Source organism: Coregonus lavaretus (genome assembly GCF_964263955.1).
Source record: "Coregonus lavaretus genome assembly, contig: HAP1_SCAFFOLD_1414, whole genome shotgun sequence".
NCBI classification, from domain to species: domain Eukaryota; kingdom Metazoa; phylum Chordata; class Actinopteri; order Salmoniformes; family Salmonidae; genus Coregonus; species Coregonus lavaretus.
The window spans coordinates 6902-78990 of record NW_028160813.1 but is presented as its reverse complement, the minus strand read 5'-3'; the positions used below and the strand labels follow the sequence as shown (position 1 = coordinate 78990).

The 72089-nt window shown below is 43.3% G+C and overlaps 3 protein-coding genes and 1 long non-coding RNA gene across 5 annotated transcripts; 3 read left to right on the top strand and 1 right to left on the bottom strand.

Moving 5' to 3' along the window:
* Positions 1-31215: 31215 nt before the first annotated feature.
* On the bottom strand, positions 31216-35101 carry LOC311121423. 2 transcript variants are annotated; one of them, XR_014612275.1, is made up of 4 exons: positions 34619-35101; positions 33625-33741; positions 33291-33445; positions 31216-33119 (listed from the first exon to the last, which is right to left on the bottom strand). It is a non-coding gene; the product is annotated as an uncharacterized lncRNA (long non-coding RNA). The 2 variants fall into 2 exon arrangements; XR_014612276.1 differs by lacking the exon at positions 33625-33741 and having other exon boundaries at positions 34619-35096.
* Positions 35102-40882: 5781 nt separating this feature from the next.
* LOC311121425 (ADP-ribosylation factor 4-like) lies at positions 40883-44460 on the top strand (the record flags this gene model as incomplete). Its single annotated transcript, XM_084195918.1, has 6 exons — positions 40883-40949; positions 41125-41205; positions 41327-41436; positions 42183-42254; positions 43064-43192; positions 43935-44460. The coding sequence occupies 6 exons, from the start codon at positions 40883-40885 to the stop codon at positions 44019-44021; spliced, it is 546 nt and encodes a 181-aa protein (XP_084052044.1). The 3' UTR covers positions 44022-44460.
* Positions 44461-51626: 7166 nt separating this feature from the next.
* LOC311121426 (ADP-ribosylation factor 4-like) lies at positions 51627-55079 on the top strand. The gene is made up of 6 exons (XM_084195919.1): positions 51627-51950; positions 52126-52206; positions 52328-52437; positions 52949-53020; positions 54191-54319; positions 54906-55079. Exons 1-6 carry the CDS (start codon positions 51884-51886, stop codon positions 54990-54992), a joined length of 546 nt encoding a protein of 181 aa, XP_084052045.1. The 5' UTR covers positions 51627-51883; the 3' UTR covers positions 54993-55079.
* A 6092-nt stretch (positions 55080-61171) lies between these two features.
* Positions 61172-65645, top strand: LOC311121424 (ADP-ribosylation factor 4-like). Its single transcript, XM_084195917.1, has 6 exons — positions 61172-61505; positions 61681-61761; positions 61883-61992; positions 62449-62520; positions 63330-63458; positions 65153-65645. The coding sequence occupies exons 1-6, from the start codon at positions 61439-61441 to the stop codon at positions 65237-65239; spliced, it is 546 nt and encodes a 181-aa protein (XP_084052043.1). The 5' UTR covers positions 61172-61438; the 3' UTR covers positions 65240-65645.
* The last annotated feature ends 6444 nt before the right edge of the window (positions 65646-72089 follow it).

Sequence of the window (72089 nt, the reverse complement as noted above, 5' to 3'; positions counted from 1 at the left end):
GGTCCACCACACAAAGGACAACCAGCCAACTTGACACAACTGTAGGAAGCATTGGAAGCATTGGATTCAGCATGGGCTAGCATCCCTGTGGAACGCTTGACACCTTGTAGAGTCCATGCCCTGACAAATGTAGGCTGTTCTGAGGGCTAAAGGGGTGCAACTCAATATTAGGAAGGTGTATAATATTAACTCCTGGAGAATGAAGCATTTATTGCAGTAAAATTATACACCAAACATACATTTTGACCCGGGAACAGGAGTGGAGAAATATGATTTATTTCTTTCAGCATTTTGAGAGAATGAATGAGTAGTTAGGGACTGTCTGTAAAGGTGTTACTTTATCAGCATCATACAAGCTGATAGTAGGCCATTTCAACCACATAAAATATGCATCCAAGCCAAACTGAAATCAAAAACATGTTGGGTCGTTTTTAACAGCTTTTAAATTCCTTAAAATTGGTCAAACTGATGTCATTTTGAAATGTTGCATTTTCTCCCCGGTCTTTGCTGCGCGTCTTTGCTGTGCGAGAGAAACAGAGATGAAATAGAAAACTAACTTTACCGATGTCGACTCTTGAACCATTCATTCTATTGATGTATGACATTCTGGTAAAAAGGGTTTATTTAGTCTTCTAGGGCAACATAAAATGACAGAAGAGAAGCTGCATGTATCTAATTATAGACAAGTTGACTAACAAATACCCTACCTGTCACGCCCTGACTTGTGGGATTCTTGTATGTTGAGTCAGGGTTGTAATATTCATATGTGTCAGCATACTGAATTGTAATTGGATGCATTATACTGTCATATCATACTGTGCTATGATTGGTTAAGACCACCCAGGTGGTGAGGTCATTCTAAGATGATCATGGCCAGAGACACATGGACATGCCAGTTATAGCTAGTTAATAAAGAGCTACGTTTATAAATATCCTGTCGTCCTGCATTTTATTATTTTGTACAAAGCATACAAAACAAGACAAGGGTGTGGATATCTATGTTAGTATTTCTATGTTTTGCATTCTATGTTGTGTGTTTCTATGTTTGGCCGGGTGTGATTCCCAATCAGAGGCAGCTGTCGATCGTTGTCTCTGATTGGGGATCATACTTAAGTAGCCTGTTGGCACTCATTAGTTGTGGGATCTTGTTCAGTGTTTAGAGGCTTGTATTGTGTTCAGCCTTAGGACTTCACGTTTCGTTTGGTTTGTTGTTTTGTTCGTGTGTTTATCGGTGAAATAAACATGTATGCCTTTCACGCTGCGCCTTGGTCTGACCCGTCCTGAAACTAACGTGACACTACCAAAATGTCGGAAATTATAAGCAGAAACATAGGCCTATCTAAAAATCCTGTCAAAAAATATATATATAAAGAATCGCATTTTCTATATTAGCGGGTTAGGGTCAGGTGTGGGCCTCAGATTTTATTTTTATCACATATAGTTGGGCAGTTGCGGATGGATTATTAGCAATTGCGGGCAGGTGCGGGTGAACAAACAGCTGACCCGCGCATCACTAGTGCACGGTAAGTGTCCAATACCATTGACTTATATAGCCCAAAACAAACCCCAATTTGTATTTCTTTTTGTATGGCCACTATAAATGAAATTGTTGAGCTGTCAATGTAACCCACCTCTGAGATGTTTAAAGTGTTTTCCCAACAATCACTTACCAATGTTGTTGACATCCAATTAAGAGCAGGGATTTTATTAGAGTCATATGGGCCATAGTCAATAGTAGTGTACTATATAGGGAATAGGATCCTATTTGGGACTGGTACAATGGATTTTCTTCAGACAGCTAGGGCAGTTTCATATGGCCTAGCATTTGGCAAAACTGAATGACGTTCACTAACACTTTTTTTTGCTATACTGTACATCAAGGTATTAGCTTGTCAGAGAGAATAGCAAAAAGGTTTTTGAATGTTCTAGAATCTGGTATCTAATATTTATTTGTTTTGGAACCTGTTTCAGAAAATAGGTGACTCCTGTTACAAGTAGACAACGCTTGAATTATATTGTGCGAAAAATATATAACTTTATATTTCCTCATTATCAATGTAAGAACAATGTAAATATTCCACTATATAACATGATTTATGACATACATAGTGTTGGGCAATCTATTTGACAGGTTTAAGAATGGAATAATACTTTGTGTTTCTTTGTGATGTCATGTCATGTCAGGCAGGTGTTTTCTTCTGACAGCCTACTAAATGTGACCTTTCGATGGAAAAGGATTAAATTACATCTCGACTCCTGTTTCCCCTCAGTATGTACAGCTGCTACCACAGCACTGCAATTCTCATACATACATGACATCCATTACACAGTTTTGTGCCGAATGATAAACACTACTGACATGCTTGGAATAGGGAGGGATATATTTCTTCTTGAGACGAGAAACATCAACAATAATGAATGTGTCTTTGAATAATTTCCATTCTCCTGTTGCTGTACCTAAACTATACTAGAAGAACAACCTCAATGAATGAAATCTAGAAAGAGTCAGGATTTGTTTTGTTATGCTCAGTTGACAAAATGACTAGGGAACCACTTAGAGCCATCCTCTATATGGAGTTCTCAGGTCAAGATGTCACCTGTCTTTTTAAACAGAATATTTCCACTGCTGCAATTCAGGCAGATCGATCCCATTTCTGTAGGGACTGTTTAGCTAGATAGCAGGCAAGTGCTGATGTTGTGTTTCTGTAGGGACTGTTTAGCTAGATAGCAGGCAAGTGCTGATGTTGTGTTCCTTTAGGAGGCTTTCTCTGACTGGACTGTAGCTACCAGCAGCACAGCAAGGTAGGGGGGAAGAGAGAGAAGGGAGAGAGAGAAGAGAGAGAGAAGGGGAGACAGAGGAAAGAGAGAACAGAGGATGGATGGCCACTAGACAGGGCAGGTGCAGACTGGCGACAGAGAGATAGAGAGATAGAGAGGGACAAAAAAATAAGAAAGGAAGAGAGAAGAGGAGGAACTACAGAAGAAGGAAGAGATAGGAAGGATGGCCAATTGGCCACTAGACAGGCCACGCAGGTGCAGACTGGACTGGCGACAGAGCCCTGGCCAATTAAGCAGCTATCTTGTCACCGTGACTGAATCCAGGTCTTCCATGCGCTGCCTGGCCTTGTAAATGACAACATCTATCCCAGACCCCATTTTAAAATAGCCTATGTAAAGTCAATGGAGTCTAGAGATTGAGGCAATACATTGTAATAAAGAAGCAGAGAATAATCTAACGTAAGAATTCTGCAATAAACCAAACAAAATTAATTACTTGCGACTGGCAGGAGCAAAATAGAGACAGACAAACTATGAATACCTTATTTGTCTCAGCATCTCTTCACTTCAAAACACTATTATTACAAGTCATATTTTACCAAATATATACAGTGCATTCAGAAAGTATTCAGACCACTTCACTTTTTCCACATTTTGTTACGCTACAGCCTTATTCTAAAATGGATTCAAATCTACACACAATACCCCATAATGACAAAGCAAAAACAGGTTTTTAGACATTTACATAAGTATTTAGACCCTTTACTCAGTACTTTGTTGAAGCATCTTTGGCATCAATTACAGCCTTGAGTCTTCTTGGGTATGACGCTACAAGATTGGCACACCTGTATTTGGGGAGTTTCTCCCATTCTTCTCTGCAGATCCTCTCAAGCTCTGTCAGGTTGGATGGGGAGCGTCGCTGCACAGCTATTTTCAGGTCTCTCCAGAGATGTTCGTTCGGGTTCAAGTCTGGGCTCTGGCTGGGCCACTCAAGGACATCAAATCAAATTCTATTGGTCACATACACGTGTTTAGTAGATGTTATTGCAGGTGTAGTGAAATGCTTGTGGTTCTAGCTCCGACAGTGCAGTAATATCTAACAAGTAATATCTAACAATTTCACAACAAATACCCAATACACACAAATCTAAGTAAAGCAATGGAATTAAGAATATATAAATAAATATATGGATGAGCAATGTCAGAGCGGTATAGACTAAGATACTGTAGAATAGTATAGAATACAGTATATACATATGAGATGAGTAATGCAAGATATGTAAACATTATTAAAGTGACTAGTGTTACATTTATTAAAGTGGCCAGTGATTTCTAATCTATGCATATAGGCAGCAGCCTCTAATGTGCTAGTGAAGGCTATTTAACAGTCTGATGGCCTTGAGATAGAAGCTGTTTTTCAGTCTCTCGGTCCCAGCTTTGATGCACCTGTACTGACCTCAGCTTCTGGATGGTAGCGGGGTGAACAGGCAGTGGCTCGGGTGGTTGTTGTCCTTGATGATCTTTTTGGTCTTCCTGTGACATCGGGTGCTGTAGGTGTCCTGGAGGGCTGGTAATTTGCCCCCGTTGATGCGTTGAGCAGACCGCACCACCCTCTGGAGAGCCCTGTGGTTGTGGGCGGTGCAGTTGCCATACCAGGTGGTGATACAGCCCTACAGGATGCTCTCAATTGTGCATCTGTAAAAGTTTGTGAGGGTTTTAGGTGCCAAGCCAAATGTATTCAGCCTTCTTCACCACACTGTCTGTGTGGGTGGACCATTTCAGTTTGTCAGTGATGTGTACGCCGAGGAACATGAATATTTCCACCTTCTCCACTGCAGTCCCGTCGATGTGGATAGGGGGTTATTCCCTCTGCTGTTTCCTGAAGTCCACGATCATCTCCTTTGTTTTGTTGAAGTTGAGTGAGAGGTTATTTTCCTGGCACCACACTCCCAGAGCCCTCACCTCCTCCCTGTAGGCTGTCTCGTCATTGTTGGTAATCAAGCCCACTACTGTTGTGTCGTCTGCAAACATGAAGATTGAGTTGGAGGCGTGCTTGGCCATGCAGTCATGGGTGAACAGGGAGTACAGGAGGGGGGCTGAGAACGCACCCTTGTGGGACCCCAGTGTTGAGGATCAGCGAAGTGGAGGTGTTGTTTCCTACCTCCACCACCTGGGGGAGGCCCGTCAGGAAGTCCAGGACCCAGTTGCGCAGGGCGGGGTTCAGACCCAGGGCCTCGAGCTTAATGATGAGCTTGGAGGGTACTATGGTGTTGAATGCTGAGCTATTGTCAATGAACAGCATTCTTACATAGGTACTCCTCTTGTCCAGATGGGATAGGGCAGTGTGCAGTGTGATGGCGATTGCATCGTCTGTGGATCTATTGGGGCAGTAAGCAAATTGAAGTGGGTCTAGGGTGGCAGGTAAGGTAGAGGTGATATGATCCTTGACTAGTCTCTCAAAGCACTTCATGATGACAGAAGTGAGTGCTACGGGGCGATAGTCATTTAGTTCAGTTAACTTTACTTTCTTGGGTACAGGGACAATGGTGGCCACCTTGAAGCACATGCTCTGAGGACGCGGCTAGGGATGCCATCTGGGCAGACAGCCTTGCGAGGGTTAACATGCTTAAATATCTTATTCATGTCGGTCACGGAGAAGGAGAGCCCACATTCCTTGGTAGCAGGTCGCGTCGGTGGCACTGTATTATCCTCAAAGCAGGCGAAGAAGGTGTTTAGCTTGTCCGGAAGCAAGACGTCAGTGGCTGGTTTTCCTTTTGTAGTCCGTGATTGTCTGTAGACCCTGCCACATACGTCTCGTGTCTGAGCCGTTGAATTGCGACTCCACTTTGTCCCTATACTGACGTTTTGCCTGTTTGATTGCCTTGTGGAGGGAATAACTAAACTGTTTGTATTCTGCCATATTCCCAGTCACCTTGCCATGGTTAAATGCGGTGGTTCGCGCTTTCAGTTTTGCGTGAATGCTGCCATCTGCCACGGTTTCTGGTTAGGGTAGGTTTTAATAGTCACAGTGGGTACAACATCTCCTATACACTTCCTAATAAACTCAGTCACCGTATCAGTATATACGTCAATATTATTCTCTGAAGCTACCCGGAACATATCCCAGTCTGCGTGATCAAAACAATCTTGAAGCGTGGATTCCGATTGGTCAGACCAGCGTTGAATAGTCCTTAGCACAGGTACTTCCTGTTTGAGTTTCTGCCTATAGGAAGGGAGGAGCAAAATGGAGTCGTGGTCAGATTTGCCGAAAGGAGGGCGGGGGAGGGTCTTGTATGCATCCCGGAACTTGGAGTAGCAGTGGTCGAGTGTTTTAGCAGCGCAAGTACTACAGTCAATGTGTTGATAGAACTTTGGCAACCTTTTCTTCAAATTTGCTTTGTTAAAATCCCCAGCGACAATAAATGCAGCCTCAGGATATGTGGTTTCCAGTTTGCATAAAGTCCAGTGAAGTTTTTTGAGGGCAGTCGTGGTATCGGCTTGAGGGGGGATATACACAGCCATGACTATAACCGAAGAAAATTATCTTGGGAGATAATATGGTCTGCATTTGATTGTGATTGTCAACGTCCTGAGTGGTGCAGTGGTCTAAGGCACTGCATTGCAGTGCTAGCTGTGCCACTAGAGATCCTGGTTCGAGTCCAGGCTCTGTCGCAGCCGGCCGCGACCGGGAGACCCATGGGCGGCGCACAATTGGTCCAGCGTCGTCCAAGGTAGGGGAGGGTTTGGCCGGCAGGGATGTGGGTTCGTTTCCCACGGGGGGCCAGTATGAAAAAAAACAAAAAACAAAACAAACAAACAAAAAAACATGTATGCATTCACTAACTGTAAGTCGCTTTGGATAAGAGCGTCTGCTAAATGACTAAAATGTAAATTAGTGAGTAATATACTTGGAAGTGGTGAGTGTTGTGCACACCTCCTAAATTGGACTAGAAAGCCACTACGAGTACCTTTCCGCCGGCGTTGTTTTGGGTCAGCCTCTGGAATCAGTTCAATTGCCCTGGGGGGTGCGAACAAAGGATCAGCTTTGGGAAAGTCGTATTCCTGGTCGTAATGCTGGTAGTGCTGGTGAGTTACCGCCGCTCTGATAAGTTTCCTAAGAGCTAGAAGCAAGGCAGCCCTCTCTGTCGGCGGCATTTTCTTTTTCGGAGACTTGTCCCATAGCCACTCCTGCAATGTCTTCGCTGAAAAACATCCCCACAACATGATGCTGCCACCACCATTCTTCAACGTAGGGATGGTATTGGCCAGGTGATGAGCGGTGCCTGGTTTCCTCCAGACGTGATGCTTGGCATTCAGGCCAAAGAGTTCAATTTTGGTTTCATCAGACCAGAGAATCTTGTTTCTCATGGTCTGAGAGTCCTTTAGGTGCCTTTTGGCAAACTCCAAGCAGGCTATCATGTGCCTTTTACTGAGGAGTGGCTTCTATCTGGCCACTCTGCCATAAAGGCCTGATTGGTGGAGAGCTGCAGAGATGGTTGTCCTTCTGGAAGGTTCTCCCATCTCCACAGAGGAACTCTGGAGCTCTGTCAGAGTGACCATCGGGTTCTTGAACCAAGGCCCTTCTTCCCCGATTGTTACGTTTGGCCAGGCGGCCAGCTCTAGGAAGAGTCTTGGTGGTTCCAAACTTCTTCCATTTAAGAATGATGGAGGCCACTGTGTTCTTGGGGACGTTCAATGCAGCAGACATTTTTTGGTACCCTTCCCCAGATCTGTGCCTCGACACAATCCTGTCTTGGAGCTTTACGGACAATTCCTTCGACCCCATGGCTTGGTTTTTGCTCTGACATGCACTGTCAACTGTGGGACCTTATATAGACAGGTGTGTGCCAAATCATGTCCAATCAATTTAATTTACCACAGGTGGACTCCAATCAAGTTGGCTTCTGGATGATATCTCAAGGATGATCAATGGAAACAGGATGCACCTGAGCTCAATTCTCATAGCAAAGTGTCTGAATACTTATGTAAATAAGGTATTTCTGTTTTTATTTGCTAACATTTCTAAAAACCTGTTTTTGCTTTGTCATTATGGGGTACTGTGTATTTGTATTTATTATGGATCCCTATTAGCTGCTGCCAAAGCAGCAGCTACTCTTCCTGGGGTCCAGCAACATTACGGTAGTTATACATTTTAAAACATATTAAGTGTGTGCCCTCAGGCCTCTACTACTCTATAACACAAAATACATGTGTACATGTGTGTATATTGTGTATGTTATCATGTGTTTGTATGCATGTCTATGTTTGTGTTGCTAAAATGTAAAATGTAAATGTATAGTCTGTTCTTGACTTGGGGACTGTGAAGAGACCTCTGGTGGCATGTATTGTGGGGTATGCATGGGTGTCCGAGATGTGTGCCAGTAGTTCAAACAGACAGCTCGGTGCATTCAACATGTCAATACCTCTCACAAATAAGTAGTGACGAAGTCAATCTCTCCTCCACTTCGAGCCAGGAGAGATTGATGTTAGCTCTCTGTGTACATGTAAGGGCCAGCCGTGCTGCCCTGTTCTGAGCCAATTGCAATTTTCCTAAGTCCCTCTTTGTGGCACCTGACCACACGACTGAACAGTAGTCCAGGTGCGACAAAACTAGGGCCTGTAAGACCTGCCTTGTTGATAGTGCTGTTAAGAATGCAGAGCAGCGATCTATTATAGACAGACTTCTCCCCATCCTAGCTACTGTTGTATCAATATGTTTTAACCATGACAGTTTACAATCCAGGGTTACTCCACGCAATTTAGTCTCCTCAACTTGCTCAATTTCCACATTATTCATTACAAGATTTAGTTGAGGTTTAGGGTTTAGTGAATGATTTGTCTCAAATACAATGCTTTTAGTTTTTGAAATATTTAGGACTAACTTATTCCTTGCCACCCATTCTGAAACTAACTGCAGCTCTTTGTTAAGTGTTGCTGTCATTTCAGTCGCTGTGGTAGTTGAAGTGTATAGTGTTGAGTCATCCGCTTTACTCAAAGCCAGTGGCATGTCGTTAGTAAAGATTGAAAAAAGTAAGGGGCCTAGACAGTTGCCCTGGGGAATTCCTGATTCTACCTGATTCTAATCTTTTGTTGGAGAGCCTTCCATTAAAGAACACCCTCTGTGTTCTGTTAGACAGGTAACTCTTTATCCACAATATAGCAGGGGGTGTAAAGCCATAACACATACGTTTTTACAGCAGCTGACTATGATCGATAATGTCAAAAGCCTCACTGAAGTCTAACAAAACATCCCCCACAATATTTTTATCATCAATTTCTCTCAGCCAATCATCAGTCATTTGTGTATGTGCTGTGCTTGTTGAATGTCCTTCCCTATAAGCGTGCTGAAAGTCTGTTGTCAATTTGTTCACTGTAAAATAGCATTTATCTGGTCGAACACACATTTTTCCAGAAGTTTACTAAGGTTTGAAAACATGCTGATTGGTTGGCTATTTGAGCCAGTTAAGGGGGCTTTATTATACTTAGGTTGGGGAATAACTTTTGCTTCCCTCCAGGTCTGAGGGCACACACTTTCTAGTAGGCTTAAATTGAAGATATGGCAAATAGGAGTGGCAATATCGTCCGCTATTATCCTCTGTAATTTTCCATCCAAGTTGTCAGACCCCGTTGGCTTGTCATTGGTGATCGACAATAACAATTTTTCACCTCTTCCACACTACTTTACGGAATTCAAAATTACAATGCTTGTCTTTCATAATTTGGTCAGATATACTTGGATGTGTAGTGTCAGCGTTTGTTGCTGGCATGTCATGCCTAAATTTACTAATCTTGCCAATGAAAAAAACATTAAAGTAGTTGGCAATATCAGTGGGTTTTGTGATGAATGAGCCATCTGATTCAATGAATGATGGAGCGGAGTTTGACTTTTTGCCCAAAATTTCATTTAAGGTGCTCCAAAGCTTTTTAATATCATTCTTTATGTCATTTATCTTTGATTCATAGTGTAGTTTCTTCTTGTTTTTATTCAGTTTAGTCACATGATTTCTCAATCTGCAGTACGTTTGCCAATCGGTTGTACAGACAGACCTATTTGCCATCTCTTTGTGGAGTGATGAGGGAAAAAAATATTTTCATCCATTTTAGAATAAGGCTGTAAAGTAACAAAATGTGGAAAAAGGGAAGGAGTCTGAATACTTTCCGAATGCACTGTAGCTACAGCAATACTAGGCTATTACGTATTACAGTTGCTGTCCTTAGAGACATGCATATGTAGCCAGATGATCAAATCAAATTAAATCAAATCTTATTTGTCACATGCTTCGTTAACAACAGGTGTATACTAACAGTGAAATGCTTATTCACAGGCCCTTCCCTGGCCAGTGTCTGGTCTGTGTACCAGCAGATTGTGCTGATGAGTGTTACTCCAGTGTCTGTCCTGAGGAGTGAACGAGGGCGTGTGTGCCTTTGTGCCGGTCTGAGTGTGTTTGTGCATGTGTGTGTGTGTGCGTATGTGTATGTCTGTCTGTCTGTCTGTCTGCTCTCCAGGAGAAGAGATGCCTCATATCGCAGTTTTGCCATTTCAGTATTTATTTCTATGAAAGAGCCTTTGCAGTTCAGAATGTGCAGTTCAGAATGTAACTTTGTACAATATGAAATTACTATATATGAATATAAATTGTATATGAAACATTGAAATGGCTTGGGTTTATTGCTTTGACAATGATTGTTATTGAAATTATCGCGATGGTTGAATTGGAGAGAGAGAGCCTAAGTTCAAGCCAGATGGGGGTTCTTGCAAGGTGGATGGTCCTACTTCCATTGAACTCAGTCCTTCTGAGCTATGCACTACACTGAGTGTACAAAACATTAAGAACACCTTCCTAATATTAAGTAGCACCCCCTTTTGCCCTCAGAACAGCCTCATTTCGTCGGGGCATGGACTCTACAAGGTGTTAAGCATTCCACAGGGATGCTGGCCGATGTTGACTCCAATGCTTGCCACAGTTGTGTCAAGTTGGCTGGATGTCCTTTGGGTGGTGGACCATTCTTGATACACATGGGAAACTGTTGAGCATGAAAAAACTTTTGTCTTGCCCATTCACCCTCTGAATGGCAAACATACACAATCCATGTCTCAATTGTCTCAAGGCTTAAAAATTATTATTTAACCTGTCTCCTCCCCTTCATCTACACTGATTGAAGTGGATTTAACAAGTGACATCAATGAGGGATCATAGCTTTCGCCAGGATTCACCTGGTCAGCCTGTCATGGAAAGAGCAGGTATTCCTAATGTTTTGTACACTCAGTGTACACTACATGGCCAAAAGTATGTGAACATCCCTTCAAATTAGTGTATTTGGATATTTCAGCCACACCCCTTGCTGACAGGTGTATAAAATCGAGCACACAGCCATGCAATCTCCATAGACAAACATTGGCAGTAGAATGGCCTGTACTGAAGAGCTCAGTGACTTTCAATGTGGCACCGTCATAGGACGCCACCTTTCCAACAAGTCAGTTCGTCAAATTTCTGCCCTGCTAGAGCTGCCCGAGTCAACTGTAAGTGCTGTTATTGTGAAGTGAAAACGTCTAGGAGTAACAACGTCTCAGCCGTGAAGTGGTAGGCCACACAAGCTCACAGAACGGGACCGCCAAGTGCTGATTTCGCGTAGCGTGTAAAAATAATCCGTCCTCGGTTGCAACATTCACTACTGAGTTCCAACCTGCCTCTGGAAGCAACATCAGCACAAGAACTGTTCATCGGGAGCTTCATGAAATGGCTATCCATGGCCAAGCAGCCGCACACAAGCCTAAGATCACTATGCGCAATGCCAAGTGTCGGCTGGAGTGGTGTAAAGCTCACCGATATTGGACTCTGGAGCAGTGGAAACACGTTCTCTGGAGTGATGAATCTCGCTTGACCATCTTGCAGTCTGACGGACAAATCTGGGTTTGACGGATGCCAGGAGAACGCTACCTGCCCCAATGCATAGTGCCAACTAAAGTTTGGTGGAGGAACACTTAACACTACAGCATACAATGACATTCTAGACGATTCTGTGCTTCCAATTTTGTGGCAACAGTTTGGAGAAGGCCCTTTCCTGTTTCAGCATGATAATGCCCCCGTGCACAAAGCGAGGTCCATACAGAAATGGTTTGTCAAGATCGGTGTAGAACTTGACTGGCCTGCACAGAGCCCTGACCTCAACCCCATCGAACACCTTTGGGATGAATTGGAACGCAAATTGTGAGCCAGGCCTAATCGCCCAACATCAGTGCCCGACCTCACTAATGCTCGTGGCTGAATGGAAGCAAGTCCCCGCAGCAATGTTCCAACATCTAGTGGAACGCTTTCCCAGAAGAGTGGAGTCTGTTATAGCAGCAAAGGGGGGACCAACTCCATATTAATGCCTATGATTAAGGAATGAGATGTTCGACGGGCAGGTGTCCACATACTTTTGGTCATGTAGTGAATGTACATAAAGGTAGAGTGACTAGGCAACAGGATAGATAATAAACAGTAGCAGCAGCATATGTGAGGAGTCAAGAGTTAGTGCAAAAAGAGTCAATGCAGATTGTGCGGGCAGCTATTTGGTTAGCTATTTAGCAGTCTCGCAGTTGTAAATGAGAACTTGTTCTCAACTGGCTTACCTGGTTAAATAAAGGTGAAATAAAATAATATAAAAATGGCTTGGGGGTAGAAGCTGTTCAGGGTCCTGTTGGCTCCAGACTTGGAGCATCGGTACTGCTTGCCGTGCGGTAGCAGAGAGAACAGTCTGGGACTTGGGTGCTGGAGTCTGACAATCTTTAGGGCTGGATGGCAAGGACCTCGGCCCCAGTGATGTACTGGGCCGTACACACTACCCTCTGTAGTGTCTTACAGTCGGATTCCAAGCAGTTGCCATACCAAGCAGTGATGCAGACAGTCAAGATGCTCTCAATGGTGCAGCTGTATAACTTTTTGAGGATCTGAGGGCCTATGCCAAAGCTTTTAAGCCTCCTGAGTGGGAAGAGGCATTGTCGTGCCTTCTTCACGACTGTGTTGCTGTGTGTGTGGACCATGTTAATTCCTTAGTGACACAGAGGAACTTGGACGATATTGCCACTCTCGACCCGCTCCACTACAGCCCTGTCGATGTGGATGGGGGCGTGTTCGGCCCTCCATTTCCTGTAGTCCACGATCAGCTCCTTTGTCTTGCTGACGTTGAGGGAGAGGTTGTTGTCCTGGCACTACACTGCCAGGTCACTGACCTCCACCCTATAGGCTGTGTCATTGTCGTCGGTGATCAGGACTACCAAGTCGTGTCATCAGCAAACTTAATGATGGTGTTGGAGTCGGGCGTAGCCACGCAGTCGTGGGTGAAAAGGGTGTACAGGATGGGACTAAGTACGCACCTCTGAGGGGCCCCAGTGTTGAGTGTCAGCGTGGCGGATGTGTTGTTGCCTACCCTCACCACCTGGGGGCAGCCCGTCAGGAAGTCCAGGATCCAGTTGCATAGGGAGGTGTTCAGACCCAGGGAACCGAGTTTATTGATGAGCTTGGAGGGCACTATGGTGTTGAACGCTGAGCTGTAGTCAATTAACAGCATTCTCACATACGTGTTCCTCTTGTCCAGGTGGGAGAGGGCAGTGTGGAGTGCAATAGAGATTGCATCATCTGTGGATCTGTTGAATTGGAGTGGGTCCTGGGTGTCTGGGATGATGGTGTTGATGTGAGCCATGAGCCTTTCAAAACATTTCATGGCTACAGATGTGAGTGCTACGCGGCGGTAGTCATTTAGACAGGTTACCTTGGCATTCTTGGGCACAGACTGTGACTGCCTCTGACTTACACAGCCAATATGATCATTGACTAATGAGCCATCTGTGCTGTGTCTGAACCTAGATCACTACACCACTAGCACTGTGGTTTATGATACCTTCTGCTGGGCAATCTGACTGGTATCATCATCATGGATAATAAACACTTGATGAGTTTAGTAGTGGTTCTCAAAACATGATGATGATGATTGTGTGTGTGATCACTAAATCTGATCACTAAATTATATTATTATTATATTTTATTTTTTGGATTTACGTGTATTGTTTTATATTGTCAGGTATTACTGCATTGTTGGAGCTAGGAACATAAGCATTTTGCTACACCCGCGATTATATCTGTTAAATATGTGTAAATTTGATTTGATCATTACTAAATAACATTATTTCTTACCTTGCTGCAGTACAAATTAAACGCTGTGTAGACACATCTCTTTGCATGAGCGGCATTGTATTTCAATATGGCATTTTAAAATGAGGAATGCACACCAATAAATGTCATTAAAAATGTTCTGCACGGGAGGCACTTGCCTTTTTTTGCCAGTAACTGTCTTCGCCTTGATTTCTGGGGTCTTGGCGCCACCTCATGGTCACTTCAGGTAACAACATTTATTATTTCTACAATCTTGGATTTGATGTATCGTTTTCTCTTGAACACATTTGACCGAACACCACAAACATTCTTAACACAAATAATGGATTCCTGCATTTGGTTGAGGAGAAATGTTGTCCTCTGTAGCTCAGTTAGTAGAGCATGGCGCTTGCACCGCCTGGGTTATGGGTTCGATTCTCGTGGCGACCCACATGTAAAATGTATGACTAACATGCTGACTAACAGTTAGTTGATTTTGTCCATCCACACCAGACGTGATCAGGTAACGCAGGTTGAAATATCAAAACGAACTCTGAACCAACTATATTAATTTGGGGACAGGTCGAAACGCACAAATGTTGCTAGCTAATTTGTCCTGGGATATAAACATTGGGTTGTTATTTTACCTGAAATGCACAGACAATTAATCCACAGATAAAAGAGTAAACATAGTTAATTTCTAGTAATCTCTCCTCTTCGGTCTTCTTCTTCTTTGGATTTTATATGGCGGTTGGCAACCAACTTTGAGGTGCATTACCACCACCAACTGGACTGGACTGGAGTGTGGACCTTAGTTCAGCTTCAATGACCCATGTGGGTATATGCTCCTAAAAAAACAATGAGGAGATGGGAGAGGTGGGACTTGTAGCGCGTCATGCGTAAAAAAAATAGAACCAAGGTCTATTTTAGCGCCTGGCTACGCAGACGCTCGTTGACGGTTGGGTGCGGAGAGCTCGAGTAAAGGACGCCCAGGTAGCGAAGAAGGACCGAAGTTTATTGCTCATATTTTATCAAAAGCGCTATGAATAAGTGTAGAAAGGTATATGGAGTCCCTTGAGAAAGCAAGAAACAGATGTATGTCAGGAGAAGTGCAGTATTATCATAAGGAAACGTATACCTGGATGACGAAGGAGGAATGGAGGGAAAAAGAGAGGCAGAGGAGGTCTAAGAGAGAGAGGGAGGAAGACTGTGAGCCTGAGTCTGTTAAAAATGGCAGAAAAAAGGGAGAAGGTTTGTTAAAGAAGAATGGTAGGAAATGTAAGCAAAGTGAGCTGAAGACAGGAGGAGAAATGGAAGTGAATGAGGGTGAAGTATTGGAGGTGGTAGGTGTGGTGAAGTACTCAGAGCTCGAGGATTGCACAGAGGGTCAGGATGAAGATGAGTCTGTGACAGTAGGAGTGAAGTTTGTGGAAAAAGTGGAGCCTTGCCTTTTGGCTGATCCATTTGTGGTTTCAAGATGGGTGAAAAGAGCGTTGGGTAAAGTGGAATCGGTGAGGGTAACCAGAAGTGGTCTAGTGATAATTGTTTGTGTTTCTGTTGGTCAGAGGGAGAAGGCGCTCAGATTTAGACAAATGGGGGAAAGAATGGTGAATTGTTTCGCTCTCAAGAAAAGAAAAAAGAAAATGTATTCACTAACTGTAAGTCGCTCTGGATAAGAGCGTCTGCTAAATGACTAAAATGTAAATGTAAAAGGAGTGATTACTGGGGTAGCGGTAAATGTAAAAGTTGACCAACTGAAGGGGAAGATTCCTGGTGTGTGTGATGTTCGTCGTTTGGTGCGACACAAACGGGGGCGAGAGTGGGGAAACAGAGGAGTCATTGTCTGTTCTTTTGAGTTTTTAAGTTGAGTCTTTGCCTGATAAAGTGAAGTTAGGGTATATAAGTTATCCTGTACGAGCTTATGTGCCGAATACATTACGATGTTACAGGTGTCAAACTTATGGGCATGTGGCAGCAGTGTGTAGGAGGGAGGTTCCAAGGTGTGAGAAGTGTGCAGAAGGGCATGAGACAAAAGAATGTGTAGCATTGGGGAAAGTAGTGGTATGTGCTAATTGTAGGGGTGCTAATGGGGCTGGGGATCAGAAATGTCCCATGCGAGAGAGGCAGGTTGAGGTTTCCAGGGTAAGAGTAGTGAAGAAGTTGTCATATGCTGAGGCAGTGAAGAAAGTAGAGGAAGATGGGTCAAGGGGGAGGAGTGGTGAGAGTAGTAGAGATGTACCAATGCAGAGAGATAGGCCAACAAGTGATATATGTTTCAGTAATATTGGATTTATAGCAATGGTTATTAATTGTTCTGCAGGGATGGAACATAAGTCTAAGAAAATTGAGGTTGTGGTGGCAGCTGCAGAGAGGTATTTGGGTGTGCGAGACTTGACATCAGAAGAGTTACAGGGAGTGTTAAGTGGTGATGTTCCATCATCTCAGGTTGAGGGCATGAGGTAGGAATGAATATATTTAAATAGTGGAGTGGGGTGGTGTTAATTATTAATAATAATTTTGAATTTGTAAGTGTAGCGTTAGATGGTAGGGTATTTCTTTATTTTATTTTATTTTTCAAGCAAAATATAAGGGAGTTGTACTCCAGTCTAGTAGGTGGCGGTAATGCAACAAATTGGATGCCAACCGCCGTTAAACCTCATCAAAGAAGAAGAAGACGCTCGTTGACTTGCATGAGCAGTTTGGATGAAATGATTGAATAACATGTATGTGTACATTTATTTTGCAACCCGAGTGGTGTGGTCAGCATGTACACTGAGGGAAAAAAGTATTTGATCCCCTGCTGATGTTGTACGTTTGCCCACTGACAAAAAAATGATCAGTCTATCATTTTAATGGTAGGTTTATTTGAACAGTGAGAGACAGAATAACAACAAAAAAATCCAGAAAAACGCATGTCAAAAATGTTATAAATTGATTAGCATTTTAATGAGCTTTCTGGATCAGTTCCCACCGTTCCTGCACCTCCTGGAAGAAACCTTCTGGATCAGTTCCTACTGTTCCTGCACCTCCTGGAAGAAACCATCTTTCCTTATCATATTTTACAGGTCAGGCAGGGGTTAGTTCTTCCAAGGACGTGAAGTTGATTTGAATCATCAATACTTTAATCTATTGCCGTGAAAAACAATACATATGCACACAGTAGATTTTAACAACTTTACAGGGATAACACAATAACATCAATGACTTATTACCATTGTGGTCCCATTGATTTATTACAGTTAGTTAGGGTGATATATCAGCTTTTTCCCTAAAGGGGAGAGATGTAGGAGTTGTAAATTATAAAAGAACACTTGTAGTTAGTGAGTCCAATTTCAACATGACAGTACCTGATTTCCTACTGGGAATAGGTTGCTCTATGAACAAGGGCATTTTCACATGGACGTCCTCCCAGGTGTCTCTGAACTTTGCAGTACCTGATTTCCAGATGATGAAGCATGTGTTTTGCTAAATTTCACCAATTAATAATGAGCATTGGTGTTCATCATTTTCTCTCTCTCTCTCTCTCTCTCTCTCTCTCTCTCTCTCTCTCTCTCTCTCTCTCTCTCTCTCTCTCTCTCTCTCTCTCTCTCTCTCTCTCTCTCTCTCTCTCTCTCTCTCTCTCTCTCTCTCTCTCTCTCTCTCTCTCTCTCTCTCTCTCTCTCTCTCTCTCTCTCTCTCTCTCTCTCTCTCTCTCATCATGACCAGTGTGCTGGACAGGAGCATCTTTCAGGTCGACCACACTGTGGCACCCTCAGCTCACTGATGGGGCTTCCCATCCACTTGGCATCGGATGGTGGCGGTGGTGGAGGGACGTCATCTCAGTCTATGACTCCACGTTGTTTTCCTTGTGGGACGTGTCGGTGTTGTTTCTCAGAAGGAGCTTGGGCACCATCACATTAAAAAAGAGTTGAAGAAACATTGAAGAAGTGCAATAGATCAAGAACATGACGCATGAGCAACACAGGACATAATAACCATGTTAAGAAGACAAGGTTTATTTGAGCTATGGTCAGCGCCATTTTAAATTGCCATAGTAATGACTGACACCAGCGCGTCACTGGCAGGAATCAGCAAATGTGACTAGTTTCAGGAAACTAAGGCGTATGTCGCATGTCACGACTTCACAGGAGAGGGATTCAAATGTTTATTTTAGTTTTTTATCAAAATGCGTTTTTTGGCAGAAATGCCTTCTGAAACATTTGACCTTTCATGTGCCTTAATAACAAACTTGTATGCCATCTATAAATACGAATAAAGTTATTAAATTACAAGCCTAGTTGGTTTAGCCACAGAAAAAGACAGGAACCTTCCCGCTAGCCATGATTGGCTGAGATAATGAATGGGCTGGACATGCCGAGAAATGAGTTTCGGATTGGTCTGCCGTGTAGCATCTTCTGTCTATAAAATGAGCTGCTCGTTATGTGTAGATAATCCTTTCTACTGCAGTTTTTTCGAAATATATAACGTTAGCCATGGAGAACTGCAAATGTGTTGCTACTGCTCTCAATAACATTGATGCCCTGAATTTATCAGGCGCTATCGACAAAGGACAGTTGGAAAAAGTTGTGATGGACTACTTTCAGGAGGACGATCGTACCATGCTGACTCTCTCTGACTCTGAAAATGAATCAGACGATGAGGAAATCCCTGATTTAGGTAAAAACATTTTCATTGAAGAAGACATTGTAGAGTCTTCTGATGACAGTGATGGGGAAGAAACGGCGATCAACAGTGTTGTTGTCACGGAAGAAGTTGACCAAGTTTTGAAATCAGTGGAATGTATGGTAGAAGCAGAGGATGATAAGGAGATTAATAGAATTCTGACGTTTGATTGACACCTGTCTCCGGATTACATCTTCAAACTAAGGGCAACCCCATGGCATCCGTGACAGAGAGGGAGAAAGATCTGATGATTCTTATGGCATTGCACATGTGAACCAGAGTGACTTGACACAACGGGCCAAGCAAGCTGTACAAACAAAACGGAAACAACACAGGATGTCTTATTTAATGAAAGGGGTTGCAGTCTGCCTTAAAGCGTTCATCCATGTATACGGGTAAGAGTCTAGCTACAGTTTCAGATATTATACGTTTCTAATTTTGTCAGAAAGTTGTTTTCATTGCAAGTTAAAGCTTACTTTTAGCTAGCTAGCTGACGTTAGGGGGCTGGCTCGCTAGCTAACATTACGTGTATGATCTGTGTAGTAATATTATCTCAGAAAGCCATTTGCATTGCTAGTTATAGCCTAATGTTAGCTAGCTAACATTGAACCTATCTGGTTAACTTTAGCTAGCTATGACCATCGGTTGTATTGCTAGTACTCTGTGGATTGGGATTATGGTTCATTGTTTAGCTAGCTAGCTAGCTAGCTACATGTCTAAACAAAAGACTCCAGTTCACCAGATGATTACTTGACCCAACAAGTTAGCCAGGTGTGTCTGTCTGATTATTATATCTATTGTATAATAATGCAAAAAATATTGGTATCTGGAATTTGTCTTTCAGCATCAGTAGAACACACCTGACTCTCCTCCACCAGTCATACAAGGAGAATGGTCAAATGCCTCCCATCAAAAGTGAGAGCTGGCCCAAGCAAGCACAGGTTACACCTGAAGCATGAGGACTTGCAGTGAGTTGTGAACTTCATCAACAACTACACAGAGGATAATGCAATAGTATTACCAGGACACCACCCAGGACACAAACACTTTGGTGGAAAGCTTCTGCCATCTCATGTGACAAAAGCAGCGGTGTGGCTTCTCTACAAGGAATCGATGACAACACTTGGTATGTAAAGCATAAACAACACATTTTGATTATTTAATTTACCTCCAACATGATTGGCACTACTTTTATTGATCTCACATTATTTGTTCATTTTCCAGAGGTATGTGTAGTTGGGCTGTCTTCCTTCAGGAATCTGTGGAGAAAATTGCTGCCCCACATCTTAAGCACTAAGCTTGTGCTGGCAGTGCCAGAGGAACAACTATCAGGTCTTCCGATCTGCCAATCTGCCAGAAGCTGTTAAGTCAGCCAAGCTGAAGAAGCAAGAGCAACATCTCCTGCTTGTTCAGAGTGAGCGGTCTGTCTACCAGAAGATGGTTGCTGACTGCAAGACCACCTGTCAAGACCTGCAGTTGTCTCTGGGGGGCCCTACTGAACCAGCAAGCAAAGACATAATCAGGATGCATTACAGCTTTGATTTTGCTCAACAAGTAAGCAACATTTTCTTCTTTATACTGATTAAGGACACATATACAGTGGGGAGAACAAGTATTTGATACACTGCCGATTTTGCAGGTTTTCCTACTTACAAAGCATGTAGAGGTCTGTAATTTTTATCATAGGTACACTTCAACTGTGAGAGATGGAATCTAAAACAAAAATCCTGAAAATCACATTGTATGATTTTTAAGTAATTAATTTGCATTTTATTGCATGACATAAGTATTTGATACATCAGAAAAGCAGAACTTAATATTTGGTACAGAAACCTTTGTTTGCAATTACAGAGATCATACATTTCCTGTAGGTCTTGACCAGGTTTGCACACACTGCAGCAGGGATTTTGGCCCACTCCTCCATACAGACCTTCTCCAGATCCTTCAGGTTTCGGGGCTGTCGCTGGGAAATACGGACTTTCAGCTCCCTCCAAAGATTTTCTATTGGGTTCAGGTCTGGATACTGGCTAGGCCACTCCAGGACCTTGAGATGCTTCTTACGGAGCCACTCCTTAGTTGCCCTGGCTGTGTGTTTCGGGTCATTGTCATGCTGGAAGACCCAGCCACGACCCATCTTCAATGCTTTTACTGAGGGAAGGAGGTTGTTGGCCAAGATCTCGCGATACGTGGCCCCATCCATCCTCCCCTCAATACGGTGCAGTCGTCCTGTCCCCTTTGCAGAAAAGCATCCCCAAAGAATGATGTTTCCACCTCCATGCTTCACGGTTGGGATGGTGTTCTTGGGGTTGTACTCATCCTTCTTCTTCCTCCAAACACGGCGAGTGGAGTTTAGACCAAAAAGCTCTATTTTTGTCTCATCAGACCACATGACCTACTCCCATTCCTCCTCTGGATCATCCAGATGGTCATTGGCAAACTTCAGACGGGCCTGGACATGCGCTGGCTTGAGCAGGGGGACCTTGCGTGCGCTGCAGGATTTTAATCCATTACGGCGTAGTGTGTTACTAATGGTTTTCTTTGAGACTGTGGTCCCAGCTCTCTTCAGGTCATTGACCAGGTCCTGCCGTGTAGTTCTGGGCTGATCCCTCACCTTCCTCATGATCATTGATGCCCCACGAGGTGAGATCTTGCATGGAGCCCCAGACCGAGGGTGATTGACCGTCATCTTGAACTTCTTCCATTTTCTAATAATTGCGCCAACAGTTGTTGCCTTCTCACCAAGCTGCTTGCCTATTGTCCTGTAGCCCATCCCAGCCTTGTGCAGGTCTACAATTTTATCCCTGATGTCCTTACACAGCTCTCTGGTCTTGGCCATTGTGGAGAGGTTGGAGTCTGTTTGATTGAGTGTGTGGACAGGTGTCTTTTATACAGGTAACGAGTTAAAACAGGTGCAGTTAATACAGGTAATGAGTGGAGAACAGGAGGGCTTCTTAAAGAAAAACTAACAGGTCTGTGAGAGCCGGAATTCTTACTGGTTGGTAGGTGATCAAATACTTATGTCATGCAATAAAATGCAAATTAATTACTTAAAAATCATACAATGTGATTTTCTGGATTTTTGTTTTAGATTCCGTCTCTCACAGTTGAAGTGTACCTATGATAAAAATTACAGACCTCTACATGCTTTGTAAGTAGGAAAACCTGCAAAATCGGCAGTGTATCAAATACTTGTTCTCCCCACTGTATATACACAGTACCAGTCAAAAGTTTGGACACACCCACTCATTCAAGGGTTTTTCTATATTTGTATTATTTTCTACATTGTAGATGGCGCTGGAGAGGATGGCTGCCGTTTTATTGACTCTTAACCAACCATGCTATTTTGTGTGTTTTTTCGCATTGTTTGTAACTTATTTTGTACATAACGTTGCTGCTACCGTCTCTTATGACCGAGAAGAGCTTCTGGACATCAGAACAGCGATTACACACCTTGAACTGGACAAATAATTTTTATTTAATGAGTCGGACGAGAGGTATTTGCTCCAGACACCCGACAGGGCCCTCATCCCCGTCATTCGCAGTAGAAAGAAAAGGAGATATCGCGGAAGGAGATCGGGGTGTTTGGTAAGGAGCCGGCTATGAGTGGCTAATCTGCCTTTGCCATCGATACTATTGGCCAATTTACAATCGCTTGATAATAAAGTGGACGAACTACAGGCACGAATATCCTACCAACGGGACATAAAAAACGGTAATATCTTATGTTTCACAGAGTCGTGGCTGAACGAAGACATGAATAACATACAACTGGCGGATTATACACTGTATTGGCAGGATAGAACAGCAGCATCTGGTAAGACAAGGGGTGGCGGTCTATGTATATTTGTAAACAAAAGCTGGTGCACGATATCTAAGGAAGTCTCAAGGTTTTGCTCGCCTGAGGTAGAGTATCTCATGATAAGCTGTAGACCACACTATCTACCAAGAGAGTTTTCATCTATATTCTTCGTAGCTGTCTATTTACTACCACAAACCGATGCTGGCACTAAGACCGCACTCAATGAACTGTATACGGCCATAAGCAAACAGGAAAACGCTCATCCAGTGGCGGCACTCCTAGTGGCTGGGGACTTTAATGCAGGGAAACTTAAATCTGTTTTACCTCGTTCAATCTGTTTACCGCTCCTTCTCCTGTGCCCAGTTGATAATCACCCCGATAATTGCCTCGAAACTGAACCGAAACTAATTTAACACATAACAGATCAAAGTAAACTATGATGGGGGAGAAAGGGGGAGAATGGGTGAGTTGATGAGAGAGGGGAAGCGAACGATGCAGAATTATGTAATCACAGTCACAGTGTCACTACCAAGCATTTGGTTGTCCATCACTGGAGGTTGGTGGCACCTTAATTGGGGAGGACGGGCTTGTGGAATGGTATCAACAACACCAGACAAATCGTTTCCATGTGTTTGAGGCAACTCCATTCGCTCTGTTCCAGCCATTATTATGAGCCGTCCTCCCCTCAGAAGCCTCCACTGTTGTCCATAGTCCATACAATCATTGCTAGCTAGCTGTTGACATGTTTTTGTACTGTAGCGAGCCATCACAATACAACCTCCGTCAGTAATACCACCGACGCGTTTTGGTGATGATGTATCCAGAATGGTTTCACACAGAGACCTTTCCTCAGCAGGCTAACATTAGTGAATGATGTCATATGGCTTACAGCCATATGGCAATTGATCTATAGTTCAACAACACAAAATACATGTATGTACAGTGCAGTGGGACCAGTGGCCAAGGTCTCAGGTCTGACAACCAATGCCTGAGAGTAAAACTGAAAGCAATAGCTAGCCACTGTTAGCATAGGATAGGTAAAGTGAAGGAAAAAAGTTTTTGATCCTCTGCTGATTTTGTACGTTTGCCCACTGACAAAGAAATGATCAGTCTATAATTTTAATGGTAGGTTTATTTGAACAGTGAGAGACAGAATAACAACAAAAATATCCAGAAAAACACATGTCAAAAATGTTATAAATTGATTTGCATTTTAATGAGGGAAATAAGTATTTGACCCCCTCTCAATCAGAAAGATTTCTGGCTCCCAGGTGTCTTTTATACAGGTAACGAGCTGAAATTAGGAGCACATCATTTGGGATGCTGCCATGTTAGTAAAATAATGTGGGTTTGTATGTGCATTGAAGTGTGGTTTGTGTTCACATTTCAGTTCCTCTTCTTCTGAATCACTGTGCAGCTGTTGTCTCAGTTTCTCTGTGCTGGGGAGCTCCCAACCCCTCTCTGGCACTAAAAATACCCCAGAGCCCTCTACCTGTATAGTGCACTACTTTCGACCATCCTCTACCTGTATAGTGCACTACTTTCGACCATAACCCTGCTCAAAAGTAGTGCACTATATAAGAAATTGGGATGAATATGCTGTACATTCACATAGATGACACAGGGAGATAATAATTAAAGTGGTCTGTGATTTCGTAAACTTTAACTTGATATTGCATCTCCTATTTGCCATATAATCAATTTAAGCCTACTAGAAAGTGTGTGCCCTCAGGCCTGGAGGGAAGCAAAAGTCATTCCCCTACCTAAGAATAGTAAAGCCCCCTTTACTGGCTCAAATAGCCGACCAATCAGCCTGTTACCAACCCTTAGTAAACTTTTGGGAAAATTGTGTTTGACCAGATACAATGCTATTTTACAGTAAACAAATTGACAACAGACTTTCAGCACGCTTATAGGGAAGGACATTCAACAAGCACGGCACTTACACAAATGACTGACGATTGGATGAGAGAAATTAATGGTAAAAAGATTGTGGGGGATGTTTTGTTAGACTTCAGTGCGGCTTTTGACATTATCGATCATAGTCGGCTGCTGTAAAAACGTATGTGTTATGGCTTTACACCCCCTGCTATATTGTGGATAAAGAGTTACCTGTCTAACAGAACACAGAGGGTGTTCTTTAATGGAAGGCTTTCCAACAAAATCCAGGTAGAATCAGGAATTCCCCAGGGCAACTGTCTAGCCCCCTTACTTTTTTCAATCTTTACTAACGACATGCCACTGGCTTTAAGTAAAGCGGATGACTCAACACTATACACTTCAACTACCACAGCGACTGAAATGACAGCAACACTTAACAAAGAGTTGCAATTAGTTTCAGAATGGGTGGCAAGAAGTAAGTTAGTCCTAAATATTTCTAAAACTAAAAGCATTGTATTTGGGACAAATCATTCACTAAACCTCAACTAAATCTTGTAATGAATAATGTGGAAATTGTGGAAGTTGAGGCAGGTCAACAAGGCAGGTCTTACAGGCCCTGTTGTCGCACCTACAGTTGTGGTCAAAAGTTTTGAGAATGACACAAATATTAATTTTCACAAAGTCTACTGCCTCAGTTTTTATGCTGGCAATTTGCATATACTCCAGAATGTTATGAAGAGTGATCAGATGAATTGCAATTAATTGCAATGTCCCTATTTGCCATAAAAATTAACTTAATCCCCAAAAAACATTTCCACTGCATTTCAGCCCTGCCACAAAAAGGACCAGCTGACATCATGTCAGTGATTCTCTCGTTAACACAGGTGAGAGGGTTGACGAGGACAAGGCTGGAGATCACTCAGTCATGCTGATTGAGTTAGAATAACAGACTGGAAGCTTTAAAAGGAGGGTGGTGCTTGAAATCATTGTTCTTCCTCTGTTAACCATGGTTACCTGCTTCACAGGCAAGGATATTGCTGCTAGTAAGATTGCACCTAAATCAACCATTTATCGGATCATCAAGAACTTCAAGGAGAGAGGTTCAATTGTTGTGAAGAAGGCTTCAGGGCGCCCAAGAAAGTCCAGCAAGCGCCAGGACCGTCCCCTAAAGTTGATTCAGCTGTGGGATCGGGGCACCACCAGTGCAGAGCTTTCTCAGGAATGGCAGCAGGTTGGTGTGAGTGCATCTGCACGCACAGTGAGGCAAAGACTTTTGGAGGATGGCCTGGTGTCAAGAAGGGCAGCGAGGAAGCCACTTCTCTCCAGGAAAAACATCAGGGACAGACTGATATTCTGCAAAAGGTACAGGGATTGGACTGCTGAGGACTGGGGTGAAGTCATTTTCTCTGATGAATCCCCTTTCCGATTGTTTGGGGCATCCGGTAAAAAGCTTTTCCGGAGAAGACAAGGTGAGCGCTACCATCAGTCCTGTGTCATGCCAACAGTAAAGCATCCTGAGACCATTCATGTGTGGGGTTGCTTCTCAGCCAAGGGAGTGGGCTCACTCACAATATTGCCTAAGAACACAGCCATGAATAAAGAATGGTACCAACACATCCTCCGAGAGCAACTTCTCCCAACCATCCAAGAACAGTTTTGTGACAAATAATGCCTTTTCCAACATGATGGAGCACCTTGCCATAAGGCAAATGTGATAACTAAGTGGCTCGGGGAACAAAACATCGACATTTTGGGTCCATGGCCAGGAAACTCCCCAGACTTTAATCCCATTGAGAACTTGTGGTCAATCCTCAAGAGATGGGTGGACAAACAAAAACCCACACATTCTGACAAACTCCAAGCATTGATTATGCAAGAATGGACTGCCATCAGTCAGGATGTGGCCCAGAAGTTAATTGACAGCATGCCAGGGCGGATTGCAGAGGTCTTGAAAAAGAAGGGTCAACACTGCAAAAATTGACTCCTTGCATAAACTTAATGTAATTGTCAATAAAAGATTTTGACACTTATGGAATGCTTGTAATTATACTTCAGTATACCATAGTAAGATCTGACAAAAATATCTAAAAACACTGAAGCAGCAAACTTTGTGAAGACAAATACTTGTGTCATTCTCAAAACTTTTGACCACGACTGTAGACTACTGTTCAGTCGTGTGGTCAGGTGCCACAAAGAGGGACTTAGGAAAATTGCAATTGGCTCAGAACAGGGCAGCACGGCTGGCCCTTACATGTACACAGAGAGCTAACATCAATCTCTCCTGGCTCAAAGTGGAGGAGAGATTGACTTCATCACTACTTGTATTTGTGAGAGGTATTGGCATGTTGAATGCACCGAGCTGTCTGTTTGAACTACTGGCACACAGCTCAGACACCCATGCATAACCCACAAGACATGCCACCTGTCCCCAAGTCTCTTCACAGTCCCCAAGTCCAGAACAGACTATGGGTCGCAGTACTACATAGAGCCATGACTACATGGAACTCTATTCCACATCAAGTAACTCATGCAAGAAGTAAAATTAGATTTAAAAAACAGATAAAAATACACATTATGGAATTGCGGGCACTGTGAAGCAACACAATCATAGGCACAGACACATGCATACAAACACACGATCACATACGTACTATACACACACGTACACATGGATTTTATGTTGTAGATATGTGGTAGTAGAGTAGTGGCCTGAGGGCACACACTTATTGTGTTGTGAAATCTGTTGTGAATGTATTGTTTTTACAATTGTAGAATTCCCTTAATTTTGCTGGACCCCAAGAAATGTGTTAGTGCATCAGCGGTTTTCCTCTTGTTTTGTCAGTCATTGAAGAGCTTAGAGAGCTACAGTATGTTAATGTTGTCCTTAGAGTCCCCTTTGACTCCTTTCCAGTTTCAGTGATGATCCAATTAATTGCCCTGACAATATTTTTTTCTGTCGTGACTAACCACAGACCAGATAAACAGGTACAACATCCTCAATAATGGTTTGAACAAATCTGCTTACTTATTTTTTTGCTACATCTGTTTTACTGCATAGTATTTCATCCTCTGAAATACATTTTTGTATTATAAACTGGTCCCTGACAAGTAAATTGACTAAAATACAACATGTCGAATGGCTCACTAGTTAATAAGACATGTATTTTGAGCCAACACAGAGTCTCAGCACACTTACATTTTAAAATTGAGCAAAAATCATTGGGTTGGTGGAGTATTCCATGTCAGATCAACAATTTCCCAATTTTAAGTCCAGCCAACTTGAACATTTAAGCTACATGGATTTTCCTAAGCTGCATTTTCTTAATATAATTTTTTATAGCCTCGTAAAACCAGCCTGATCTCACAAGCTTAGATAAATGATTCGCTACACATGAAGTGGATACTGCTTTCAAGAGTACGAGTGCTGATCTAGGATCAGGCCACGCTGTCCATATAGTCGTATTCACCATACTCTAAAAGGCTAAACTGACCTTGGATCAGCACTCCTACTCTGCGACGCTTTATGAATACGGGGCCTGAGCTTGAGTGTGATCATACAAGCATACAACTTCCCCATATCCGTCCTCAAAGAGTCAATAGACAGTTTTACTTAACTGTTAAGTTCCACTGGCCATGCAAAACACCAACAGGGGTAGAATTATGGTGAAAAATGTTTGCTAGACATTAGCCCTTGTTTTCTTTAATTCATGAGACGATGGATGGTTGGGCAGGCGGTCTCTGTCAGGTTATTTTTTATGTAAAGATAGCAAGTAGCTGTTCTAATCTAATCTTTGGGATAGAACTGGCCCTGAGGTTACAGTTATACTATGGCAATTACAGTAATCAGGCCCTGGGGTTACAGTTATACTATGGTAATTACAGTAATCAGAGCAATCACCTACTTTTAACTAGGGATGCACAATTACGGTAACTTTCCCAAGATCTTCTAGAAACCCTGGTTAAAGGATTCCCAGATGTTCTCCTTATTCCAGGAATCTTCCAATCGTGGATTTCTGGAAAACCAGGGAATTTGGGGAAAGTTACTGGAATTTTGCAACCCTATTTTTAATTTACTAAGCCTAAATCTCAAACCAAACCCTTTGACCCCTTCAATCACTCAATCACTCGATTTGCGTGTTCACAAATCAATCGAGTCAATCTCAATGGCTAGTTGTCAAGTTGTCGAGGGCTCCACTGCGCCCTTTGGCAGCCTCTTTACCTAGTGGGCATCCTGTGCCGACTCGGTGCCGTTTTGGCAGATGGGTAAATAAACCCATGGAAACTGTTGAAGGTTAATTGAAAATGTTACATTTGGCAGAGAAAACGTATGGTTACCCTGCGGTTCAATGAGAATATGAGTGAGATGTCTCACTATGGGATTCGCTCAGGGGATCAACGTCTGTTGGAGACAGACAGGTCGAGTGACCTGTCATTCTCAAGCATCTCTTCCTTGCACTCTTGCCAGCAGGGACATGTGGTGAGACATCTCACTCATATTCTCATAGAACCGGGGTTACGCAAGTAACCCTAAATTATATTTCAAATACTTTTTTATTTGTCTCACTATTGGATATGCTCTCCGAAGCCAGAGTAGTCCCAATAGCATCACCCCTTAAGAGCAGGGATCATAATTTCTTCTTGAGCAGATGGTCAGGGGGCCGGAATATAATTACAAATTGTTTGTAGATTGCAAATTGACTGCAAGAAACCCAAACAGATATCATATTGTACTAAAACGTACTCATTTTAAATCTTGCTCACATTTGTATACGATTGCTGGTGTTTTTACAGTCTTTTATGTCCAAACATTTTTATTATTTTTTGCTCAGAAAACTTAGGGGGCCAAATAAAATCACCAGCCCGCTGACCACCAACGAAGGCGCAGCAGGTAAATAGCTCATAAATGTATGAGGGGTGGCCCAAGATACCGTAACGCAAATTGCCTGTAAGGTGATCCCTTAGAACAGAGCCCAAGAGGTAGCCATATCTCTGGTGGAACGAGCCCTCCATATGGAAAATATATAGAAGAATTTAGCAAGATTCTTATTTGTTCTACCTGGAACTTGTAAATAATACCTATGGCAGCAAATACACTTACAAGATTCATAGAAGATTCTTGTAATATGTGACTTATGTGGGTGGTTAACATTTAGACATAACAGAAATGTTGCATGTATTATATAAAAAACATACAAGAGACATGTAAGCTAAGCCTTCTGAGGTCTCACACATTTCAAAGCAATTGCATACATCAAATCAAACATTATTGGTCACATACACGTGTTTAGCAGATGTTATTGCGGGTGTAGCGAAATGCTTGTGCTTCTATCTCCGACAGTGCAGTAATATCTAACAAGTAATATCTAACAATTTCACAACATACAGTGGGGAAAAAAAGTATTTAGTCAGCCACCAATTGTGCAAGTTCTCCCACTTAAAAAGATGAGAGAGGCCTGTAATTTTCATCATAGGTAAATGTCAACTATGACAGACAAATTGAGAAAAGAAAATCCAGAAAATCACATTGTAGGATTTTTTATGAATTTATTTGCAAAATATGGTGGAAAATAAGTATTTGGTCACCTACAAACAAGCAAGATCTGTCTCTCACAGACCTGTAACAACTTCTTTAAGAGGCTCCTCTGTCCTCCACTCGTTACCTGTATTAATGGCACCTGTTTGAACTTGTTATCAGTATAAAAGACACCTGTCCACAACCTCAAACAGTCACACTCCAAACTCCACTATGGCCAAGACCAAAGAGCTGTCAAAGGACACCAGAAACAAAATTGTAGACCTGCACCAGGCTGGGAAGACTGAATCTGCAATAGGTAAGCAGCTTGGTTTTAAGAAATCAACTGTGGGAGCAATTATTAGGAAATGGAAGACATACAAGACCACTGATAATCTCCCTCGATCTGGGGCTCCACGCAAGATCTCACCCCGTGGGGTCAAAATGATCACAAGAACGGTGAGCAAAAATCCCAGAACCACACGGGGGGACCTAGTGAATGACCTGCAGAGAGCTGGGACCAAAGTAACAAAGCCTACCATCAGTAACACACTACGCCGCCAGGGACTCAAATCCTGCAGTGCCAGACGTTTCCCCCTGCTTAAGCCAGTACATGTCCAGGCCGTCTGAAGTTTGCTAGAGTGCATTTGGATGATCCAGAAGAGGATTGGGAGAATGTCATATGGTCAGATGAAACCAAAATAGAACTTTTTGGTAAAAACTCAACTCGTCGTGTTTGGAGGACAAAGAATGCTGAGTTGCATCCAAAGAACACCATACCTACTGTGAAGCATGGGGGTGGAAACACCATGCTTTGGGGCTGTTTTTCTGCAAAGGGACCAGGACGACTGATCCGTGTAAAGGAAAGAATGAATGGGGCCATGTATCGTGAGATTTTGAGTGAAAACCTCCTTCCATCAGCAAGGGCATTGAAGATGAAACGTGGCTGGGTCTTTCAGCATGACAATGATCCCAAACACACCGCCCGGGCAACGAAGGAGTGGCTTCGTAAGAAGCATTTCAAGGTCCTGGAGTGGCCTAGCCAGTCTCCAGATCTCAACCCCATAGAAAATCTTTGGAGGGAGTTGAAAGTCCGTGTTGCCCAGCGACAGCCCCAAAACATCACTGCTCTAGAGGAGATCTGCATGGAGGAATGGGCCAAAATACCAGCAACAGTGTGTGAAAACCTTGTGAAGACTTACAGAAAACGTTTGACCTGTGTCATTGCCAACAAAGTGTATATAACAAAGTATTGAGAAACTTTTGTTATTGACCAAATACTTATTTTCCACCATAATTTGCAAATAAATTCATTAAAAATCCTACAATGTGATTTTCAGGATTTTTTTTCTCATTTTGTCTGTCATAGTTGACGTGTACCTATGATGAAAATTACAGGCCTCTCTCATCTTTTTAAGTGGGAGAACTTGCACAATTGGTGGCTGACTAAATACTTTTTTTCCCCACTGTATATCCAATACACACAGATCTAAGTAAGGAATGAATTAAGAATATATACATATGGATGAGCGATGTCAGAGCGGCATGGACTAAGATACCGTAGAATAGTATAGAATACAGTATATACATATGAGATGAGTGATGCAAGATATGTAAACATTATTAAAGTGGCTAGTGTTCCATTTCTTAAAGTGGCCAGTGATTTCTAGTCTATGTCTATAGGCAGCAGCCTCTAATGTGCTAGTGATGGCTATTTAACAGTCTGATGGCCTTGAGATAGAAGCAGTTTTTCAGTGTCTCGGTCCCAGCTTTGATGCACCTGTACTGACCTCGCCTTCCGGATGATAGCGTGGTGAACAGGCAGTGGCTCGGGTGGTTGATGTCCTTGATGATCTTTTTGGCCTTCCTGTGTCATCGGGTGCTGTAGGTGTCCTGGGGGGCTGGTAGTATGCCCCCGGTAATGCGTTCGGCAGACCACACCACCCTCTGGAGAGCCTTGCGGTTGCGGGCGGTGCAGTTGCCGTACCAGCGGTGATACAGCCAGACAGGATGCTCTCAATTGTGCATCTGTAAAAGTTTGTGAGGGTTTTAGGTGCCAAGCCAAACTTCTTTGCCTCCTGAGGTTGAAGAGGCTCTGTTGCGCCTTCTTCACCACACTGTCTTTGTGGGTGGTCCATTTCAGTTTGTCAGTGATGTGTACGCCAAGGAACTCCTCTCCCTCCACTTCTCTTCTCCTCCCCCTCCTGCCCTGCTCCTGTCCTCCTCCTCCTTTCCTCCTCCTCCTCCCCCTGTTCTCCTCTCCTCTTCCTCCCCTCCTGCTCCTCCTCGCGGTGGACTTTTTTTTCAGAAAGTGTCACATTGTCTGACGTCATCGATGCAAGCAGAGGAGAGAAGAGGAGGAAGCGGAGAGGACAGGAGGAAGAGGAGAGGGGGAGGAAGAGGAGGAGGGGATGAGCAGGAGAAGGAAGGGGAGGAGAGGAGGAGGAGGAGAGGGAGAGGAAGAGGAAGAGGAGGAGGGGATGAGCAGGAGAAGGAAGGAGAGGGGGAGAAGGAAGGAGAGGGAGGAGGAGAAGGGGGAGGTGGAGAGGAAGGGCGAGGAGAGAAGAGGAGAAAAGGAGGAGAGGAGGAAGCAGAGAAAAGGAGAACAGGAGGAGGAATGACTGATAGCAGCAGTGAATCTATTTAGTTATTAAGTGGAGATCTCTCAACAATCATTCTCACGATAGCACATTGGTAGTACTCATTCTCAGAACATACACTTTTAATATTCATAGATGACACATATAATTCATATAACTGAATACATGATTGTGGTGCATTTCCTACAAAGATATGGCATGACATAGACAAAATATTATTGTGTATGTCATATAAGTTAACACATATACAAGTACACCACTGATATATTATTATTATTATTATTATACTGTGTAAGGAAAAACATACAAAATTGTACCAGATCCTTAATAGATTACTTATTAGATTTTTGTACAAATAATCTTCTGCCATACCAGATTCTTATTTGATTTTCATGTTTATTTTCCATATGGGCTTCCGGGCTCTAACCCTTGCTTTTATATTTTCCAATACAATAGCCTCCACTATCCAAAGGGATCAGTGGAGGCTGGTGACTTGAAAAATTGAGGAGGATGGGAGACCCACGGTATAGGCGCGGTACGCACGGAGACGTCAAAGTGTGTTTCAAAAATCGTCAAAGAATAATTATTTTAACCTAAAGCATTTAATAAATACATTTATAGTACAATATTATGGTGAATGGGAATGAGAGGGCTACTTACACAGTGACTGAAAGAGATCACAGCAGTGATTGAATGAGGTTATGAGGCATGGGTTGAGGTGTTCAGAGGCTTGACCAATGCAGGACAGGATTTGACTGGGAAGGCAAAAAACAATATCACAACACACTACACAGTTAGACAAAAGAGCTAAGAATGAGTTAGTCCAAGCAAGGAGTAAAATCATTGATGTGTAATAATGTGATTGTGTTTGTGTATGTGATTGACTCTACATACAGTAAAGAGAGAAAATTGATAGGGATACTCACAGTGCTTGGAGGGGAAACATTCAATGTGCCAGTGGATGAGCGGGCACATGAGACGTGGCTTCAGTTCATGTCAGTAGAAAGTTGACAATGGTAGTGGAGTGGAGTAGTCATCACCTCTTAATCAGGGAACAGGAGGGGACTGTTTCTGCTATTTGCTGTAAACACAAATAGCAGATACATTACATTGTAGGTTTGGACAACGAGTTTCTCTATGAAATTAAACTCTGACATCTCAAAATTCATAAATTCAAACACAGACTGCGCATCTCGCCCATTTGACACATCAAAGTAGCCCAAGAAACGTTCCGGAATAAAGCCCTGATCATCCACATACCTGACAACTGCAAGCAGACTGGTGGCACCATAGGTCCCAGAGCAGTGGGGCAGTCTTTACCCCCTGGGGCCTGGAGTTGTTCCTTATATGTTAACCTAACTAGGAAAACTCTGGACCCTATAAGGTATGACAGTGATAAATCAGTTGTAAAAAGGTTTTATATGGGCTATGATGGGACCAGTTTTTCCTAATCAGGTCACATGGTTTTAAAAAACTCCGGGAAAAATATTCTGGCCCTGGGGGGTATGAAACCCTGTCAAACTGCAGCTACCTTATATTTGTTCATATACATTTTATTTAGACTAGATTAGGAGGGGGATTTCCTCTACCCAGACACATAGCCAACAACTGATAGACAATAGAACTCACAGGGCTGAGCTTGCTTTATGCATGTTTGCATCATGCAGGCCTATGCAACTGTAGGCCTTATAAAAAACATCTGTCATCACTATTATGTTGATTGATTGATTGATTAATTCCAGTTTTAAAAAATTGATTAAAAACATATCAACTAAATTTGATCACGTTCACATTTTCTCCTGACACACAAATGGACTATAAACACATAACGTTACCAATTAGTTTACCCTGACCAGATGGACAGGGCACATAGGCTGTTTGCAGCTGCTCTTATTAGTAGCCTACAGTTGATAAGACTGAATTTTTTTCTCGTTTTCATCCCATAAAGAATGTCAGATGTCTGATGTTTAGGTGTAGTCTAGGCTGCTACAACATTTATGTCATGAGTTTTTTCTTGTGCCTGTCCGGAGTGATTATGTGTTATCATCTTTGCTAAATAAATACTGGAGAAAGGTGGAAATCCTACTTGAGCGCACGCGAAAAAATGCGCTGCGTCAACCTCTCTCTTTAATCTAACTTTTAATGGATGATGCGATGGAAGCTATCAATCATTCGGAATTGTTTTCGACATCCAAGAAAAGACAGTCGAAAGTTCGATATGTTGAGCAAGTAAAGCATCGTAACGTCTAATTACCTCTGCAAGCTCCTTGTAGTTGCCCTTGTTGGCGGAACTTTCCCTCTCGTCGTGTCCTCTAAAAGCCAATTATTGCATGCCCAAAAACGCAGTGGTTTTGATTAGCCGCTTTAGAACATCCCTGTTTCTTCTTACTTTCTCGTTATGTTGCGCAGTTTGAATACGCAGAACTTCATCATAATCGATGCAGCTTTTTTCCAGAAACTTGAATCTGATGTGGGCATTTATATGCTCCCTGCTTTTGTTTTTCCGTTTAGCTGAACGATCGATGTTCTTCAGGTCATTGTACCCACCTTTTGACCAAGGCTCAGACTTTCCAAAAAGCAGGCAAGGCCAGCAATACAGGCGGCTTGATGAAAGGGTCCCTGTTAAGTTAACCAGCTATACTTTTGATACCAGTTGGTATTGAACGCCCTCACCTTTTCATCCTTCTTCATGAAACTGATCTCAGGCAGAGGTCGACCCTCGCTTTTAATTCGCACCTTTTCCGTGTACCCCAGAGAATGAAAGGGGTTCTTCAACAAAAAGTCCACAACATTTTCGGCAGCGTTGGCAAAACAATTTATAATATACCACCTCCATCTCCTGTAATTTGAAAAAACTAATTTGAATTGAATAATTTCAAAAAAATGCTCATTCTTAATCTCTATCCAACAATGTCACCAAGCTTCTCAACACATAAAACCCTCATAATGCTCTGCAGCACAATCCCAATACAACACACTAGGGTCATGCTCAGATCCTAATTCTATGATTGGATGGACAACATGTCAGTTCATGCTGCAAAAGCTTTTATTGGTTGGAGGCCGTCCTCTGGATGTGGTCATAATTACCATGTATGTCTATGGAAAGGGGTGAGGCCTACGAGCCTCCTAGGTTTTGTATTGAAGTCAATGTAGCCAGAGGAGGACGGAAGCTAGCTGTCCTCCGGCTACCCCAGACAGTGCTGTTGAAGTTACTGTAGACCTTCATTGCAAAACAGTGTATTTTAATCAATTATTTGGTGACATATGAATATATTTAGTATAGTTATATCTAAAAGTTTCACTATTTTTATTTTAATGAAATTTCACTGAGGAGGATGGTCCTCCCCTTCCTCCACTGTGGAGCCTCCACTGAAAGGGATAGCCCTTAACAAGATGGAGGCCCCAACTTGCAGGGAGGCGCCCAAATAACAAAGAGGTGTTTTCGCAATACTCTGGCTTTATCCAACAAATGTGTAACGCGCTACTGTAGACTGGAAGAGCTACGGGTGGAAACCATGGAAACCAAGCTCTAATGCGAGACAATCTCAGTTGCCGCTGACCTTAAGCATAAAGGCGGGATTTGGGTAACACGGTTACCTAGGAGAACCCTGGGTCAAACTGTAGGCACGAATAACAGGGCGTGCAGCCCACTCACTCACTTTGCAGGTGTAAAAGCGGTTTAGAAGGAGAGGTATTACATCTCCACGCTTTCCAGCGCCTCAAGAGACTGCCGTGAGGAAGCATCAAGCACAACAGACATGCCCCAAGACGGGTCTAAAGCCTTGAAGACTGGAGGTATGCGACGCACACCCTTTATCAACAACATAACAGAGGGTGTTCTACTGTGTAACTGTCGAGGCCTGTATTACAGGCAGTGGAGATCTAAACAGACCTTGGCAGTAGAGATCTTCCCTCTGTCCAAAAAGGTCCTGCAATGAAGCATAGAAACCTTGGATACAGAGCATTTAAGGAATGATCTGTGTAGGTCACACCACTTCTCAAAACTAGGATTTTGCTGTGCTTAGCTCTATTCCGTTTCTTTTTATCCCCCCCCCCAAATAAATCCCTAGTCCTTGCCGATGACAAGCATAACCATAACATGATGCAGCCACCACCATTCTTGAAAATATGAAGAGAGGTACTCAGTGATGTGTTGTGTTTGCCCCAAACATAACGCTTGTATTCAGAACAAAAAGTTCATTTCTCTGACAATTTTTTTGCAGTATTACTTTAGATGAATGTTTTGGAAATTTTTTATTCTGTACAGGCTTCCTTCTTTTCACTACGTCATTTATGTTAGTATTGTGGAGTAACTACAATGTTGTTGATCCGTCCTCAGTTATCTCCTATCACAGCCACTAAACTCTGTAACTGTTTTAAAATAACCATTGGCTTCATGGTAAAATCCCTGAGCGGTTTCCTTCCTCTTCGGCAACTGATTTAGGAAGGGCGCCAGATTCAACCAGCTAGCTAGCCTTACGGTGTGGGCTAACCAAGTCTCGATAACTAGTTTTGTGATGCTAGCTACCACCGGAGACTGAGGAGTAGAAAATAAATGATACTCGAAGCAAAGCGTATATTTCGGTCAGTACTCAACACTATCGACAGGAGCGGAGGGTCTACATTCGGCAGCGTTAACCTCACGGTTCGCCTAAGAACAGTTCAGTTGGAAGACAGCAGTGCTAACCTCACGGTTGACATGAGAACAGTTCAGTTGGAAGACAGCAGTGCTAACCTCACGGTTGACCTGAGAACAGTTCAATAGGAAGACAGGGATCTAGTCATGCTGAGGAGAGCTTCAGGAGTGTAGTGATCTCTTCCGCAAAGAGGCAAGTGGTGCCTTATAAGGAGGAGAGGGGCTCACCTTATTCGCCACTCGACCTGTCGGTCTCCAACAGACGTTGTGTGATTGGTTCTTCGAGCCGTCAGTGACCCGCTGAACGAATCCCATAGTGAGACATCGAAACGAGTATTTGAAATAGAATTGCAACCCTTTTATGGCACCACCTCTCACTGGAACACCTTTATGTTATTTTGTATTGTGCTGGCTCGGCCTGCTGCAAGTAAAAAGAGGGGTTTTATCCAAGAAAATGAAAGAAGCATGTTATGCCATTTCTGATCAAGAGCAAAGGATTTTTAAAAATCAGGGACTGGACATTTAGTTGGGGTGTTAACAATGCAAAATCGACATCTAGTGGTAGGATTTCACAATTGCATGGAGAATGTCTGACAGTGACCCCTGATTAAATAGACAGTATGTTGTATAAAAACATTTCAACTATAGTATATAGCCTCAACATGATAGTATTGATTGTTGAGTATAAGGTTGTGTGTGAGCTCTTGGAAGTTCAGCAACTTCAATTTCAACAGCACTACCCGAGCCCAGTGCTTGCTGGCTTATTTTCCAAGTAACAGCATTGTGCTGAGATAGAGCTCTCCCACTGGGCACACGCTGGTTGAATCAACGTTGTTTCCACGTCAATTAAATTAAATTACGCTGAACCAACGTGGAAAAGACGTTGAATTGACGTCTGTGCACAGTGGGCTTCAATTTCCCTAAGGGAGATGTAAATTAGGACTAACCGAGGATTAACCTTTACAGTGTGGGAGAATAATCGCTCAGTCTCATTTGTCATTTTGGGGCCAATAAAGGAAATCATGCTTCTAATCGACAGTATTTAGTACTGTTTTCCTGAACTGAAACAGACATGGCCTCACCAGTGTTGTTTTGGTAATAATTAACTAGAAGGCCTACGTATATGTCTAATATCAATATGGTAATCATAACTAGCCTATACTCTTCTTTGAGAGCAGGTACAGTGATATAGATGGCAAAAGGCATGAGACCTGGGTTCATATACTATTTCAAATAATTTATAGTACTTTATGTGGGCTTGAATAAGCTTTCCTGGTGCAATGGAACCAATAGAATAGTCGCAAACCCGCCCATCTGGCACTCCAGGCAGGCTAAAAACAAACGCTCAAAGTAGCTATTTGAAAGAGATTTTGAAATGATGCCCTTAATCTACTTCCCCAAAGTCAGATGAACTCGTGGAAACCATTTTTATGTATCTGATGTTGTCATTTAAGACATTAAATCATATTATCTCAAGCTTCTTAGTGTTACAGATCTATTTTGATTGATTATTTATTGGAAGTTTGTTTTATCCATGTTTTAAAGTCTGTCAGTTTATATTGACCTAAGCCAAGGTCAATGCCCTTATCTGGTCAAAGAATAAACTAGAAGAGACATAAATGTTTATAAAAAGGTGAGTTTGTGTATGTTTTGTTTGTTTGTAGGTATTATAAATGATTCATAAAACTACTTTCAAACTTGAAAGAGCGAGATTACATGGTATTCTGGTCGCTTTTAAAACTGTTTTATTATTTTTTTATTTTTTTATTCCATGGCAGAGACTAGTCTAGCCCACGTTTCCTACTGTGTGGGTTGCTACAATGTTTCCTGCTGTGTGGGTTGCTACATTGTTTCCTGCTGTGTGGGTCGCTACAATGTTTTGTTTTGATGATTTCTACAATGTTTAATTAGTTTAATTTGGAGAACAGCAAAAACAAGCAAAAATGACCCTAGCCATTAGCACATTGGTTGCTGTAGCTTCATTCACCTCAGTCGATCTACAAACACATAGCCTATTAGCTATACAATTTTTTTTGTAGTTTTACAGCTAATTTCCTGCAATTCTATAGATTTTGCATTGGGGTGAGGAGAATTGTTGGCAGATTCTACACATTTTGCCATAATCTTTGCCATGTTAATAAGACATCTGAGTGAGACTGATCAACAAAATCAATGGGGGCCCGCTGGAGGTCAGCGCCCCTGGGCACCCCCCACTGATGACGTGTTTTTGTTATTCTAAAAAATAAGGTCCAGACCTCGGTGTCCTCATACTGTATGTAGCTAAGCCCTGTTTACAGACAATAATCAAAGACAGTACAGTATGAAGATATGCTAAAACTGCTTCTCCGATAGATATCCCGATCACACTTGTAGGCGATGTCACGGCGACTATGGCTAACTAAAGTCATGCATAGGAACACGTCATCGTTTCGCGCCAAACTGCGAAAGTTCAGGCCGTCAAATCAAAGGCACTTGTTCGATATAAAGTTGCTTTTGACGAAAATGAAAACGTGTCAGCTTGTCACGTTCACGAGTTTGGAGTAATACCATGTTCTACTACTTAAAACATTGGCACGAATCTAGGCTGTGCTTTTAGATTTCAAGAAAATTAACAACTAAGGAAGAATTTTTCACTTCTATCATTGACCCCTCAAACTCAAAACCCCGGCCTTGTCTGTTTCGCCAGCGTTCCCGGAAGTCTCGCGATGTTCTGCCTCTGGGTTTAGAAACTCTGTGCAATAATAGCTTTCATTTAGAGGAAGTATTTTTTATGTGAATGAACAACACACTAGTATCTCATTACTAAATGGTTTGTCTTTATTTCATCACAGTTGCTTTCTCTGTTGTTTTGCTTGAATAGGGAGCATTGTGAAATTCGCACACACACACACGGAGGAGTTGACCGCCGACGACAGTCACACGAAGCAACCTGGAGGCAATTTCTGTTGCAGATGCAAGTAGCAAGTGACATGATCTCAAGCAACTTTGCTGATACTCGAAGCAACTCAAACGCGATTGAAATTGACTCACGAAGCAACCCAGATGCAACTCTGTTGCCAGCAACAAAAATTGCGTACAGGTTGTTTCGCGTGACATCGGCTTTGACTTCAGACAGTATTTAGATAACAGTGAATGAATAGCAGCCTTGTAGACCAATCAGATTCTATCTCTACATGTGGTAGCCGAACAATGCTGCGATGATGTGTTGATAAGAAATCCGCTGACACTGTACTTGATTATAATGGTTTATTATATCAAAGATTTCAGCATCAATTTACAGACTTCTGCAGAATCTGGAGAGCAACAAACCCAATCTCAAATATGATCACTCTCCACTTCCTTTGTTCAAACATGGTATATATCCTATGCTTCATGTAACATAAAATGGCGTGTTTTGAATAGACCAATCCCTGGCCTCCACATATCCCAATCTCCACTGTTTTAGGGGGCCCCTATAGTAATACTTTCCAGATGTTTCAGCAAAGCAAAGCAAAGTTCATTTAACCAACAATATGAAAACCTCAGCTAAAGCTATAAATGTTCAGATACTACATACACATGAGAAACATTACAACATCCTGTATCCCGAGGCCAACAAAGTGAAAGTGACGTGGAAGAAACAGGTAGAGAGGAATCGGAGCAGTCACTTGCATGTTGTACCTGTGTGACCAGGCTGAAATGACAGTGCGCTGTGTTGGTGTCCCGTTGCACCTGTGGCTGAGTAGACTATATAAGCAGCGCAATGCAAACCGGTTGTATAAATCAGTGTGTGCCGCTGTCTACCCCTGCAGAATTGGTTGAAGAGCGAGATTGGCTGCTGCAGATCGTGACATTTCGCTCCTTTTGGATTATTTGAAAAAGCAAAACATATTTTTAGCAATAATGGGTGTTATGGTTTCGCAACTCTTCTCTCGTTTCTTCGAGAAAAAACAGATGAAAATTTTGATGGATAAGACTTATTTACAATTTTGTTAATGTCATTGTGTTATTATTACAATGTTGCAATGTATTTGTAACAATGTGTTATAACATTTACTTTGTTTGATTGATTTTACATAGGCCTATATTATACGCATATTATTAATATTACTTAGGTTTTAAAATGATCCATATTGTTCCCACAGTTGGGTTAGATGCTGCAGGGAAGACCACAGTCCTGTACAAACTAAAACTTGGAGAAGTTGTCACTTCTATCCCCACTATTGGTAAGCATTGATTGATATATAGGGTATATGCACTGATTGACAACCTGCGCTTCATATATGTATTTGACCCAGGACTGCTAGACAGAGCATAGCTGAATGTCCTTTGTGCTGATCACCATAGGGTTCAATGTGGAGACGGTTGAGTACAAGAACATCAGCTTCACGGTGTGGGATGTAGGTGGTCAGCACGTCATCAGACCTCTGTGGAAGCATTACTACCAGAACACTCAGGTAGGACTAACCCTAACACTCTCAACTAACTCTAACCCTAACACTCTCAACTAACCCTAACCCTAACAGCCTCAACTAACCCTAACAGCCTCAACTGACCCTAATAGCCTCAACTAACCCTAACCCTAACAGTTTCAACTAACCCTAACCTTCTCAACTAAGCCTAACCCTAACACTCTCAACTAACCCTAACTCCAACAGTCTCAACTAACCCTAACAGCCTCAACTAACCTTAACAGTCCCAACTAACCCTAACCCTAACAGCCTCAACTAACCCTAACAGCCTCAACTAACTCTAACAGCCTCAACTAACCTTAACAGTCCCAACTAACCCTAACCCTAACAGCCTCAACTAACCCTAATAGCCTCAACTAACCTTAACAGTCCCAACTAACCCTAACCCTAACAACCTCAGTTAACCCTAAAAGCCTCAACTAACCCCAACCGTCTCAACTAAGCCTAACCCTAACAACCTCAACTAACCCTAACAGAGTCAACTAAGCCTAACCCTAATAAACCTCAACTAACCCTAACAAACTTCAACTAACCCCAACAACCTCAACTAACCCCAACAGCCTCAACTAAACCTAACCCTAACAGCCTTAACTAAACACTCAGGTAGCCTAACCCTAACAGCCTTAAATATGGGATCCATTTCAAATCCAGTCAATTCAGAGAATGAACTCAAATTCCAGTTTTCCTCATTCCTTAAAAGCGTGTGTCTGTGTTCCAATGTCTTCATCCAGGGTCTTATATTTGTGGTAGACAGCAACGATCCTGAGAGGATAAATGATCCTACAGAGGAACTACAGAACATGGTGAGTCATCTGTCCTTCCATTCATCTTTCCACACTTTCCTATAGCAACTCTTAAGTTTGCTGTTGGCCACCGGAGAGGAGCGTAGTAACGGTATAGTGTGACCTTTCTGATTACCTACAAGGAATGTAATAATACAGTAATATGACTGTTCTAATAGATATAGAAGAGAGTGTTTTCCTGTTTAATGTGACTGTTCTGATTCCCTGTGTTCTGTGTTATCGATCCTCCACACAGGATGCAACCACAGATAAAACAATGAGACAGATATTTCACCGGATGTATAAATGTGAAGCATCCGCTTAGCGTTTCCACTCACTACCAAATATGGTAGTGAGAGGAAGCCCACTGGCCGGCAGTGGGAGGAGATGGAACGACATGGATTTTGGCTGACATTCTGCAAATTTTCACATCAATTAAACATTTGATCTTAATACAGTTTTCTGTTCCCAATACTAAAATCTGTTATGAACAGAGTGGACTAAGTTTTGTAGATTTTACCCTTTGCAAAAGTTGTTAAAAATTGCGTTGTTTAGAAGGAGTGCAAAGGCGAATTTAGTTATTGCACACGTGCACTTCACAGAGGAGGCGTTCCCTAACGGAAATATGCAGATTTATGCTAGAACGCGTGCCCACCTCCTTGCTTGTTCTACCCACTATGACTCATTTGTTCCCACTGGAAACGACAGGCTGTGGTCTATCTTGGTTTAGTTGTAAAAATAATTGATGCAACATTACAGAGAAAAGTGTAATAACTCAGTGAGTGCTGTGGCTGTTCTGATTCCCTGTGTTCTGTGCTGTTAACCCACAGCTTGAAGAGGACCAGCTGAGAGATGTAGTTCTGCTGGTGTTCGCCAACAAACAGGACCTTCCCAACGCCATGTCTGTCAGTGACATCACAAATAAACTGGGACTGAGTAAACTTCAACTGAGTACTCCTGTAAGTATGACCATTTAGAATCTCTAAGGTTTCACAAGCCAATTCTAACTAGCGTTAGCGCAATGACTGGAAGTCTATGGTATCTACTAGCATGCTAGCAGTTAACATGCTAGCAGTTACCATAGACTTCCAGTCATTGCGCTAACACTAGTTAGCAATTGCGCTGACGCTAATTAGCAACTTCCTTCAAACTGCATGCAGAGACATAAAAATGGTATCCACAAGTTCACCTGACTCTGGGGAAGTAGATAAAGGACTTAATTCCCCAAATCCTGATGTAGCCCTTTAAATGTTAAACATGCTACAATGCGCCTCGGATTGAATCCCTGCCCAGATTTGGTAAATAATGCACTCTGACTGTTTGTCCTCTCTCCTCAGTGGTTTGTCCAGGTTACCTGTTAATGACTGACTGTTTGTCCTCTCTCCTCAGTGGTTTGTCCAGGCTACCTGTTAATGACTGACTGTTTGTCCTCTCTCCTCAGTGGTTTGTCCAGGTTACCTGTTAATGACTGACTGTTTGTCCTCTCTCCTCAGTGGTTTGTCCAGGCTACCTGTTAATGACTGACTGTTTCTCTTCTCTCCTCAGTGGTTTGTCCAGGCTACCTGTTAATCACTGACTGTTTGTCCTCTCTCCTCAGTGGTTTGTCCAGGTTACCTGTTAATGACTGACTGTTTGTCCTCTCTCCTCAGTGGTTTGTCCAGGCTACCTGTTAATGACTGACTGTTTCTCTTCTCTCCTCAGTGGTTTGTCCAGGCTACCTGTGCGACCATGGGTTCAGGTCTGTTGGAGGGACTGGACTGGTTGGCTGACCAGCTTTCCAAACGCTAACTAGCTGAGTTGGCTCCGGGGTGAAGTTTCCCCTAGGTACAGATCTAGGATCAGCTTCCCCTCCCCCAATCCTAACCTTAACCATTAGTGGGGGAAATTTTAAACTGACCAGATCAGTGTCTAGGGTCAACTTCACCCTATAACAGCTGAGCTGAGGCCTCCTTAAGAATGACCAAGACACAACGTTTACTGAAGGACAACCATACATTCAGAACAAAAGTTAGAAGTGCCTTTCTGAAAAGTTTCCATTTGTTTTTATTTTTTTCTAATGCACTCTAATGTATTGCATAGATTGTAACATGGAAAGTTATAAATGTTTTATATTTAAATTATTTTATCACTGAATGAATGTAAGCAGATTCTTTATCAATCCCCCTGTATTTATTTCCTGACTTCCGATACCTCACTACCTCTAATAAAATCATGGTGTGTAAATGTATCTGCAGTCATTTTCTTTGTGGGTGTGGTCACTCTGCAGATGGAAGTGGAACAATTCAGAAACAACAAATACAAGACAATTATTTCAGTAACTTGTGATGGAGAGCAAGACTAAAGGTCATCGGGGACATATTTTTTGGAAACATATTAACGATGCAATATCGACATCTAGTGGTAGGATTTCACAATTGCATGGAGAATGTCTGACAGCGACCCTTGATTAAATAAACAGTATGATGTATAAAAACATTTAAACTACAGTATATAGCTTATTTTCCAATAAACAGCATTGTGCTGAGATATCGATCTCCCACTGGGCACACACTGGTTGAATCAACGTTGTTTCCACATAATTTCAATGAAATTATGCTGAACCAACGTGGAATAGACGTTGAATTGACGTCTGTGCACAGTGGGCTTCAATTTCCCTAAGGGAGATGTAAATTAGGACTAACCGAGGATTAACCTTTACAGTGTGGGAGAATAATCGCTCAGTCTCATTTGTCATTTTGGGGCCAATAAAGGAATAAAGGAAATCATGCATCTAATCGACAGTATTTAATACTGTTTTCCTAAAACGAAACAGACATGGCCTCACCAGTGTTGTTTTGGTAATTATTAACTAGAAGGCCTACTACGTACAGTGCATTCAGAAAGTATTCATTCATTTTGTTACTTTACAGCCTTATTCTAAAATTGATTAAATTAAATGTCATCCTCATCAATCTACATACAATACCCCATAATGATGAAGCGAAAACAGGTTTTTAGAAATCTTAGCACATTTATTAAAAATAAAAAACAGAAATACTTTATTTACATAAGTATTCAGACCCTTTGATATGAGACTCGAAATTGAGCTCAGGTGCATTCTGTTTCCATTGATCATCCTTGAGATGTTTCTACAACTTGACTGGAGTCCACCTGTGGTAAATTCAATTCATTGGACATGATTTGGAAAGGCACCACCTGTCCATATAAGGTCCCACAGTTGACAGTGCATGTCAGAGCAAAAACCAAGCCATGAGGTCGAAGGAATTGTCCGTACCGCTCCGAGACAGGATTGTGTCGAGGCACAGATCTGGGGAAGGGTACCAAAAAATGTCTGCAGCATTGAAGGTCCCCAAGAACACAGTGGCCTCCATCATTCTTAAATGGAAGAAGTTTGGAACCACCAAGACTCCTAGAGCTGGCCGCCCGGCCAAACTGAGCAATCTGGGGAGAAGAGCCTAGGTCAGAGAGGTGATCAAGAACCCGATGGTCACTGAAAGAGCTCCAGAGTTCCTCTGTGGAGATGGGAGAACCTTCCAGAAGGACAACCATCTCTGCAGCACTCCACCAATCAGGGCTTTATGGTAGAGTGGCCAGACGGAAGCCACTCCTCAGTAAAAGACACATGACAACATTTACATTAACGTCATTTAGCAGACGCTCTTATCCAGAGCGACTTACAAATTGGTGCATTCACCTTATAGCAGTGGCATTTTTTTTTTTTTTGGGGGGGGTGAGGGGGGGGGTGGGTAGAAGGATTACTTTATCCTATCCCAGGTATTCCTTAAAGAGGTGGGGTTTCAAATGTCTCCGGAAGGTGGTGAGTGACTCCGCTGTCCTGGCGTCGTGAGGGAGCTTGTTCCACCATTGGGGTGCCAGAGCAGCGAACAGTTTTGACTGGGCTGAGCGGGAACTATGCTTCCGCAGAGGAAGGGGAGCCAGCAGGCCAGAGGTGGATGAACGCAATGCCCTCCTTTGGGTGTAGGGACTGATCAGAGCCTGAAGGTACGGAGGTGCCGTTCCCCTCACAGCTCCATAGGCAAGCACCATGGTCTTGTAACAGATGCGAGCTTCAACTGGAAGCCAGTGGAGTGTGCGGAGGAGCGGGGTGACGTGAGAGAACTTGGGAAGGTTGAACACCAGACGGGCTGCGGCATTCTGGATGAGTTGTAAGGGTTTAATGGCACAGGCAGGGAGCCCAGCCAACAGCGAGTTGCAGTAATCCAGACGGGAGATGACAAGTGCCTGGATTAGGACCTGTGCCGCTTCCTGTGTAAGGCAGGGTCGTACTCTCCGAATGTTGTAGAGCATGAACCTACAGGATTGGGTCACCGCTTTGATGTTAGCGGAGAACGACAGGGTGTTGTCCAGGGTCACGCCAAGGCTCTTCGCACTCTGGGAGGAGGACACAACGGAGTTGTCAACCGTGATGGCGAGATCATGGAACGGGCAGTCCTTCCCCGGGAGGAAGAGCAGCTCCGTCTTGCCAAGGTTCAGCTTGAGGTGGTGATCCGTCATCCATACTGATATGTCTGCCAGACATGCAGAGATGCGATTCGCCACCTGGTTATCAGAAGGGGGAAAGGAGAAGATTAGTTGTGTATCGTCAGCGTAGCAATGATAGGAGAGGCCATGTGAGGATATGACAGAGCCAAGACACTTGGTGTATAGCGAGAATAGGAGAGGGCCTAGAACTGAGCCCTGGGGGACACCAGTGGTGAGAGCACGTGGTGCGGAGACAGCTTCTCGCCACGCCACTTGGTAGGAGCGACCGGTCAGGTAGGACGCAATCCAAGAGTGAGCCGCGCCGGAGATGCCCAGCTCGGAGAGGGTGGAGAGGAGGATCTGATGGTTCACAGTATCAAAGGCAGCAGACAGGTCTAGAAGGACAAGAGCAGAGGAGAGAGAGTTAGCTTTAGCAGTGCGGAGAGCCTCCGTGACACAGAGAAGAGCAGTCTCAGTTGAATGACCAGTCTTGAAACCTGACTGGTTTGGATCAAGAAGGTCATTCTGAGAGAGATAGCAAGAGAGTTGGCTAAAGACGGCACGCTCAATAGTTTTGGAAAGAAAAGAAAGAAGGGATACTGGTCTGTAGTTGTTGACATCAGAGGGATCGAGTGTTGGTTTTTTGAGAAGGGGTGCAACTCTCGCTCTCTTGAAGACGGAAGGGACATAGCCAGCGGTCAAGGATGAGTTGATCAGCGAGGTGAGGTAGGGGAGAAGGTCACCGGAGATGGTCTGGAGAAGAGAGGAGGGGATAGGGTCAAGCGGGCAGGTTGTTGGGCGGCCTGCAGTCACAAGTCGCAAGATTTTATCTGGAGAGAGAGGGGAGAAAGAAGTCAAAGCATAGGGTAGGGCAGTGTGAGCAGGACCAGTAGTGTCATTTGTCTTAACAAACGAGGATCGGATGTCGTCAACCTTCTTTTCAAAGTGGTTGACGAAGTCCTCCACAGAGAGGGAGGAGGGGGGGGGGGGGATTCAGCAGGGAGGAGAATGTGGCAAAGAGCTTCCTAGGGTTAGAGGCAGATGCTTGGAATTTAGAGTGGTAGAAAGTGGCCTTAGCAGCAGAAACAGATGAAGAAAATGTAGAGAGGAGGGAGTGAAAAGATGCCAGGTCCGCAGGGAGTCTAGTTTTCTTCCATTTCCGCTCAGCTGCCCGGAGCTCTGTTCTGTGAGCTCGCAATGAGTCATCAAGCCACGGAGCTGGAGGGGAGGACCGAGCCGGCCGGGAGGATAGGGGACATAGAGAGTCAAAGGATGCAGAAAGGGAGGAGAGGAGGGTTGAGGAGGCAGAATCAGGAGATTGGAGGGAGAAGGATTGAGCAGAGGGAAGAGATGATAGGATGGAAGAGGAGAGAGTAGCGGGAGAGAGAGAGTGAAGGTTGCGGCGGTGCATTACCATCTGTGTAGGGGCAGAGTGAGTAGTGTTGGAGGAGAGCGAGAGAGAAAAGGATACAAAGTAGTGGTCGGAGACATGGAGGGGAGTTGCAGTGAGATTAGTAGAAGAACAGCATCTAGTAAAGATGAGGTCAAGCGTATTGCCTGCCTTGTGAGTAGGGGGGGACGGTGAGAGGGTGAGGTCAAAAGAGGAGAGGAGTGGAAAGAAGGAGGCAGAGAGAAATGAGTCAAATGTAGACGTAGGGAGGTTGAAATCCCCCAGAACTGTGAGGGGTGAGCCATCCTCAGGAAAGGAACTTATCAAGGCGTCAAGCTCATTGATGAACTCTCCAAGGGAACCTGGAGGGCGATAGATGACAAGGATATTAAGCTTAAATGGGCTAGTGACTGTGACAGCATGGAATTCAAATGAGGAGATAGACAGATGGGTTAGGGGAAAAATTGAGAATGTCCACTTGGGAGAGATGAGGATTCTTGTGCCACCACCCCGCTGACCAGATGCTCTCGGGGTATGCGAGAACACATGGTCAGACGAGGAGAGAGCAGTAGGAGTAGCAGTGTTTTCAGTGGTAATCCATGTTTCCGTCAGCGCCAAGAAGTCGAGGGACTGGAGGGTAGCATAGGCTGGGATGAAGTCTGCCTTGTTGGCAGCAGAACGGCAGTTCCAGAGGCTGCCTGAGACCTGGAACTCCAGGTGGGTGGTGTGTGCAGGGACCACCAGGTTAGAGAGGCAGCAGCCACGCGGTGTGAGGCGTTTGTGTAGCCTGTGCGGAGAGGAGAGAACAGGGATAGGCAGAGGCATAGTTGACAGGCTGCAGCAAATGGCTACAATAATGCAGAGGAGATCGGAATGAAATGAACTAAACATCTGGGAAAGGAGAGAGCGGGGCCTCCCTCACCACAACTCCCAAATATAACTCTCCCAACTTCCACCTCAGAAACTATAATTGTTTCACTGAAACACCCGAATATAACTCTCCCAACTTCCACTTTAGAAATTATAATTATTGTAAACTACAACGGTTAAATTTTTCTAGGAATAGACTCTAACTTACTTTATTCAGCAAGCTAACTTGGTACAGTATTCTTCCATGAAAAACCGCCCAGGGCACCGTATCCTATGACGCCATAGCTAACTAGCATGCTAGCATCCAATAACACACGGTTTAGCACCAATACTTGGTTACAACAAACTACCAATAGTGTGTTAACACACTAAACAGATAATTCGTGTCCGTGTCTAGTTCCTTTCATAACGCAGCAATAATTAAACGTTGGCTAGCTAGCACAAAGTCAGTCATGCTAGCTACACAAGTGGACTACACATCTCAAATGTTCAGAAAGGGAAGCTTTATGTTGCAAAATTCTCATTGACTAAAATTATATTGTATTTAGCTGCTACAGTACTGCTAGCTGGTAGTGTTGGCTAGCTAGCAATGGCTGTGGTGTTGACTTTGTTTGAAAAACGGCGTCGCTGCGAACGAATGTAGCTGGCTAAAATTATATTGTATTTAGTTGCTACAGTACTGCTAGCTGGTAGCGTTGGCTAGCTAGCAATGGCTGCGGTGTTGACTTTGTTTGAAAAACGGCGTCGCTGCGAACGAATGTAGCTGGCTAAAAGGATATTGTATTTAGTAGCTACAACCCGCTTGGAGTTTGCCAAAAGGCACATAAAGGACTCTCAGACCATGAGAAACAAGATTCTCTGGTCTGATGAAACCAAGCTTGAACTCTTTGGCCTGAATGCCAAGCGTCACGTCTGGAGGAAACCTGGCACCATCTAAAATTTCTAAAAAACAGTTTTTGCTTTGTCATTATGGGGTATTGTGTGTAGATTGATGAAGGGAAAAAAACAAATTAATCAAATTTAGAATAAGGCTGTAACAAAATGTGGAAAAGGTCAAGGGGTCTGAAAACTTTCCAAATGCACTGTATCTGATGTTGTAATATAAGGCATTACATTATATCATATTATTTCAAGCTTCTTAGTGTTACAGATCGATTTTGATTGATTATTTATTGGAAGTTTGTTTTATCCATGTTTTAAAGTCTGTCAGTTTATATAGACCTAAGCCAAGGTCAACTCCCTTATCTGGTCAGAGAACAGACTAGAAGAGACACAAATGTTTATAAAAAGGTGAATTTGTGTATGTTTTGTTTGTTTGTAGGCATGATAAATTATTCATAAAACTACTTCGAAACTGGAAAGAGATTACATGGTATTCTGGTCGCTTTTGACACTGTTTATTTTTTATATATTTTTTATTCCATGGCAGAGACTAGTCTAGCCCACGTTTCCTACTGTGTGGGTTGCTACAATGTTTCCTACTGTGTGGGTTGCTACAATGTTTCCTGCTGTGTAGGTTGCTACAATGTTTCCTACTGTGTAGGTTGCTACAATGTTTCCTGCTGTGTAGGTTGCTACAATGTTTCCTACTGTGTAGGTTGCTACAATGTTTCCTGCTGTGTAGATTGCTACAATGTTTCCTGCTGTGTGTCCTCATACTGTATGTAGCTAAGACCTAGTGACAGACTATAATCAAAGACAGTACAGTATGAAGATATGCTAAAACTGCTTCTCCGATAGATATCCCGATCACACTTGTAGGCGATGTCACGGCGACTATGGCTAACTAAAGTCATGCATAGAAACACGTCATCGTCTCGCGCCAAACTGCGAAAGTTCAGGCCGTCAAATCAAAGGCACTTGTTCGATATAAAGTTGCTTTTGACGAAAATGAAAACGTGTCAGCTTGTCACGTTCACGAGTTTGGAGTAATACCATGTTCTACTACTTAAAACATTGGCACGAATCTAGGCTGTGCTTTTAGATTTCAAGAAAATTAACAACTAAGGAAGAATTTTTCACTTCTATCATTGACCTCTCAAACTCAAAACCCCGGCCATGTCTGTTTCGCCAGCGTTCCCGGAAGTCTCGCGATGTTCCGCCTCTGGGTTTAGAAACTCTGTGCAATAATAGCTTTCATTTAGAGGAAGTAATTTTTATGTGAATGAACAACACACTAGTATCTCATTACTAAATGGTTTGTCTTTATTTCATCACAGTTGCTTTCTCTGTTATTTTGCTTGAATAGGGAGCATTGTGAAATTCGCACACACACACACACACACCGAGGAGTTGACCTATTTCTCTGTAGAGCCGACGACAGTCACACGAAGCAACCTGGAGGCAATTTCTGTTGCAGATGCAAGTAGCAAGTGACATGATCTCAAGCAACTTTGCTGATACACGAAGCAACTTAAACGCGATTGAAATTGACTCACGAAGCAACCCAGATGCAACTCTGTTGCCAGCAACAAAAATTGCATTACAGGTTGTTTCGTGTGACATCGACTTTAACTTCAGACAGTATTTAGATAACAGTGAATGAATAGCAGCCTTGTAGACCAATCAGATTATATCTCTACACATGAGAAACATTACAACATCCTGTATTCCGAGGCCAACAAAGTGAAAGTGACGTGGAGGAAACGGGTAGAGAGGAATCGGAGCAGTCACTTGCATGTTGTACCTGTGTGACCAGGCTGAAATGACAGTGCGCTGTGTTGGTGTCCCGTTGCACCTGTGGCTGAGTAGACTATATAAGCAGCGCAATGCAAACCGGTTGTATAAATCAGTGTGTGCCGCTGTCTACCCCTGCAGAATTGGTTGAAGAGCGAGATTGGCTGCTGCAGATCGTGACATTTTGCTCCTTTTGGATTATTTGATAAAGCAAAACATATTTTTAGCAATAATGGGTGTTATGGTTTCGCAACTCTTCTCTCGTTTCTTCGAGAAGAAACAGATGAGAATTCTGATGGGTAAGACTTATTTACAATTTTGTTAATGACATTGTGTTATTATTACAATGTTGCAATGTATTTGTTACAATGTGTGAAAACATTTACTTTGTTTGATTGATTTTACATAGGCCTATATTATACGCATATTATTAATATTACTTAGGTTTTAAAATGATCCATATTGTTCCCACAGTTGGGTTAGATGCTGCAGGGAAGACCACAGTCCTGTACAAACTAAAACTTGGAGAAGTTGTCACTACTATCCCCACTATTGGTAAGCATTGATTGATATATAGGGTATATGCACTGATTGACAACCTGCGCTTCATATATGTATTTGACCCAGGACTGCTAGACAGAGCATAGCTGAATGTCCTTTGTGCTGATCACCATAGGGTTCAATGTGGAGACGGTTGAGTACAAGAACATCAGCTTCACGGTGTGGGATGTAGGTGGTCAGCACGTCATCAGACCTCTGTGGAAGCATTACTACCAGAACACTCAGGTAGGACTAACCCTAACACTCTCAACTAACTCTAACCCTAACAATCTCAACTAACCCTAACCCTAACAGCCTCAACTAACACTAACATCCTCAACTGACCCTAATAGCCTCAACTAACCCTAACCCTAACAGTCTCAACTAACCTTAACCTTCTCAACTAAGCCTAACCCTAACACTCTCAACTAACCCTAACTCCAACAGTCTCAACTAACCCTAACAGCCTCAACTAACCCTAACAGCCTCAACTAACCCTAACAGCCTCAACTAACCCTAACAGCCTCAACTAACCTTAACAGTCCCAACTAACCCTAACCCTAACAACCTCAACTAACCCCAACAGCCTCAACTAAACCTAACCCTAACAGCCTTAACTAAACACTCAGGTATCCTAACCCAAACAGCCTTAAATATGGGATCCATTTCAAATCCAGTCAATTCAAAAAATGAACTCAAATTCAAATTTTCCTCATTCCTTAAAAGCGTGTGTCTGTGTTCCAATGTCTTCATCCAGGGTCTTATATTTGTGGTAGACAGCAACGATCCTGAGAGGATAAATGATGCTACAGAGGAACTACAGAACATGGTGAGTCATCTGTCCTTCCATTCATTTGTCCTTCCATTTGTCTCCCGAGTGGCGCAGTGGTCTAAGGCACTGCATCGCAGTGCTAGCTGTGCCACTAGAGATCCTGGTTCGATTCCAGGCTCTGTTGTAGCCGGCCGCGACCGGGAGACCCATGGGGCGCCGCACAATTGGCCCAGCGTCGTCCAGGGTAGGGGAGGGAATGGCCGGCAGGGATGTAGCTCAGTTGGTAGAGCATGGCGTTTGCAACGCCAGGGTTGTGGGTTCGATTCCCACGGGGGGCCAGTATGAAAAAAATAAAAAAAATAATGTATGCACTCACTAACTGTAAGTCGCTCTGGATAAGAGCGTCTGCTAAAATGACTAAAATGTAAAAAATGTAAATTCATCTTTCCACACTTTCCTATAGCAACTCTTAAGTTTGCTGTTGGCCACCGGAGAGGAGCGTAGTAACGGTATAGTGTGACCTTTCTGATTACCTACAAGGAATGTAATAATACAGTAATATGACTGTTCTAATAGATATAGAAGATAGTGTTTTCCTGTTTAATGTGACTGTTCTGATTCCCTGTGTTCTGTGTTATCGATCCTCCACACAGGATGCAACCACAGATAAAACAATGAGACAGATATTTCACCGGATGTATAAATGTGAAGCATCCGCTTAGCGTTTCCACTCACTACCAAATATGGTAGTGAGAGGAAGCCCACTGGCCGGCAGTGGGAGAAGATGGAACGACATGGATTTTGGCTGACATTCTGCAAATTTTCTCATCAATTAAACATTTGATCTTAATACAGTTTTCTGTTCCCAATACTAAAATCTGTTATGAACAGAGTGGACTAAGTTTTGTAGATTTTACCCTTTGCAAAAGTTTTAAAAAATTGCGTTGTTTAGAAGGAGTGCAAAGGCGAATTTAGTTATTGCACACGTGCACTTCACAGAGGAGGCGTTCCCTAACGGAAATATGCAGATTTATGCTAGAACGCGTGCCCACCTCCTTGCTTGTTCTACCCACTATGACTCATTTGTTCCCACTGGAAACGACAGGCTGTGGTCTATCTTGGTTTAGTTGTAAAAATAATTGATGCAACATTACAGAGAAAAGTGTAATAACTCAGTGAGTGCTGTGGCTGTTCTGATTCCCTGTGTTCTGTGCTGTTAACCCACAGCTTGAAGAGGACCAGCTGAGAGATGTAGTTCTGCTGGTGTTCGCCAACAAACAGGACCTTCCCAACGCCATGTCTGTCAGTGACATCACAAATAAACTGGGACTGAGTAAACTTCAACTGAGTACTCCTGTAAGTATGACCATTTAGAATCTCTAAGGTTTCACAAGCCAATTCTAACTAGCGTTAGCGCAATGACTGGAAGTCTATGGTATCTACTAGCATGCTAGCAGTTAACATGCTAGCAGTTACCATAGACTTCCAGTCATTGCGCTAACACTAGTTAGCAATTGCGCTGAAGCTAATTAGCAACTTCCTTCAAACTGCATGCAGAGACATAAAAATGGTATCCACAAGTTCACCTGACTCTGGGGAAGTAGATAAAGGGCTTAATTCCCCAAATCCTGATGTATCCCTTTAAATGTTAAACATGCTACAATGCGCCTCGGATTGAATCCCTGCCCAGATTTGGTAAATAATGCACTCTGACTGTTTGTCCTCTCTCCTCAGTGGTTTGTCCAGGCTACCTGTTAATGACTGACTGTTTCTCTTCTCTCCTCAGTGGTTTGTCCAGGTTACCTGTTAATGACTGACTGTTTGTCCTCTCTCCTCAGTGGTTTGTCCAGGTTACCTGTTAATGACTGGCTGTTTGTCCTCTCTCCTCAGTGGTTTGTCCAGGCTACCTGTTAATGACTGACTGTTTCTCTTCTCTCCTCAGTGGTTTGTCCAGGCTACCTGTGCGACCATGGGTTCAGGTCTGTTGGAGGGACTGGACTGGTTGGCTGACCAGCTTTCCAAACGCTAACTAGCTGAGTTGGCTCCGGGGTGAAGTTTCCCCTAGGTACAGATCTAGGATCAGCTTCCCCTCCCCCAATCCTAACCTTAACCATTAGTGGGGGAAATTTTAAACTGACCAGATCAGTGTCTAGGGTCAACTTCACCCTATAACAGCTGAGCTGAGGCCTCCTTAAGAATGACCAAGACACAACGTTTACTGAAGGACAACCATACATTCAGAACAAAAGTTAGAAGTGCCTTTCTGAAAAGTTTCCATTTGTTTTTATTTTTTTCTAATGCACTCTAATGTATTGCATAGATTGTAACATGGAAAGTTATAAATGTTTTATATTTAAATTATTTTATCACTGAATGAATGTAAGCAGATTCTTTATCAATCCCCCTGTATTTATTTCCTGACTTCCGATACCTCACTACCTCTAATAAAATCATGGTGTGTAAATGTATCTGCAGTCATTTTCTTTGTGGGTGTGGTCACTCTGCAGATGGAAGTGGAACAATTCAGAAACAACAAATACAAGACAATTATTTCAGTAACTTGTGATGGAGAGCAAGACTAAAGGTCATCGGGGACATATTTTTTGGAAACATATTAACGATGCAATATCGACATCTAGTGGTAGGATTTCACAATTGCATGGAGAATGTCTGACAGCGACCCTTGATTAAATAAACAGTATGATGTATAAAAACATTTAAACTACAGTATATAGTTTATTTTCCAATAAACAGCATTGTGCTGAGATAGCGATCTCCCACTGGGCACACACTGGTTGAATCAACGTTGTTTCCACATAATTTCAATGAAATTATGCTGAACCAACGTGGAAAAGACGTTGAATTGACGTCTGTGCACAGTGGGCTTCAATTTCCCTAAGGGAGATGTAAATTAGGACTAACCGAGGATTAACCTTTACAGTGTGGGAGAATAATCGCTCAGTCTCATTTGTCATTTTGGGGCCAATAAAGGAAATCATGCTTCTAATCGACAGTATTTAGTACTGTTTTCCTGAACTGAAACAGACATGGCCTCACCAGTGTTGTTTTGGTAATTATTAACTAGTTGGCCTACTACGTACAGTGCATTCGGAAAGTATTCATTCATTTTGTTACTTTACAGCCTTATTCTAAAATTGATTAAATTAAATGTCATCCTCATCAATCTACATACAATACCCCATAATGATGAAGCGAAAACAGGTTTTTAGAAATCTTAGCACATTTATTAAAAATAAAAAACAGAAATACTTTATTTACATAAGTATTCAGACCCTTTGATATGAGACTCGAAATTGAGCTCAGGTGCATTCTGTTTCCATTGATCATCCTTGAGATGTTTCTACAACTTGACTGGAGTCCACCTGTGGTAAATTCAATTCATTGGACATGATTTGGAAAGGCACCACCTGTCCATATAAGGTCCCACAGTTGACAGTGCATGTCAGAGCAAAAACCAAGCCATGAGGTCGAAGGAATTGTCCGTACCGCTCCGAGACAGGATTGTGTCGAGGCACAGATCTGGGGAAGGGTACCAAAAAATGTCTGCAGCATTGAAGGTCCCCAAGAACACAGTGGCCTCCATCATTCTTAAATGGAAGAAGTTTGGAACCACCAAGACTCCTAGAGCTGGCCGCCCGGCCAAACTGAGCAATCTGGGGAGAAGAGCCTAGGTCAGAGAGGTGATCAAGAACCCGATGGTCACTGAAAGAGCTCCAGAGTTCCTCTGTGGAGATGGGAGAACCTTCCAGAAGGACAACCATCTCTGCAGCACCACCAATCAGGGCTTTATGGTAGAGTGGCCAGACGGAAGCCACTCCTCAGTAAAAGACACATGACAACCCGCTTGGAGTTTGCCAAAAGGCACATAAAGGACTCTCAGACCATGAGAAACAAGATTCTCTGGTCTGATGAAACCAAGATTGAACTCTTTGGCCTGAACGCCAAGCGTCACGTCTGGAGGAAACCTGGCACCATCTAAAATTTCTAAAAAACAGTTTTTGCTTTGTCATTATGGGGTATTGTGTGTAGATTGATGAAGGGAAAAAAACAAATGAATCACATTTAGAATAAGGCTGTAACAAAATGTGGAAAAGGTCAAGGGGTCTGAAAACTTTCCAAATGCACTGTATCTGATGTTGTAATATAAGGCATTACATTATATCATATTATCTCAAGCTTCTTAGTGTTACAGATCGATTTTGATTGATTATTTATTGGAAGTTTGTTTTATCCATGTTTTAAAGTCTGTCAGTTTATATAGACCTAAGCCAAGGTCAACTCCCTTATCTGGTCAGAGAACAGTGTCAAGATCGTCTAACAGAGAGGACCAATGCGCAGCGTTGAATGCAAACATATTTATTCACACTGAAGGAAACACGAACAAACCAACGAACGATACGTGACAGTTCACGGTTACCATAAACAGACTAGAAACAAAATCCCACAAACACGAAAGAAAAACCGACTGTTTAAATATGGCTCCCAATCAGAGACAACCAGCTGACAGCTGACACTCGTTGCCTCTGATTGGGAGTCACTCAGGCCAACATAGAAATAATCAAACTAGACCCACAACACAAAACATAGAAACTAACACCCTGGCTCAACATACGAGAGTCCCCCGAGCCAGGGCGTGACAGTACCCCCCCTAAAGGAGCGGACTCCGACCGCGCCAACGAAACACAACAGGGGAGGGACCGGGTGGGCACTCCGCCTAGGCGGCGGATCCGGCTCCGGGCATGATCCCCGCTCGCTCTCTAACCCCCCAAAGTACCCCTGGTCCGGTCTGGCCCTGCTGACCGGAGCTGGACTGCACACTGGTGGAGCGGATTGCTCTAGCTCCGGCGTAACGCATCTGACCGGCGACGGACCAGGCACCAGTGGAACAGGCACGTGCCGTGCCGGACCGACGACGCACACCACTGGCTTGGTGTGGGGAACAGGCACGGGCCGTGCTGAACTGACGACGCACACCACTGGCTTGGTGTGGGGAGCAGGAGCGGGCCGGACAGGGCTGACGAAACGCACCACAGACTTGGTGCGGGGAGCAGGAATGGGCCGGACTGGGCTGGCGACGCGCACCACAGACTTGGTGCGGGGAGCAGGAACGGGCCGGACAGGGCTGACGAAACGCACCACAGACTTGGTGCGGAGAGCAGGAACGGGCCGGACTGGGCTGGCGACGCGCACCACAGACTTGGTGCGGGGAGCAGGAACGGGCCGGACAGGGCTGACGAAACGCACCACAGACTTGGTGCGGGGAGCAGGAACGGGCCGGACAGGGCTGACGAAACGCACCACAGACTTGGTGCGGGAAGCAGGAACAGGCCGGACCGTACTGGGGACACACACCACTGGTCCTACGCCGGGATCTGGAATGGGCCGGACCGGACTGGTAACACACCCCAGTACCTCTCGCCGTGCCTCTACACCTTCCACCCCCTCTTCGGCCAGTGGCCCCCGTAACCTGGCGGCCTCCTCTGCCAACCCGCTGGACCGCTCTACCGCGGCCTCCTGCTGCCCCGACGTCGTGAGCCCCCCCCTAAAAAAATTCTGGGGGTCTCTCCTCCCCGTGGGCCAGGCCTCTATAGTTCTCGCCCAACTCTCGCTCTTCTGCTTCCAACTCCCGCTATTCAGCTCCTCAATTGGTTTGACCCAGTCGAAACTCTTCCTCCATTGTTCCCAAGTCCACTCTCTCCGCTCTTCTTTCGGCTTGACCCAGTCGAGGCTGCCACGGAGATCTGCTAGGGATTTCCCTGGCGATGGCTCCTCGACTCGCTGCTTGGTCCAGTTGTGGTGGGATTTTCTGTCAAGATCGTCTAACAGAGAGGACCAATGCGCAGCGTTGAATGCAAACATATTTATTCACACTGAAGGAAACACGAACAAAACAACGAACGATACGTGACAGTTCACGGTTACCATAAACAGACTAGAAACAAAATCCCACAAACACGAAAGAAAAACCGACTGTTTAAATATGGCTCCCAATCAGAGACAACCAGCTGACAGCTGACACTCGTTGCCTCTGATTGGGAGTCACTCAGGCCAACATAGAAATAATCAAACTAGACCCACAACACAAAACATAGAAACTAACACCCTGGCTCAACATACGAGAGTCCCCCGAGCCAGGGCGTGACAAACAGACTAGAAGAGACACAAATGTTTATAAAAAGGTGAATTTGTGTATGTTTTGTTTGTTTGTAGGCATGATACATTATTCATAAAACTACTTCGAAACTGGAAAGAGATTACATGGTATTCTGGTCGCTTTGACACTGTTTGTTTTTTATATATTTTTTATTCCATGGCAGAGACTAGTCTAGCCCACGTTTCCTACTGTGTGGGTTGCTACAATGTTTCCTGCTGTGTGGGTTGCTACAATGTTTCCTACTGTGTGGGTTGCTACAATGTTTCCTGCTGTGTAGGTTGCTACAATGTTTCCTACTGTGTAGGTTGCTACAATGTTTCCTACTGCGTAGGTTGCTACAATGTTTCCTGCTGTGTAGGTTGCTACAATGTTTCCTGCTGTGTGGGTTGCTACATTGTTTCCTGCTGTGTGGGTTGCTACATTGTTTCCTGCTGTGTGGGTTGCTACATTGTTTCCTGCTGTGTAGGTTGCTACAATGTTTCCTGCTGTGTGGGTTGCTACATTGTTTCCTACTGTGTAGGTTGCTACAATGTTTCCTGCTGTGTGGGTTGCTACATTGTTTCCTACTGTGTAGGTTGCTACAATGTTTCCTGCTGTGTGGGTTGCTACAATGTTTCCTACTGTGTGGGTTGCTACAATGTTTTGTTTTCATGATTTCTACAATGTTTAATTAGTTTAATTTGGAGAACAGCAAAAACATGCAAAATGACCCCAGCCATTAGAACAATGGTTGCTGTAGCTTTCACTTCAGTCGATCTACAAACACATAGCCTATTAGCTATATACTTTTTTTTTTAGTTTTACAGCTAATTTCCTGCAATTCTATAGATTTTGCATTGGGGTGGGGATAAATGTTGGCAGATTTAAAGCTAATTTCCTACAATTCTACACATTCTGCCATAATTTTTGCCATGTTAATAAGACATCTGAGTGAGACTGATCAACAAAATCAATGGGGGCCCGCTGGAGGTCAGCGCCCCTGGGCACCCCCCACTGATGACGTGTTTTTGTTATTCTAAAAAATAAGGTCCAAACCTCGGTGTCCTCATACTGTATGTAGCTAAGCCCTGTTTACAGACTATAATCAAAGACAGTACAGTATGAAGATATGCTAAAACTGCTTCTCCGATAGATATCCCGATCACACTTGTAGGCGATGTCACGGCGACTATGGCTAACTAAAGTCATGCATAGAAACACGTCATCGTCTCGCGCCAAACTGCGAAAGTTCAGGCCGTCAAATCAAAGGCACTTGTTCGATATAAAGTTGCTTTTGACGAAAATGAAAACGTGTCAGCTTGTCACGTTCACGAGTTTGGAGTAATACCATGTTCTACTACTTAAAACATTGGCACGAATCTAGGCTGTGCTTTTAGATTTCAAGAAAATTAACAACTAAGGAAGAATTTTTCACTTCTATCATTGACCTCTCAAACTCAAAACCCCGGCCATGTCTGTTTCGCCAGCGTTCCCGGAAGTCTCGCGATGTTCCGCCTCTGGGTTTAGAAACTCTGTGCAATAATAGCTTTCATTTAGAGGAAGTCATTTTTATGTGAATGAACAACACACTAGTATCTCATTACTAAATGGTTTGTCTTTATTTCATCACAGTTGCTTTCTCTGTTATTTTGCTTGAATAGGGAGCATTGTGAAATTCGCACACACACACACACACACCGAGGAGTTGACCTATTTCTCTGTAGAGCCGACGACAGTCACACGAAGCAACCTGGAGGCAATTTCTGTTGCAGATGCAAGTAGCAAGTGACATGATCTCAAGCAACTTTGCTGATACACGAAGCAACTTAAACGCGATTGAAATTGACTCACGAAGCAACCCAGATGCAACTCTGTTGCCAGCAACAAAAATTGCATTACAGGTTGTTTCGTGTGACATCGACTTTAACTTCAGACAGTATTTAGATAACAGTGAATGAATAGCAGCCTTGTAGACCAATCAGATTATATCTCTACACATGAGAAACATTACAACATCCTGTATTCCGAGGCCAACAAAGTGAAAGTGACGTGGAGGAAACGGGTAGAGAGGAATCGGAGCAGTCACTTGCATGTTGTACCTGTGTGACCAGGCTGAAATGACAGTGCGCTGTGTTGGTGTCCCGTTGCACCTGTGGCTGAGTAGACTATATAAGCAGCGCAATGCAAACCGGTTGTATAAATCAGTGTGTGCCGCTGTCTACCCCTGCAGAATTGGTTGAAGAGCGAGATTGGCTGCTGCAGATCGTGACATTTTGCTCCTTTTGGATTATTTGATAAAGCAAAACATATTTTTAGCAATAATGGGTGTTATGGTTTCGCAACTCTTCTCTCGTTTCTTCGAGAAGAAACAGATGAGAATTCTGATGGGTAAGACTTATTTACAATTTTGTTAATGACATTGTGTTATTATTACAATGTTGCAATGTATTTGTTACAATGTGTGAAAACATTTACTTTGTTTGATTGATTTTACATAGGCCTATATTATACGCATATTATTAATATTACTTAGGTTTTAAAATGATCCATATTGTTCCCACAGTTGGGTTAGATGCTGCAGGGAAGACCACAGTCCTGTACAAACTAAAACTTGGAGAAGTTGTCACTACTATCCCCACTATTGGTAAGCATTGATTGATATATAGGGTATATGCACTGATTGACAACCTGCGCTTCATATATGTATTTGACCCAGGACTGCTAGACAGAGCATAGCTGAATGTCCTTTGTGCTGATCACCATAGGGTTCAATGTGGAGACGGTTGAGTACAAGAACATCAGCTTCACGGTGTGGGATGTAGGTGGTCAGCACGTCATCAGACCTCTGTGGAAGCATTACTACCAGAACACTCAGGTAGGACTAACCCTAACACTCTCAACTAACTCTAACCCTAACAATCTCAACTAACCCTAACCCTAACAGCCTCAACTAACACTAACATCCTCAACTGACCCTAATAGCCTCAACTAACCCTAACCCTAACAGTCTCAACTAACCTTAACCTTCTCAACTAAGCCTAACCCTAACACTCTCAACTAACCCTAACTCCAACAGTCTCAACTAACCCTAACAGCCTCAACTAACCCTAACAGCCTCAACTAACCCTAACAGCCTCAACTAACCTTAACAGTCCCAACTAACCCTAACCCTAACAACCTCAACTAACCCCAACAGCCTCAACTAAACCTAACCCAAACAGCCTTAAATATGGGATCCATTTCATATCCAGTCAATTCAAAAAATGAACTCAAATTCAAATTTTCCTCATTCCTTAAAAGCGTGTGTCTGTGTTCCAATGTCTTCATCCAGGGTCTTATATTTGTGGTAGACAGCAACGATCCTGAGAGGATAAATGATGCTACAGAGGAACTACAGAACATGGTGAGTCATCTGTCCTTCCATTCATCTTTCCACACTTTCCTATAGCAACTCTTAAGTTTGCTGTTGGCCACCGGAGAGGAGCGTAGTAACGGTATAGTGTGACCTTTCTGATTACCTACAAGGAATGTAATAATACAGTAATATGACTGTTCTAATAGATATAGAAGAGAGTGTTTTCCTGTTTAATGTGACTGTTCTGATTCCCTGTGTTCTGTGTTATTGATCCTCCACACAGGATGCAACCACAGATAAAACAATGAGACAGATATTTCACCGGATGTATAAATGTGAAGCATCCGCTTAGCGTTTCCACTCACTACCAAATATGGTAGTGAGAGGAAGCCCACTGGCCGGCAGTGGGAGAAGATGGAACGACATGGATTTTGGCCGACATTCTGCAAATTTTCTCATCGATTAAACATTTGATCTTAATACAGTTTTCTGTTCCCAATACTAAAATCTGTTATGAACAGAGTGGAATAAGTTTTGTAGACTTTACCCTTTGCAAAAGTTGTTAAAAATTGCGTTGTTTAGAAGGAGTGCAAAGGCGAATTTAGTTATTGCACACGTGCACTTCACAGAGGAGGCGTTCCCTAACGGAAATATGCAGATTTATGCTAGAACGCGTGCCCACCTCCTTGCTTGTTCTACCCACTATGACTCATTTGTTCCCACTGGAAACGACAGGCTGTGGTCTATCTTGGTTTAGTTGTAAAAATAATTGATGCAACATTACAGAGAAAAGTGTAATAACTCAGTGAGTGCTGTGGCTGTTCTGATTCCCTGTGTTCTGTGCTGTTGACCCACAGCTTGAAGAGGACCAGCTGAGAGATGTAGTTCTGCTGGTGTTCGCCAACAAACAGGACCTTCCCAACGCCATGTCTGTCAGTGACATCACAAATAAACTGGGACTGAGAAAACTTCAACTGAGTACTCCTGTAAGTATGACCATTTAGAATCTCTAAGGTTTCACGAGAGAATTCTAACTAGCGTTAGCACAATGACTGGAAGTCTATGGTATCTACTAGCATGCTAGCAGTTAACATGCTATCTGTTACCATAGACTGTCAGTCATTGCGCTAACACTAGTTAGCAATTGCGCTGACGCTAATTAGCAACTTCCTTCAAACTGCATGCAGAGACATAAAAATGGTATTCACGAGTTCACCTGACTCTGGGGAAGTAGATAAAAGGCTTAATTCCCCAAATCCTGATGTATCCCTTTAAATGTTAAACATACTACAATGCACCTCAGATTGAATCCCTGCCCAGATTTGGTAAATAATGCACTCTGACTGTTTGTCCTCTCTCCTCAGTGGTTTGTCCAGGCTACCTGTTAATGACTGACTGTTTCTCTTCTCTTCTCAGTGGTTTGTCCAGGTTACCTGTTAATGACTGACTGTTTTAATGACTGACTGTTTGTCCTCTCTCCTCAGTGGTTTGTCCAGGCTACCTGTTAATGACTGACTGTTTCTCTTCTCTTCTCAGTGGTTTGTCCAGGCTACCTGTTAATGACTGACTGTTTGTCCTCTCTCCTCAGTGGTTTGTCCAGGTTACCTGTTAATGACTGACTGTTTGTCCTCTCTCCTCAGTGGTTTGTCCAGGTTACCTGTTAATGACTGACTGTTTGTCCTCTCTCCTCAGTGGTTTGTCCAGGCTACCTGTTAATGACTGACTGTTTGTCTTCTCTCCTCAGTGGTTTGTCCAGGCTACCTGTTAATGACTGACTGTTTCTCTTCTCTCCTCAGTGGTTTGTCCAGGTTACCTGTTAATGACTGACTGTTTGTCCTCTCTCCTCAGTGGTTTGTCCAGGTTACCTGTTAATGACTGACTGTTTGTCCTCTCTCCTCAGTGGTTTGTCCAGGCTACCTGTTAATGACTGACTGTTTGTCTTCTCTCCTCAGTGGTTTGTCCAGGCTACCTGTTAATGACTGACTGTTTCTCTTCTCTCCTCAGTGGTTTGTCCAGGTTACCTGTTAATGACTGACTGTTTGTCCTCTCTCCTCAGTGGTTTGTCCAGGTTTCCTGTTAATGACTGACTGTTTGTCCTCTCTCCTCAGTGGTTTGTCCAGGCTACCTGTTAATGACTGACTGTTTGTCTTCTCTCCTCAGTGGTTTGTCCAGGCTACCTGTTAATGACTGACTGTTTCTCTTCTCTCCTCAGTGGTTTGTCCAGGTTACCTGTTAATGACTGACTGTTTGTCCTCTCTCCTCAGTGGTTTGTCCAGGTTACCTGTTAATGACTGACTGTTTCTCTTCTCTCCTCAGTGGTTTGTCCAGGTTACCTGTTAATGACTGACTGTTTGTCCTCTCTCCTCAGTGGTTTGTCCAGGCTACCTGTTAATGACTGACTGTTTCCCTTCTCTCCTCAGTGGTTTGTCCAGGTTACCTGTTAATAACTGACTGTTTGTCCTCTCTCCTCAGTGGTTTGTCCAGGTTACCTGTTAATGACTGACTGTTTGTCCTCTCTCCTCAGTGGTTTGTCCAGGCTACCTGTTAATGACTGACTGTTTCTCTTCTCTCCTCAGTGGTTTGTCCAGGTTACCTGTTAATGACTGACTGTTTGTCCTCTCTCCTCAGTGGTTTGTCCAGGCTACCTGTTAATGACTGACTGTTTCTCTTCTCTCCTCAGTGGTTTGTCCAGGCTACCTGTGCGACCATGGGTTCAGGTCTGTTGGAGGGACTGGACTGGTTGGCTGACCAGCTTTCCAAACGCTAACTAGCTGAGTTGGCTCCGGGGTGAAGTTTCCCCTAGGTACAGATCTAGGATCAGCTTCCCCTCCCCCAATCCTAACCTTAACCATTAGTGGGGGAAATTTTAAACTGACCAGATCAGTGTCTAGGGTCAACTTCACCCTATAACAGCTGAGCTGAGGCCTCCTTAAGAACGACCAAGACACAACGTTTACTGAAGGACAACCATACATTTAGAACAAAAGTTAGAAGTGCCTTTCTGAAAAGTTTCCATTTGTTTTTATTTTTTTCTAATGCACTCTAATGTATTGCATAGATTGTAACATGGAAAGTTATAAATGTTTTATTTTTAAATTATTTTATCACTGAATGAATGTAAGCAGATTCTTTATACCTCACTACCTCTAATAAAATCATGGTGTGTAAATGTATCTGCAGTCATTTTCTTTGTGGGTGTGGTCACTCTGCAGATGGAAGTGGAACAATTCAGAAACAACAAATACAATACATTTGTTTCAGTAACTTCCCTCGTAATCCCTGAAGGGTCTGTGTGATGGAGAGCAAGACTAAAACTCACGTGTACATATTATTTGCGAACATTAGAAAATGTTTATGTTTAAACTTAGTCTCCTTCTCAAAATGTGCATCAGCCAATTAAAATCGTTGACGTAGTTGCACGTGATCAAACGCTATATGTTAGCTGCTCCCATCAGATAACCTGGCAGACTTAGCCAGAGAGGAACAGTTAAAGAAAGATGCCCAACTCGGCTGAAAATCTAGCTCCCTCCAGCAGGTGGCGTGTTTCAATTTTTTCGCCCACTAAGTAAGGAGTTTTTGTATGGAGGTCAATGAGTGTCTAATTTGGCCAACAACAAAAATGTATGGCTTATTTGCTCTGTGGGGTTTATTTAATTGAATAGAAGTTTCATAACGCTTAGGTTGTTACGAGTGTACTGTTAGTGAGCATTTCTCCTTTGCCAAGATAATCCATCCACCTGACAGGTGTGGCATATCAATAATAATAATAATAATATGCCATTTAGCAGACGCTTTTATCCAAAGCGACTTACAGTCATGCGTGCATAAATTTTTTTTGTGTATGGGTGGTCCCGGGGATCGAACCCACTACCTTGGCGTTACAAGCGCCGTGCTCTACCAGCTGAGCTACAGAGGACCACATACTAACAAGAAGCTGATTCAACAGCGTGATCATTACACAGGTGCACCTTGTGCTGGAGACAATAAAAGGCCAATCTAAAATGTGCAGTTTTGTCACACAACAGATGTCTCAAGTTTTGATGGCGCATGCAATTGGCATGCTGACTGCAGGAATGTCAACCAGAGCTGTTGCCAGAGAATGTAATGTTAATTTCTCTACCATAAGCCGCCTCCAACGTCATTTTAAAGAATTTGGCTATACGTCCAACCGGGCTCACAACCGCAGACCACGTGTATGGTGTCGTGTGGGTGAGCGGTTTTTGCTGATGTCAACATTGTGAGCAGAGTGCCCCATGGTGGCGGTGGGGTTATGGTATGGGCAGGCATAAGATACGGAAAACAAACACAATTGCATTTTATCAATGGCAATTTGAATGCACAGAGATACCGTGACGAGATCCTGAGGCCCTTTGTCGTACCATTCATCTGCCGCCATCACCTCATGTTTCAGCATGAAAATGCACGGCCCCATGTCTCTACACAATTCCTGGAAGCTGAAAATATTCCAGTTTTTCCATGGCCTGCATACTCACCAGACATGTCACCCAATGAGCATATTTGGAATGCTCAGGATCGACATGTACGACAGCGTGTTCCATTTCCTGCCAATATCCAGCAACTTCGCACAGCCATTGAAGAAGAGTGGGACAACATTCCACAGGCCACAATCAACAGCCTGATCAAGTCTATGCAAAGGAGATGTGTCGCGCTGCATGAGGTCACACCAGATACTGACTGGTTTTCTGATCCACACCCCTACCCTTCCTTTTTTACGGTATCTGTGACCAACAGATGCATATCTTTATTCCCAGTCTCGTGAAATCCATAGATTAGGGCCTAATTTCCTTATTTCAATTGTCTGATTTCCTTATATAAACTGTAACTGAGTAAAATCTTTGAAATTGTTGCATGTTCCGTTTATATTTTTGTTTAGTATAATATCATAGACAGGGCCATAGCCAAGGTCTTGAGTTTTAGTGAATTCCAAAGAAAGTTGAAGCTCATTTTCTGTATTTCTATACAATTTAAAAACTCTAAAATGCTATTTGGAGAACAGCAAAAACAGGCAAAAATGACCCCATACAATGGCTTGCGAAAGTATTCACCCCACTTGGCATTTTTCCTATTTTGTTGCCTTACAACCTGGAATTAAAATGGACTTTTGGGGGGTTTGTATCATTTGATTTACACAACATGCCTACCACTTTGAAGATGTAAAATATTTTTTCTTGTGAAACAAACTTGAGTGCGCATAACTATTCATCCCCCCTAAGTCAATACTTTGTAGAGCCATCTTTTGCAGCAATTACAGCTGCAAGCCTCTTGGTGTATGTCTCTATAAGCTTGGCACATCTAGCCACTGCGATTTTTGCCCATTCTTCAAGGCAAAACTGCTCCAGCTCTTTCAAGTTGGATGGGTTCCGCTGGTTTACAGCAATCTTTAAATCATACCACAGATTCTCAATTGGATTGAGGTCTGGGCTTTGACTAGACCATTCCAAGACATTTAAATGTTTCCCCTTAAACCACTCAAGTTTTGCTTTAGCAGAATGCTTAGGGTCATTGTCCTGCTGGAAGGTCAACCTCCGTCCCAGTCTCAAATCTCTGGAAGACTGAAACAGTTTTCCCTCAAGAATTTCCATGTACAGTGAGGGAAAAAAGTATTTGATCCCCTGCTGATTTTGTACGTTTGCCCACTGACAAAGAAATGATCAGTCTATAATTTTAATGGTAGGTTTATTTGAACTGTGAGAGACAGAATAACAACAAAAAAATCCAGAAAAACGCATGTCAAAAATGTTATAAATTGATTTGCATTTTAATGTGGGAAATAAGTATTTGACCCCCTCTCAATCAGAAAAATTTCTGGCTCCCAGGTGTCTTTTATACAGGTAACGAGCTGAGATTAGGAGTACATTCTTAAAGAGAGTGCTCCTAATATCAGCTTGTTACCTGTATAAAAGACACCTGTCCACAGAAGCAATCAATCAATCAGATTCCAAACTACCTACACAAGGCTGGAATGGGCTACAAGACCATCGCCAAGCAGCTTAGTGAGAAGGTGACAACAGTTGGTGCGATTATTCGCAAATGGAAGAAACACAAAATAACTGTCAATCTCCCTCAGCCTGGGGCTCCATGCTGAGTCCCTACGCTGTGAAGGACTGAAATCCTGCAGCGCCCGCAAGGTCCCCCTGCTCAAGAAAGCACATATACAGGCCCATCTGAAGTTTGCCAATGAACATCTGAATGTTTCAGAGGAGAACTGGGTGAAAGTGTTGTGGTCAGATGAGACCAAAATGGAGCTCTTTGGCATCAACTCAACTCGCCGTGTTTGGAGGAGGAGGAATGCTGCCTATGACCCCAAGAACACCATCCCCACCGTCAAACATGGAGGTGGAAACATTATGCTTTGGGGGTGTTTTTCTGCTAAGGGGACAGGACAACTTCACCGCATCAAAGGGATGATGGACGGCGCCATGTACCGTAAAATCTTGGGTGAGAACCTCCTTCCCTCAGCCAGGGCATTGAAAATGGGTCATGGATGGGTATTCCAGCATGACAATGACCCAAAACACAAGGCCAAGGCAACAAAGGAGAGGCTCAAGAAGAAGCACATTAAGGTCCTGGAGTGGCCTAGCCAGACCTTAATCCCATAGAAAATCTGTGGAGAAAGCTGAAGGTTCGAGTTGCCAAATGTTAGGCTCGAAACCTTAATGACTTGGAGAAGATCTGCAAAGAGGAGTGGGACAAAATCCCTCCTGAGATGTGTGAAAACCTGGTGGCCAACTACAAGAAAAGCCTGACCTCTGTGATTGCCAACAAGGGTTTTGCCACCAAGTACTAAGTCATGTTTTGCAGAGGGGTCAAATACTTATTTCCCTCATTAAAATGCAAATCAATTTATAACATTTTTGACATGCGTTTTTCTGGATTTTTCTGTTGTTATTCTGTCTCTCACTGTTCAAATAAACCTACCATTAAAATTATAGACTGATCATGTCTTTGTCAGTGGGCAAACGTACAAAATCAGCAGGGGATCAAATACTTTTTTCCCTCACTGTATTTAGCGCCATCCATCATTCCTTCAATTCTGACCAGTTTCCCAGTCCCTGCCGATGAAAAACATCTCCACAGCATGATGCTGCCACCACCATGCTTCACTGTAGGGATGGTGTTCTCGGGGGTGATGAGAGGTGTTAGGTTTGCTCCAGACATTTTCCTTGATGGCCAAAAAGCTAAATTTGAGTCTCATCTGACCAGAATACCATCTTCCATATGTTTGGGGAGTCTCCCACATGCCTTTTGGCGAACACCAAACGTGTTTGCTTCTTTTTTTCTTTAAGCAATGGCTTTTTTCTGGCCACTCTTCCGTAAAGCCCAGCTCTGTGGAGTGTATGGCTTAAAGTGGTCCTATGGACCACTCCAATCTCAGCTGTGGAGCTTTGCAGCTCCTTCAGGGTTATCTTTGGTCTCTTTGTTGCCTCTCTGATGAATGCCCTGCTTGCCTGGTCTGTGACTTTTGGTGGGCGGCCCTCTCTTGGCAGGTTTGTTGTGGTGCCATATTCTTTCAATTTTTTTATAATAGATTATTGGTGCTCCGTGGGATGTTCAAAGTTTCCGATTTTTTTTTATAACCCAACCCTGATCTGTACTTCTCCACAACTTTGTCCCTGACCTGTTTGGAGAGCTCCTTGGTCTTCATGGTGCCGCTTGCTTGGTGGTGCCCCTTGCTTAGTGGTGTTGCAGACTCAGTGGTGCCCCTTGCTTAGTGGCCTTTCATTACAGGTGTATATATACTGAAATCATGTGACAGATCATGTGACACTTAGATTGCGCACAGGTGGACTTTATTTAACTAATTATGTGACTTCTGAAGGTAATTGGTTGCACCAGATCTTATTGAGGGGCTTCATAGCAAAGGGGGTGAATACATATGCACGCACCACTTTTCCGTTATTTATCTTTGAGAATGTTTTGAAACAAGTTATTTTTTTCATTTCACTTCACCAATTTGGACTATTTTGTGTATGTCCATTACATGAAATCCAAATAAAAAACTATTTAAATTACAAGTTGTAATGCAACAAAATAGGAAAAACGTCAAGGGGGATGAATACTTTTGCAAGGCACTGTACATTAGAACATTGGTTGCTGTAGCTTCATTCACCTCAGTCGATCTACAAACACATAGCCTATTAGCTATACAAATAGCCACTACACATTAACTCACATTATCACCGGGATTAAAAAGTATAATTTCATATATACAGATACATTTTATTAATAATTGTTGCAATTTTACAGCTAATTTCCTGCAATTCTACACATTTTGCCATTGGGTGGGGAGAAATGTTTGCAGTTTTAAAGCTAATTTCCTGCGATTCCACACATTTTGCCATGACTTGCCATGTTAATATGATATCTGAGTGAGAGTAACTAACTAAATCAATTGGGGCCACCTGGAGGTCAGGGCCCCTGGGCACTTGCCCTGTGTGCCCGGTCAGTAGTTTAGATAGCTGGCTAGACTAACTAGTTTTCCAATATAATAATATTTTACTGACATGAGCTAATTGAGTGATTGTCAGTGACTGACATAACAAGAGGAAAACTCCTGATGCACAACCAAGTTTAGAAATGTATTTATAATAAATATGACATTTACATAAGTATTCAGAAACTCACTCAGTACTTTGTTGATGCACCTTTGGCAGCGATTACAGCCTCGAGTCTTCTTGGGTATGACGCTACAAGCTCGGCACACCTGTATTTGGGGAGTTTATCCCATTCTTCTCTGCAGATCCTCTCAAGCTGTGTCAGGTTGGATGGGGAGCATAGTTGCACAGCTATTTTCAGGTCTCTCCATAGATGTTCGATCGGGTTCAAGTCCAGGCTCTGGCTGGGCCACTCAATGACATTCAGAGACTTGTCCTGAAGCCACTCCTGTGTTGTCTTGGCTAGAAGGTGAACCTTTGCCCCAGTCTTAGGTCCTGAGCGCTCTGGAGCAGGTTTTCATCAAGGATCTCTCTGCACTTTGCTCCGTTCTTCTTTCCCTCAATCCTGACTAGTCTCCCAGTCCCTGCCGCTGAAAAACATACCCACAGCATGATGCTGCCTCCACCATGCTTCACCGTAGGGATGGTGCCAGGTTTCCTCCAGATGTGACGCTTGCCATTCAGGCCAAAGAGTTCAATCTTGGTTTCATCAGACCAGAGAATCTTGTTTCTCATGGTCTGAGTCCTTTAGGTGCCTTTTGGCAAACTCCAAGCGGGTTGTCATGTGCCTTTTACTGAGGAGTGGCTTCTGTCTGGCCACTCTACCATTAAGGCCTGATTGGTGGAGTGCTGCAGAGATGGTTGTCCTTCTGGAAGGTTCTCCCATCTCCACAGAGGAACTCTGGAGCTCTGTCAGAGTGACTATCGGGTTCTTGGTGACCTCCCTGACCAAGGCCCTTCTCCCCCGATTGCTCTGTTTGGCCGGGCGGCCAGCTCTAGGAGTCTTGGTGGTTCCAAACTTCTTCCATTTAAGAATGATGGAGGCCACTGTGTTCTTGGGGACCTTCAATGCTGCAGACATTTTTTGTTACCCTTCCCCAGATCTGTGCCTCGACACAATCCAGCTCTATGGACAATTCCTTCGACCTCATGGATTGGTTT

Excerpts from the sequence above, each read along its gene's own strand:
- LOC311121426 (XM_084195919.1), top strand. The coding sequence starts at position 51,884 with ATGGGTGTTATGGTTTCGCAACTCTTCTCTCGTTTCTTCGAGAAGAAA. Across the intron at positions 51,951-52,125 it reads ACAGATGAGAATTCTGATGG|TTGGGTTAGATGCTGCAGGG; the intron begins GTAAGACTTATT and ends TTGTTCCCACAG. Across the intron at positions 53,021-54,190 it reads CAGAGGAACTACAGAACATG|CTTGAAGAGGACCAGCTGAG; the intron begins GTGAGTCATCTG and ends GTTAACCCACAG.
- LOC311121424 (XM_084195917.1), top strand. The coding sequence starts at position 61,439 with ATGGGTGTTATGGTTTCGCAACTCTTCTCTCGTTTCTTCGAGAAGAAA. Across the intron at positions 61,762-61,882 it reads CACTACTATCCCCACTATTG|GGTTCAATGTGGAGACGGTT; the intron begins GTAAGCATTGAT and ends TGATCACCATAG. Across the intron at positions 63,459-65,152 it reads AACTTCAACTGAGTACTCCT|TGGTTTGTCCAGGCTACCTG; the intron begins GTAAGTATGACC and ends TTCTCTCCTCAG.